Source organism: Oncorhynchus nerka, linkage group LG20, assembly GCF_034236695.1.
Source record: "Oncorhynchus nerka isolate Pitt River linkage group LG20, Oner_Uvic_2.0, whole genome shotgun sequence".
In the NCBI taxonomy this organism is placed as follows: Eukaryota; Metazoa; Chordata; class Actinopteri; order Salmoniformes; family Salmonidae; genus Oncorhynchus; species Oncorhynchus nerka.
The window spans coordinates 58570134-58642222 of record NC_088415.1 but is presented as its reverse complement, the minus strand read 5'-3'; the positions used below and the strand labels follow the sequence as shown (position 1 = coordinate 58642222).

The 72089-nt window shown below is 42.7% G+C and overlaps 1 protein-coding gene across 1 annotated transcript; it reads right to left on the bottom strand.

The window, feature by feature from the left end:
- Positions 1–20364: 20364 nt before the first annotated feature.
- On the bottom strand, positions 20365–71216 carry LOC115127904 (voltage-gated purine nucleotide uniporter SLC17A9-like). Its single transcript, XM_065005654.1, has 13 exons — positions 70583–71216; positions 69723–69920; positions 37561–37700; positions 30921–31020; positions 27379–27509; positions 27085–27181; positions 26381–26477; positions 25843–25930; positions 25637–25671; positions 25424–25539; positions 21532–21587; positions 21393–21422; positions 20365–20962 (listed from the first exon to the last, which is right to left on the bottom strand). Exons 1-13 carry the CDS (start codon positions 70714–70716, stop codon positions 20784–20786), a joined length of 1401 nt encoding a protein of 466 aa, XP_064861726.1. The 5' UTR covers positions 70717–71216; the 3' UTR covers positions 20365–20783.
- Positions 71217–72089: the final 873 nt, after the last annotated feature.

Below are 72089 nucleotides of genomic sequence, written 5' to 3'. Positions count from 1 at the left end.
AGGAAAACCAGCCAACAAATGCTCAGCATATGTGGGAACTCCTGTTTGCAAAGCATCCAAGGTGAAGCTGGTTGAGAGAATGCCAATAGTGTGCAAAGCTGTCGTTAAGGCAAAGGGTTTCTACTTTGAAGAATCTCAAATATAAAATATATTTTGATTTGTTTAACACTTTTTTGGTTACTACATGATTCCATGTGTGTTATTTCATAGTTTTATTGTCTTCACTAGTATTCTACAATGTAGAAAATAGTACAAATAAAGGAAAACCCTTGAATGAGTAGGTGTGTCCAAACTTTGACTGGTACTGCATGTGTACTGTAATCACATTTAACAAATGAAATTAAACAAGCCTGTCTTGAACATTTCGCCAAAGGATCTCATCGACATCGCAGTTAATGTCCTCATTGTTCATGCACCTGGGGGAAAAACTTTTGGAATGGCAAAACCAAGCCTGACTGGTCTGGGTTGATATCCCCGCGTGCCTCATCCATGGCCTGAAGGAGGCTGGCACGCTTATGTGGATGGTGATCATACACCTTCGACCTCCATGCTGAAAATAAATCCTCGATAGGTTTGAGGAAAGGAGATTATGGGGGCAGGTATAGGGTCAGGAATCGGGGATGGGCCTGAAACCATGCCTGAACCACAACTGCATGGTGGAACCTGACATTGTTCCAAACAATGAAATAGGTGACCCTTTCTCCTTGACAGGCCTGCTATATCTCATTGAGGAGGTGTGCAGCATTGTAGGACACAAGTAGAGGCCTATTCCCTACCACACCATCTTCAGATATGGCTGCACACATGGAGATGTCCAGAAACTTGAACGGTCGCCTGTTGGCCGATGAGGTTCCGCCCACGGTGGCAAGTTTTGGCCAGATTGAAGGCCGATTCATCAACAAATATGTATTTCGTTGTTTCACAGCAACATCAAGCATCCTTCACCCTCTAAAAAGAGATTTGGGTTAGTTATTGTCAATTACAATACGATATGGTGAAGTAGCATGCACATCAAATAGCATGCACAGCGCGCAGTTTCATCTGGTCATTGTTTCTCTCAGAAGGCACCAGGTATATCTGTTTCATAGATACCTGGGTCCTCTTCAAAAAGCCTATTGTAGACATGCTGATGGATGCCACATTGGCAAAGGTGTCATTGTTGTCGTCGATGGCCTGTTTTATTTCATTCAGACATATATCATTCCTGGCCCTCACCATTTCCACCACTGCCTGCTCCTGTTGGTCGGTCAGCAAACAGCCTCGGCCCCCACGTGGCCCTCTGTCACTTCTGAGGGTCGAACGGAGTACACAGTCAATCTATCATAAGAATACAGGTACTAAAAACATACATACAACACTTACTATACTATTTTGTGTGAATTTAAATTAATTCAAATATGTAATTTTGCATTATAATGCATATCCGGCAGACTTACCGGTTTTCTTTACGAAAATGTCTTAATGATAAGAATTGACTGTTGACCTTTTGAAGTTAGGATGTACCAATCATTCAGCCTCTGCCATGGTAAGGCCACTGTTCATAACATGGTCAACTGTGATGGCCTGGACTTCGTCCAACACGACACATCTCTGTTCTCTGCCTCCCCCTCTCTGATGACCACCTCTCTGACGGGACCCTTGCCACATCTCGTTCGGGGCCCTTGGCCACCTCTCTGATGGGGCCGTTGTCACGTCTCTGGGGGCCCTTGAAGGCCACCTCTCTGACCAGTCCATTGGCCACCTGGCGGACTGTGCCACCTTGGACCCTTGGCCACCTCTCTATTGGGGCCCTTGAAGGCCACCTCTCTGACTGTGCCCTTGGCGGCCACCTCTCTGACTGGGCCCTTGGCCACCTCTCTAATGGGGCCCTTATCCACATCCACCAGCTCTGTGTTTTCTTCCTCTCCCTTGCAGTGGTCCAAGCACATGTTGTGCATCCTGCTACATGTTGAAAGAAATTGTGTTCACACACCGCCTTTTAAAATGGTTACCAATTCTGGATACCACTATGTGAAATCATTAGCAATAACAAGTAGTCATTATGCATGGTAATCATCATGTATTGTATTTTACAGTATTGCATTTTACTTATGTATTATTGTGGTCCTGTGTAGCTCAGTTGGTAAGAGCATTGCACTAGTAACATCCGGGTTGTGCATTTGATTCCCACTGGGTCACATATGAAAATGGATTGACGTACGGTTGTCACTTTGGATAAAAGTGTCCGTTATGTCAAGGGCAGGTACTACAGTACACTGTTACAGTGTGAAAACCCCTCAGCAACGTCATTTTGGATACATGCTTACTGTATGATGCATTTGTTACATCTCTGCTCTTATCAATATCAGATTTTGTTTAAACTTACTGTACAGTCAAATCATAGTAGTCATGATGATAATTGTACATTACAGTATCCATCATACTTTATATGATCATACTTTACATACATTCTCATTCTGTAGTTCTCTTCATATGATCATACTTTACATACATTCTCATTCTGTAGTTCTCAAAAAACGGATATAGTAGACAAACCATTTTAAAGCCTATAGGTTTACTAAACGATTGAGTGATTATCAAATAAGAGCAGTTGGATTAAGTATTAGTAAAAGGTATTTTAACAAATGAGACGACAATCATATCAATAGTAATGTGAGCATTTACTTCATATCAGTGGTTTCCAAGCTTTTTCACCCGGCCCCCCTCCCATCATTTACTTCATATCAGTGGTTTCCAAGCTTTTTCACCCGGCCCCCTCCCATCATTTACTTCATATCAGTGGTTTCCAAGCTTTTTCAAGCTTTACTTCATATCAGTGGTTTCCAAGCTTTTTCACCCGCCCCCTCCCATCATTTACTTCATATCAGTGGTTTCAAGCTTTTTCACCCGGCCCCCCCATCATTTACTTCATATCAGTGGTTTCCAAGCTTTTTCACCCCATATCAGTGGTTTCCAAGCTTTTTCACCCGGCCCCCCTCCCATCATTTACTTCATATCAGTGGTTTCCAAGCTTTTTCCCCCCTCCCATCATTGGGGAACATTGGAGGAGAGAACATTTTGAAGGTTTAAAGTTTATTTCCTGCAATTCTATAACATTTTGCCATGTCTTATGTGTGTTCATGTGATGTATAAGCGAGTCAAACAGTACAACAAAATCAAATACCCCATAATGTCAACGTGGAATTATATTTTTCTAAATGTTTACAAATTAATAAAAAATGAAAAGCTGAAATGTCTTGAGTCAATAAGTATTCAACCCCGTTGTTGTGGCAAGCCTAAATATTTGTATTTTTATTTAACTAGGCAAGTCAGATAAGAACAAATTATTATTTACAATGAAGGCCTACCAAAAGGCAAAAGGCCTCCTAATGGGACAGGGCCTGGGATTAAAAATGTTTTAAAAAGTTATGAAGTAAAGTAATAAATTGCATGGACTCACTCTGTGTGCAACAATAGTGTTTAACATGATAATTGAATGACTACCTCATCTCTGTACGCCACACATAATATTATCTGTAAGACCAGCGAGGTTTTCCAATGCCTCGCAAAGAGGGACACCTATTGGTACATGGGTTGAAAATCCCTTTGAGCATGGTGAAGTTATTCATTACACTTTAGCTTGTGTATCAATACACAGAGTCACTACAAAGATACAAGTGTCCTTCCTAACTCAGTTACCGGAGAGGAAGGAAACGGCTCAGGGATTTCACCATGAGGCCAATGGTGACTTTAAAACCGTTACAGAGTTGAATGGCTGTGATAGGAGAAAACTGAGGATGGATCAACAACATTGTAGTTACTCCACAATTACTAACCTAATTGACACAGCAAAAAGAAGGAAGCCTGTACATAATACAAATATTCCAAAACATGCATCCTGTTTGCATTAAAGTAATACTGCAAACATTTTTGCAAAGCAATTCACTTTATATCCAGAAAACAAACTGTTACGTTTGGGGTGCCGCTCTCCATATTGGCTGCATCATGTTATGGGTATGCTTTTAATGTGAAGTTAGGGGCGACAGGTAGCCTAGTGGTTAGAGCGTTGAGCTAGTAACAGAAAGGTTGCCGGATCAAATCCCCAAGCTGACAATGTAAAAAAAATCTGTTGTTCTGCCCCTGAACAAGGTAGTTAACCCACTGTTCCTAGGCTGTCATTGAAAATAAGAGCTTGTTCATAACTGACTTGCCTAGTTAAATAAAGATTTTTAAAAATCTTTAAGCACTAGGGAGTTTTTCAGGATAAAAAAGGAACAAAATGGAGCTAATCACAGGCAATATCCTAGAGGAAAAACTGGTTCAGTCTGCTTTCCACCAGACACTGGGAGATGAATTCACCTTTCAGCAGGACAATAACCTAAAACGCAAGACCAAGTAACAGAAAGGTTGCCAGATCGAATCCCCAAGCTGACAATGTAAAAAAAATCTGTTGTTCTGCCCCTGAACAAGGTAGTTAACCCACTGTTCCTAGGCTGTCATTGAAAATAAGAGCTTGTTCATAACTGACTTGCCTAGTTAAATAAAGATTTAAAAAAAATCTTTAAGCACTAGGGAGTTTTTCAGGATAAAAAAGGAACAAAATGGAGCTAATCACAGGCAATATCCTAGAGGAAAAACTGGTTCAGTCTGCTTTCCACCAGACACTGGGAGATGAATTCACCTTTCAGCAGGACAATAACCTAAAACGCAAGACCAAATATACACAGGAGTTGCTTACCAAGAAGATAGTTAATGTTCATGAGTGGCTGAGTTCGGACTTAAATCTGCTTTAAAATCTATGGCAAGACCTGAAAATGGTTGTCTAACAATTATCAACAATGAGTTTGACAGAGCTTGAAGAATAAAAAAAAAAATTGTGGCAAATATTGCACAATCCAGGTGTGGAAAGCTCTCAGAGACATACCCAGAAAGACTCACATCTGTAATTGCTGCAAAAGGTGCTTCTATAACGTATTGCCTCAAGGGTGTGAATACTTATGTAAATGAGATATTTCCATTTTTTTTTTTTATTGTCATTGTGGGCTATCGTGTGTATATGGGTGAGGAAAAACATCTATTTAATCCATTTTCAATTCAGGCTGTCACACAACAACATGTGGAATAGGTGAATACTTTCTGAAGGCCCTGCATACTGCTCCGTAAGGTCTGAAAAACTGACAAGAGGAAAACTGCTGATGCAATTCGATTCCCAATTCGAAAATGTTCTACTATAATTATTAAATTAATTAATTACAGGAGTAAATTGAAACCCAATGTGAAATGTATTTCTAGATGAAACACTGATTAAGTTTGGTGAAAAAGTGGTTGTATGATTTTGAATGTTGTACTCATTCATTTGAAAAAGTCCTTAGAGTTTTGAAACAAATGCCTTTTTGATGATCTGTTTTGAGTTTTGTACTAAGTTGTGAAAATGTACCACATACTTGTGGAAATTGTACCAACGTGATTGAAAGAAACTAATGGGTAGGTGTGGGTCCTGTCCCAAAGTGTTCCATTAAACTGGTGCCCCTCTCAATGCCCGTGCCATTTGCTCTTTATATTTAACAGAGGCCATTATGTGACCGACCGGCTCCATTGTAGAAAAATGTGAAATTGTGTTTTTTACATTGGATAAAAGTAGAGACTCAGAGCTAGAAAAGTCTAAATCATACACTACAGTTGAGGAACAATGGGAAAGTAATTCTGCTTTGAAAGTTGATAAACTTGTAACCCCACTTTTGAGAAAATGGCCCTTGAATGTTTTGGTACACCTACTGGAGAGCTCCTCTTTGTCTACACCCATTCAGCATCGTTCACACCATATTAAGCCTTAGTCCCACCAATCTCTTTAAGGATTCACATGTGAGGCCATGTAGTAAACACACGCAATATCAAATAAAATCAAAGTTCGTCACATGCAGAGGATACAGAAGGTGTAAACGGTACAGTGATAGTACCTGCATACCTGCATAGGAGCAATATCAAAAACAGATTTTGTACATATTTTATCGTTAGTAGATGACGCTTACCAGACACACTTGTCTAAATTGATAGGCCATGTGAAGAAAATGCTATAACCACCACTCACCCACATCTAGTTGATGGGTCACTATTGTCTAGACATGTACACATTCATTAAATACAATCAATGGCTGTAATCACCCCCGGACACACCTGCTAATTTGATGGGTCATGTAATAATCCGGCCGAAGTGGAATCTTTTCTTTAGACATGTACTTAGCTAGCTAAACAATAAACTGGGATAACCTCAACTCATACTACTACCAATACAAACATTGTCATAGATGTAGTATGAATCTGCAGGTAGCTAAAGCTAACAAACTAGGTTCAATGTTAACTAGCTAACATTAGGCTATAACTAGCAATGCAAATGGTTTTCTGATTCAAATAATATTACTACACAGATCATACACGTAACGTTAGCTAGCGAGCCAGCAAGCTAACGTTTGATAGCAAACTAACAGTATCCTTTAACTCGCAATAAAAAGTACTTTCTGACCAAATTAGAAATTTATATCTGGAAAATGTAGCTAGACTCTTACATGGACGTATACTGTAGATGGATGTACGCTTCACGGTAGACTGGAACCATTTTAACTCTGTTTTGTTTGTAGGTACATCTTGTTTGGCCAACGTTGTGTCAAGTCACTCCGCTTCACACTGACTGTGACGTGTGCAGAAAAAAAGCCCATCACTTTTTCCAACTGATCTGTTGATAGCGCTTGCTAAATTCAGGGCATCAATGTTGTTGAGAAAAGTAGAAAAAACTTTTGTAGTTCTCATGGCTAACGTTATATCTTTCAGAAATGGCACTGTAGAAAGGACTATCAACACATACTGAGCATCTCATGTTATAGACAGAAGCATGCTACACGGCAGACCAATCAGAACTCATCTGAAAAAAAAAGTTTTACATTCAAATGATGCTCCTGGGACGTAGTGACGTGCGACATACGCCTAGTTTCCTGAAAAAACCCACATAGCAGGAAGCAAAACGCTGACAGGGTTGAATTGACGGAAGTATACATACAGTTGAAGTCAGGCGTTTACATACACTTAGGTTGGAGTCATTAAAACTTGTTTTTAAACCACTCCACAAATCTCTTGTGAACAAACTATAATTTTGGCAAGTCGGTTAGGACGTCTACTTTGTGCATGACACAAGAAATTTTTGCAACAATTGTTTACAGACAGATTATTTCACTTATAATTCACTGTATCACAATTCCAGTGGGTCAGAAGTTTACATACACTAAGTTGGCTGTGCCTTTAAACAGATTTGAAAAAAACAGAAAAATTATGTCATGGCTTTAGAAGCTTCTGAAAGGCTAATTTACATAATTTGAGTAATTGGAGGTGTACCTGTGGATGTATTTCAAGGCCCACCTTCAAACTTAGTCCCTCTTTGCTTGACATCATGGGGAAATCAAGAAAAATCAGCAAAGAACTGAAAACAATTGTAGACCTCCACAAGTCTGGTTCATCCTTGGGAGCAATTTCCAAAAGCCTGAAGGTACCAAGTTCACCTGTCCAAACAATAGTACACAAGTATAAAGACCAGGGGACCACACAGCCGCCATACCGCTCAGGGAGGAGACGCGTTCTGTGTCTCGTAGAGATGAACGTACTTTGGTGCGAAAAGCGCAAATCAATCCCAGAACAACAGCAAAGGACCTGGTGAAGATGCTGGAGGAAACGGGTACAAAAGCATCCATACCCACAGCAAAACGAGTTTATATATCGACATAACCTGAAAGGCAGCTAAGCAAGGAAAAATCCACTGCCCCAGAACCGCCATAAAAGAGCCAGACTACGGTTTGCAACTGCACATGGGGACAAAGATGGTACTCTCTGAAGAAAGGTCCTCTGGAGGAACTGGAGGAACGGCTTGATACATTTGGGGCCTTTAAGGGAACACTCCAGGGCTGGATTGTATGCCAGTGGAAGTATATACAGGACCATTATTAGCATGTTTTAACCACTCCTATATAAATGGTAGATTATCAGACACGCAACAAGAAGGTCTGATATCATTATTACTGAAACAGGACCCAAGTGGTATATTTTAAGATCCAGTTCATTTAAAAAAAATTGGAGACCATCACAAAGCCCATCACAAAGCCCTGACCTCAAACCTATAGAAAATTTGTGGGCAGAACTGAAAACGCGTGTACGAGCAACTCAGTAACTGACTCAGTCACACCAGCTCTGACAGGAGGAATGGGCCAAAATTCACCCAACTTATTGTGGGAAGCTTGTGGAAGGCTACCCAAAACGTTTGACCCAAGTTAAACAATTTAAATGCAATTCCACCAAATACGAATTGAATGTATGTAAACTTCTGACCCACTGGGAATGTGAATAAATAAATAAAAGATGAAATAAATAATTCTCTCTACTATTATTCTGACATTTCACATTCTTAAAATAAAGTGCTGATTCTAACTGACCTAAGACAGGCAATGTTTACTAGGATTAAGTGTTTAAATGTATTTAGCTAAAGTGTATGTTAACTTCCGACTTCAACTGTATGTGTGTAAGAGAAAGGGAATGAGAGTGAGAGGGGCAAAGAGATATTGTTTGGCCATCAGAGAATCATTCCAAAACAAGTATGGGCAGCTGCAGCCCAATATGGTGACTGGAGTATGGGCAAGTCAAAAGGACTGGGTGTATTGAAAGCAAATCAGCTAATTGGGCTGATTTTTTGCCACTCAAGACAGTTTTGCGTGGCTTCTCGGCTGATTGAGCTGCACAACAAGTAGAACCAAGTGAAGTCAATCAGTGTACCAGTGTTGTATCCTACTGGGTATCACGGTCATGTCGCCGGTGGTAGCTAAATTGTCAATTTCTTTCCTCCTATGATTTGATTTCAAATAGGGATAGCAGCCCACACAATAAATAATAACTCATAACCATCTAGATGTCACCTTGATATACAGTATACATACAGTCTACTACTCAATGGGGAGGGCATGAATGGCTGTAGAAAATGGTTATAAGCACATCCTTAAAAACTTAGGTGCTGGGCTAATGAAGAATACTTGTAAAGAACACAAGGCCCACAATGCACTGCTTTATTGACAACGTTTCCATCTGAAACATCTACATCAGACCAGAGGGCAACACCAACACCTGGACACAGTGCCCTTCGTTCCTGCTTGACAAGCACTACTGTCTGGCAACGGCATGGGAAGTATCTATCTAGTAGCCAATATCAGGGTGACAGTCACAGCAAGCACACGCATACAATGCATGAGGCAACAGTACACCCATCATCATTTAATAAAACATTTACTAGGCAGTTTTATAACTGAAAATGCAGAATTATTTGTGTAAAACTAACAGTGAAATACGACTCATTGTCTGGCTTCAAAAAATAAGTGCAAACTCTCTGTACTGTAGGTCAATCTACAGTGGTTCCCTGGTAAGAGAAGGAAGAACAACACACTGCTCAATCAAAACATCTAACCTATAGCAGAGCACTCCTTTCCACACGCCCACAAATGTCCTTACGACACACACTTTCAACATCGGATGTTTGTCCCAGATGCTGCCCGCTCCCCGGTCCTGGAATGGGCTCATCCTCCAGGCTTGCCCGCCACCCTGGTTCCTGTCGGTACCCTGGACTTTGTGCGACAACGCTTTTGGTGGCCCACCATCATCGTTCCGGACGTTTCCGCGTTCATCGCCACCTGCACTGTCTGTGCTCAGAACAAGACACCTCAGAAAGCTCCGGCTGGCCTCCTTAAACCTCTTCCTGTCCCTCACCGTCCCTGGTCACACATATCCCTGGACTTCGTCACTGGTCTCCCTCCGTCTGATGGCAACACCACTCTCCAGGTTTTCCAAAGCCTCCCATTTTATTCCCCTCCCCAAGCTACCATCGCCAAGGAGACGGCCCAGCTCATGTTGCAGCATGTCTTCCGGATCCATGAACTTCCGGTGGACATGGTCTCTGACCATGGTCCTCAGTTCTCATCTCGGTTCTGGAAGACGTTCTGCACATTGAGTCGTCGGCCAGCCGGTCCTCCGGGTTGCATTCCCAATCCAACGGCCAGTCGGAGCGAGCCAATCAGGACCTAGAGACGGCTCTTTGTTGCCTCGTCTCCACCAACCACACCACCTGGAGCTAGCAACTCATATGGGTGGAATAAGCCCGCGACACCCTTCCCTGCTCGGCCACTGGTCTCTCGCCTTTCGAGTGCCCCATGGGTTATCAGCCCCTGCTCTTCCCGGAGCAAGAGGAATAGGTCAAAATACCCTCTGCCCAGATGTTTGTCCGCCACTGTCACCGTATCTGGAAGAGAGCTCGGTCAGGAGCTCAGGTATTGTCAACAGGCGGACCGCCACCAGACCCCAGCTACCCACTATCGTCTTGGGCAGATGTTATGGCTGTCAACTCCGAATCTGCCTCTCCGGGTAGAGTCCCACAAACATTTCCCCCGTTATTCGTCCCTTTCCCCATTTCCAAGATCCTTCGTACCTCTGCTGTTTGTCTTCTGTTGCCCCGCACCCTCCATATACATCCCACGTTTCATCTATCAAGGATTAAACCTCTGTCTCACAGACCTCTGTCTCCTCTTTCCAGGGCAGACCATTCTGCCTGCCCTGAGCCTGCCGTTCTGTACCTTTCAGACTCTGACCTGGATTACTGACCTCTGCCTGCCCTGACCCTGAGCCTGCCTGCCGTTCTCTACCTTTCAGACTCTGACCTGGATTACTGACCTCTGCCTGCCCTGACCCTGCCTGCCGTTCTCTACCTTTCAGACTCTGACCTGGATTACTGACCTCTGCCTGCCCTGACCCTGACCCTGTCTGCCATTCTGTACCTTTCAGACTCTGACCTCTGCCTGCCCTGACCCTGAGCCTGTCTGCCATTCTGTACCTTTCAGACTCTGACCTGGATTACTGACCTCTGCCTGCCCTGACCCTGACGTTCTGTACCTTTCAGACTCTGACCTGGATTACTGACCTCTGCCTGCCCTGACCCTGTCTGCCATTCTGTACCTTTCAGACTCTGACCTGGATTACTGACCTCTGCCTGCCCTGACCCTGTCTGCCATTCTGTACCTTTCAGACTCTGACCTGGATTACTGACCTCTGCCTGCCCTGACCCTGTCTGCCATTCTGTACCTTTCAGACTCTTCTGTACCTTTCAGACTCTGACCTGGATTACTGACCTCTGCCTGCCCTGACCCTGCCGTTCTGTACCTTTCAGACTCTGACCTGGATTACTGACCTCTACCTGCCCTGACCCTGCCGTTCTGTACCTTTCAGACTCTGACCTGGATTACTGACCTCTGCCTGCCCTGACCCTGACCCTGTCTGCCATTCTGTACCTTTCAGACTCTGACCTGGATTACTGACCTCTGCCTGCCCTGACCCTGACCCTGTCTGCCATTCTGTACCTTTCAGACTCTGACCTGGATTACTGACCTCTGCCTGCCCTGACCCTGAGCCTGCCGTTCTGTACCTTTCGGACTCTGCTCTGGATTACTGACCTCTGCCTGCCCTTACCCTGACTCTGACCCTGCCGTTCTGTACCTTTCAGACTCTGCTCTGGATTACTGAACTCTGCCTGCTTTTGTACTGTCGATTGCCTGCCCCCTGTTTTTGTACTACATCTTTGTTACTTCGAACTGTCTGCATCTGGGTCATATTTTGAGGTCTGATAGACGTAGGCTATACTGGAAATATGTTAGTTCTATCAGGCTGCAACGTCTAAAATTAACCTCCTAAGGAAATCCCTAACATCAGGCTAACAGGCGCATTGCAATTAGCGTTTAAACCATGTCAATGGTGTTCCATTGGTGTTCCAGAGGACCTCAGGACTTCTAACACCTGATCTATCACCAGTGAATGATTAATCCTCAACAACACAATGCCCAGTCGTTAACTAGGTCTTTATGTCCTTAGTTAGTCCTAATAAACTCCCTGTGCCTTTTAGTGTCGTTAACTCGCATTCAACTAATTAGCATTCTGATCAGGGGATCAGGAGAGAGAAAGAGGGCGAGAGAGTGAGGAGGGGGAGGGACATACAGTAGAGTAGGCCCTCTGCCACAATGGAAGGATATCCCATGAGACGGTGACACTGTGACATTGTCATTAACTTGATGTTAATTACAAATTAATAGGGCTATTTCATTTACATGTATCTCTGGCTCTGTGACGGGGCCCTCTTATAGCAGGTTACTCTGGCGAGGCCCATTGAAGCCCAGAAGATGTGGGGAGGTTCCTCTTGTCCCGTCTCCCCCCAGTGTTTCATTGGAGCTAATTAAACAGTGGGCCAGTCATCATGATTATGTCTGTGTGCTGCTTTAGCTCTGCAATTAAGGGACTTTTTGAATCTACCCATCTAGACCGTGAAGTGACTGACTGAACCTCCGCCTACTCTTAAAATGGAGGCAGTGTTCCGCTCTAGAGGTCAGCCGATTATGATTTTTCAAGGCCAATACGGATTATTGGAGGACCAAAAAAAGCAGATACCGATTAAATCGGGCAATTAAAAAAAATATATATTTGTAATAATGACAATTACAACAATACTGAATGAACACTTATTTTAACTTAATATAATACATCAATAAAAATCCATTTAGCCTCAAATAAATAATGAAACATGTTCAATTTGGTTTAAATAATGCAAAAACAAAGTGTTGGAGAAGTAAAAGTGCAATATGTGCCATGTAAGAAAGCTAACGTTTCAGTTCCTTGCTCAGAACATGAGAAGATATGAAAGTTGGTGGTCCCTTTTAACATGAGACTTCAATATTCCAAGGTAAGAGGTTTTAGGTTGTAGTTATTATAGTAATAGGACTATATCCCTCTATTTGTATTTCATATACCCTTGACTATTGGATGTTCTTATAGGCACTATAGTATTGCCAGTGTAACAGTATAGCTTCCGTCCCTCTCCTCGCCCCTACCTGGGCTCGAACCAGGAACACGTCGACAACAGCCACTCTCGAAGCAGCGTTACCCATGCAGAGCAAGGGGAACGACCACTCCAAGTCTCAGAGCGAGTGACGTTTGAAACGCTATTAGCGCGCAACCCGCTAACTAGCTAGCCATTTCACATCGGTTACACCAGCCTTTTAGGTAAATATGCAGGTTTAAAAATATTGTATATACTTCTGTGGATTGATTTTAAGAAAGGCATTGGTGTTTATGGTTAGGTACAGTCGTCCAACGATTGTGAATTTTTCGCAAATGCGCTTTTGTTAAATCATCCCCCAGCGTTGCATCGATTATATGCAACGCAGGACACACTAGATAAACTAGTAATATCATCAACCATGTATAGTTATAACTAGTGATTATGATTGATTGATTGTTTTTATAAGATAAGTTTAATGCTAGCTAGCAACTTACCTTGATTTACTGCTTTTGAGTAACAGGCAGTCTCCTCGTGGAGTGCAATGGGAGGCAGGTGGTTAGAGCGTTGGACTAGTTAACTGTAAGGTTGCAAAATTGGATCCCTCGAGCTGACAAGGTGAAAATCTGTCGTTCTGCCCCTGAACGAGGCAGTTAACCCACCATTCCTAGGCCGTCATTGAAAATAAGAATGTGTTCTTAACTGACTTGCCTAGTTAAATAAAATATATAATTTTTTTTATTTTTTTTTAACCCGCAAAATCGGCATCCAAAAATACCGACTTCCGATTGTTATGAAAACTTGAAATCGGGCCTAATTAATCGGCCATTCTGATTAATCGGTCGACCTCTATTCCGCTCTACCTCTCCCCTGTCCACGTAACTACAGCGACAGTAAAGTCTTATTAGATCAGAGGTCTTAGAGGAAAGGAGACAAGGAAAGGGAACAGTTTCAGACTATTTGGGATGTAAAGTGCCTGTGTTTTTCTCATGGCACCTGTAGTATATTGTCTTCAGATTGTGTTGCAAGTGTGATGGAGATGGTCAGAAATCAAGCCATCATCAGTGTAAGACATTTATAACAACAATATTACCTAAAAACCTGCAACTCCCTGCTCCAGCCATCTTCAAATGATTACTTCTGTTAACCATTGAATTCCCCAGAACCATCCTTAGTCTCTGACCCCTCCACGTCTATCGCCACGTTGACGGCCACAAGCCACCGGTCTCCATGGTAACCTGAGCCTTTAGTCCCGTGAGAGTGGTGTCAGCTAGCCAACATGGCACATAGCGTTCTGCCATATGGTGCCACCCCATACGTCCTGGCTGAGCTGGGCCTGAAGAGAGGGGAGTGTTAATGGGAGAGACCTGCCTGCACCAGTATACACGGCACAGCTGAGGCAGAGAGATCGGAGAGCACATGATGCCCACTATAAAGGTGCATATTGCATGCTTGATGGTTTTACTATTGCTCAGCCGTTATCACAAGGGTGTGTGCAATGAGTACAACAAGTATGTTATGCAAGAAAGTACAATATCACTGAAACATCTTTGAAGTTAATTGCCATGATACAAACAAATCTGATTGGACGGAAAAAAATAAGTACATGACATCTTGTAGACATACGTAAACACACAATTACATTTTTTGTATTTCTAAAGTAAGACAAAACATGTATTGTACTGCCCTTTCCCAATGAGCTACTTTGTGACTCTTGATTATAAGCCCTCTGCTGCCCCTGTGTGGTAGCAGGTGAAAGTACATCTTACAGTCTAACCAGTCACTTTCCATGGCAGGAAGGAATAGTCCCAACTCACTACAGTTGATAAAATAGTTGTATTTATTTCAAGTTCAATAAAATAAGATTACAAATACAATATATGTCTTAAGCAATAGAATACTATTTATGTTGCATAAACCTTTTGAAATCTTTTTAAAATATATAATATATATTACATTGTCTTATCAAAAATAGTCCGTATGCTTTTGAAGAAAGCTACACGTTTGTGAAATGTTGGTGGCGGAAACATAATCAGAATTATATGGTTCTTGGCTCTAATTCAATGGGCCGATATGATACATACAAAAGGGCAGCATGTGACACAGGGTTTGGGTTGGGGGTCTATTCTGGAGAAATTGAAGTTCATCAAAATTCCAATTAAATAATTTTTTAAATCCTAATTGAGATGGCATTTTTTTATTCTTGAATTAGAATTTCAATTCACTCACTGATTTTACTACTGGTTGGACCCCAAACCTGATGTGACAGAAATCAAACAAGCAATGGAGGCATTTTCAAACAATCATCAGCTAAGGCAAGTGAACTGAAAGAGCTTTTGAATAAGGGCATCTCTTAGTCAGCTTCTGTGATCGAAAATGTTGGGTGTTCAGTTGACAACAAAGTAAAAACAGTAGACTACAAATTGGTCAGACATTGACAAACTAGGGCATAGCTTTTGTACAGTACCCAGTCACTAACAGTGTGCTACCTTTTGTATGCCAAGGCCTAAGGTATAAAGCAGGTCTATATGTAAGTTTCATTTATATATGGATCTACAGGTAGAGTCAACACTGTTCATGTATTCAGTTACAAGAACAAGTTCAATCAAAAATGCCATAATATAACTGATTCATAATGTCATCCTGTTTGACCTCATCATAACCTTACTGCAGTCAGGGCCTTTGTTTCTGAGAAGCACCTTACTGTGTCCGTACCACTCTGTGGGTGGTAAGGCTTAACATGTTACAGATGACGTCACATCCTGTCCAGACTGAAGTAATCACATCCTGTCCAGACTGAAGTAATCATAACAAACAGGGAGCGTCTACGGCATGACAGTTGACTGCCTCATCAGCTGTGCGGAACTGCATCCATCAAGCCTCTTTTAAGTGACCACTCTCAAATGATACACTATGGCATCTTTCTACAGGTCTCCTATGCTTTATTGACAACATCATTGATATCAATTTCCATATAAATGAAATACATCAAATGAAAATCTGTGATTCAGGTCTTTTTTATTTGAGCATGTCATGCAATTATCATCTTTACATTAAAAAAAGGAAACGTAATAACCTTTGGCCTTCTTAATTTAACATAAAACAAATCCTTCTAGCTAAATGTACAGTGGAGCAAAAAAGTATTTAGTCAGCCACCAATTGTGCAAGTTCTCCCACTTAAAAAGATGAGAGAGGCCTGTAATACCAGCAACGGTGTGTGAAAACCTTGTGAAGACTTACAGAAAACGTTTGACCTCTGTCATTGCCAACAAAGGGTATATATCAAAGTATTGAGATAAACTTTTGTTATTGACCAAATACTTATTTTCCACCATAATTTGCAAATAAATTCATTAAAAATCCTACAATGTGATTTTCTGGATTTTTTTTCTAAATTTGTCTGTCATAGTTGAAGTGTACCTATGATGAAAATTACAGGCCTCTCATCTTTTTAAGTGGGAGAACAATTGGTGGCTGACTAAATACTTTTTTGCCCCACTGTATGTTGAGGCTAGTCTCTCTATGACAGCTCTGGAAACAAAACGCAGTGAAGCACACTGACGAGCATGTAACCATGGTGATAGACGATGGCAGGTAAATTGTACAGTACATCAGAGTGGGTGTATGGGTGATTAGTCACCTCCTAATTAGATGCCACTCACACAGTCAGGTCTTTTTCTTTTAGTATGCTTTCCCAATAGTCTCCACAGAGTAGGGCTTCCTTCATCAGCCACAAACACACATCTTTCCCAATAGTCTCCACAGAGTAGGGCTTCCTTCATCAGCCACAAACACACATCTTTCCCAATAGTCTCCACAGAGTAGGGCTTCCTTCATCAGCCACAAACACACATCTTTCCCAATAGTCTCCACAGAGTAGGGCTTCATCAGCCACAAACACACATTCATCAGCCACAAACACACATCTTTCCCAATAGTCTCCACAGAGTAGGGCTTCCTTCATCAGCCACAAACACTTTCCCAATAGTCATCTTTCATCAGCCACAAACACACATCTTTCCCAATAGTCTCCACAGAGTAGGGCTTCCTTCATCAGCCACAAACACACATCTTGTTCGGTGGGTGCTCGGTTACCTATAGAGCACCCACCGTCAAACTGACTACTCACACACGTCATTCTCCTCATATTCCTCCAACATAAACCCAGACCTGTGTGTGGAACCAGGAGACACTGAGGTCATACTGAACCTTTGAACTTTTAAACACAGTCACCATTTCCACGACCGCTACTCCACAGTCCCAGCCCAACAGGCCCAACCATGGCTGGAATTCAAACAATCAAAAACATGACAGGAATGGTTCTTTAAATCCAAATATGGAAGCACTGTCAGTGTTCCCCTAGGATTTTTTTCAGCAGTGGTGGCAAGGGTAGTGGGTGGGAAGGGAGGGAGGATTGGTGCATTGCAACTAGTGTTAGTGCAATGACATGCTAGTTGTTCCTATATAATTAGACACATATAATTAGACACACTACTTTGTGCATGACAAGTCAATTTTCCAACAATTGTTTACAGACAGATAATTTCACTTATAATTCACAGTATCACAATTCCAGTGGGTCAGAAGTTTACATACACTAAGTTGACGATGCCTTTAAACAGCTTGTGAAATTCCAGAAAATGATGTCATGGCTTTAGAAGGTTCTGATAGGCTAATTGACATCATTTGAGTTAATTGGAAGTGTACCTGTGGATGTATTTCAAGGCCTGCCTTCAAACTCAGTGCCTCTTTGCTTGACATCATGGGAAAATCAAAATAAATCAGCCAAGACCTCAGAAAAAAAATTATAGATCTTCACAAGTCTGGTTCATCCTTGGGAGCAATTTCCAAACGCCTGAAGGTTCACCTGTACAAACAATAGTACGCAAGTATAAACACCATGGGACCACGCAGCCATCATACCGCTCAGGAAGGAGACGCGTTCTGTCTCCTAGAGTTGAACGTACTTCGGTGCGAAAAGTGCAAATCAATCCCAGAACAACAGCAAAGGACCTTGTGAAGATGCTGGAGGAAACGGGTACAAAAGTATCTATATCCACAGTAAAACGAGTCCTATATTGACATAACCTAAAAGGCCGCTCAGCAAGGAAGAAGCCACTGCTCCAAAACCACCATTAAAAAAACAGACTACGTTTTGCAACTGCACATGGGGACAAAGATCTTACTTTTTGGAGAAATGTCCTCTGGTCTGATGAAACAAAAATAGAACCGTTTGGCCATAATGACCATTGTTATGTTTGGAAGAAAAAGGGGAAGGCTTGCAAGCCAAAGAACCCCATCCAAACTATGAAGCACGGGGGTGGCAGCAACATGTTGTGGGGGTGCTTTGCTGCAGGAGGGACTGGTGCACTTCACAAATTAGATAGCATCATGAGGGAGGAATTTTGTGTGGCTATATTGAAGCAACATCTCAAGACGCCAGTCAGGAAGTTAAAGCTTGGTCGCAAATGGGGCTTCCAATGGACAATGACCCCAAACATACTTCCAAAAATGTAGCAAAATGGCCTAAGGACAACAAAGTCAAGATATTGGAGTGGCCATCACAAAGACCTCAATCCTATAGAAAATTTGTGGGCAGAACTAAAAAAGCGTGTGCAAGCAAGGAGGCCTACAAACCTGACTCAGTTACACCAGCTCTGTCAAGAGGAATGGGACAACATTCAGTGTATGTAAACTTCTGACCCACTGGGAATGTGCTGAAATAAATCATTCACTCTACTATTATTCTGACATTTCACATTCTTAAAGTGATGATCCTAACTGACCTACAACAGGGAATTTCTACCAGGATTAAATGTCAGGAATTGTGAACAATTGAGTTTAAATGTATTTGGCTAAGGTGTATGTAAACTTCCGACTTCAACTATATATATATAGTATGTGGACACATGCTCGTCGAACATCTCATTCTAAAATGATGGGCAATAATATGGAGTTGGTCCCCCCTTCGCTGCTATAACAGCTTACACTCTTATGGGAAGGCTTTCCACTAGATGTTGGAACATTGCTGCAGGGACTTGCTTCCATTCAGCCACAAGAGCATTAGTGAGGTCGGGCACTGATGTTGGGCGATTAGGCCTGGCTCGCAGTCAACGTTCCAATTCATCACAAAGTTTTTCGATGGGGTTGAGGTCAGGGCTATGTGCAGGCCAGTCAAGTTCTTCCACACCAATCTCGGCAAACCATTTCTGTATGGACCTCGCTTTGTGCACGGAGGCATTGTCATGCTAAAACAGGAAAGGACCTTCCCCAAACTGTTGCCACAAAGTTGGAAGGACAGAATCATCTAGAATGTCATTGTAGCATTGTGATTTCCCTTCACTGGAACTAAGGGGCATGAACCATGAAAAACAGCCCCAGATCATTATTCCTCCTCCACAATCTTTCCATTTGGCACTATGCATTGGGACAGGTAGCGTTCTCCTGGCATCCGCAAAACCCAGATTCGTCATCAGACTGCCAGATGGTGAAATGTGACTCCAGAGAACGCATGTTCCAGAGGCCAATGGCAGGAAGCTTTACACCACTCCGCCCGACACATGGCATTGTGCATGTTGACCTTAGGCTTGTGTGTGACTGCTCGGCCATGGAAACTCTTCTCATGAAGCTCCCGACAGTTCTTGTGCTGACGTTGCTTCCAGAGGCAGTTTGGAACTCGGTAGTGAAAATTGTAACCGAGGACAGATGATTTCTACGTGCTTCAGTACTCGACAGTCCCGTTCTGTGAGCTTGTGTGGCGTACCATTTTGCGACCGTTGTTGCTCCTAGACTTTTCCACGTCACAATAACAGCTCTAACAGTTGACCGGGGCAGCTCTAACAGTTGACCGGGGAAGCTCTAACAGTTGACCGGGGCAGCTCTAATAGTTGACCGGGGCAGCTTTTACAGTTGACCGGGGCAGCTCTAACAGTTGACCGGGGCAGCTCTAGCAGTTGACCGGGGCAGCTCTAGCAGTTGACCGGGGCAGCTCTAACAGTTGACCGGGGCAGCTCTAGCAGTTGACCGGGGAGCTCTAGCAGTTGACCGGGGAAGCTCTAGCAGTTGACCGGGGCAGCTCTAACAGTTGACCGGGGCAGCTCTAACAGTTGACCGGGAAGCTGTTGACCGGGCAGCTCTAACAGTTGACCGGGGCAGCTCTAACAGTTGACCGGGGCAGCTCTAACAGTTGACCTGGGAAGCTCTAACAGTTGACCGGGGAAGCTCTAACAGTTGACCGGGGCAGCTCTAACAGTTGACCGGGGAAGCTCTAACAGTTGACCGGGGCAGCTCTAACAGTTGACCGGGGCAGCTCTAACAGTTGACCGGGGAAGCTCTAACAGTTGACCGGGGAAGCTCTAGCAGTTGACCGGGGAAGCTCTAGCAGTTGACCGGGGAAGCTCTAGCAGTTGACCGGGGAAGCTCTAGCAGGGCAGAAATGAGACAACCTGGTGACATCCTATGACGGTGCCAAGTTGAAAGTCACTGAGCTCTTCAGTAAGGCCATTTTATTGTGCTAATGTTTGTCTATAGAGATGACATGGCTGTGTGCTTGTCAGCAACAGGTGTAGCTGAAATTGCCAAATCCACGAATGTCTATACAGAGAGAAACAATTGAGTTGTTAAATTAATATAGAAGAAACACTATGATCTGACAAACATCTAGGATTGACTTTCACTACTGTTTCACTTCTTTCACTTCTCAAATTCTGATGTGGATGTTTTAATACATTCAACAGCCCAAGGCTCTCGCTGTTCTCTTTCTATATTTAAGTCTCCAGTGTGCATTCTGTGGTACATGGGCATAGGTTCTGGTCCTGTTTTGGGGACTCAGATGTGGATAGTGTGGGACCTGGTCCCGTTTTGGCCCCTCAGTTTAAAAGGTGGTTGTTGAGGGACCAGGGCTTGGGACTCAGATGTGGATGTCGTGGTAGTGGCCCTTGGAAGAGTCCATGTCGACCCGGCGGGCCTCAGCGAAGGCCAGGAAGGTGACCAGGCCCACCAGGTTCACCACAGTGATGAGGGTGAAGACAGACGCCCACGACCCTGTAGCCTCAATCAGATACCCCGAGAAATACACCATCAGCACACCTGGAGATACACGATCAGATACGCAGAGGAATACGGCATCAGGAAACAGTACATGCACGCACAAACTGAGCAGTTTCAGACTACGGCATATCATATCAACAAATGCCAGTTCAGCCTCCCATTCCCAGTTGTGTGGGGTAGAAGTAAACAGATTCAAATGCCCCTTCCCCCTACGGTGCCCTAACTGTCATCTTCTACTCCCTCAATGATTTATCTGACACAAACTCTATCATCACGCCAGTATGAAATATGCATGGAGCATTGGGGCCAATGAGACTGACAAGAGACCCAAAGTCCTGCCTTTAGAACCATCAGATGAATTATTCATCACCACCTCATGAAAGGACAACACAACTGATCCTGGAACTGTTGGTGAACGATTCATCACAGATGTTTCCGCTTTGGTTTGTCCCTCAATGAACATGCTTACCTGAGAATGCTCCACAGGTATTCATAACACCTGCAATGAAAAATAGATACATGATTCATTTGTAATATTTGACAGGAATGTAATATTCATCAATCAAATCTGCTGAGAGGTGGATAAATGAGCCACCGGTGTAACATACCAAACAGAGCCCCAGCACATGACGGAGCCAGGTCCTGAACATTCACAGACACACCGCTGGAGTACAGACACAAGACACGTTACTGTCTGCCCCAGTAGACAAGATGTTAAACAGACTCCCTATATTTACTGCCCCAGTAGACAAGGTGTTAAACAGACTCCCTATATTTACTGCCCCAGTAGACAAGGTGTTAAACAGACTCCCTATATTTACTGCCCCAGTAGACAAGGTGTTAAACAGACTCCCTATATTTACTGCCCCAGTAGACAAAGTGTTAAACAGACTCTGCCCCAGTATATTTACTGCCCCAGTAGACAAGGTGTTAAACAGACTCCCTATATTTACTGCCCCAGTAGACAAGGTGTTAAACAGACTCCCTATATTTACTGCCCCAGTAGACAAGGTGTTAAACAGACTCCCTATATTTACTGCCCCAGTAGACAAGGTGTTAAACAGACTCCCTATATTTACTGCCCCAGTAGACAAGGTGTTAAACAGACTCCCTATATTTACTGCCCCAGTAGACAAGGTGTTAAACAGACTCCCTATATTTACTGCCCCAGTAGACAAGGTGTTAAACAGACTCCCTATATTTACTGCCCCAGTAGACAAGGTGTTAAACAGACTCCCTATATTTACTGCCCCAGTAGACAAGGTGTTAAACAGACTCCCTATATTTACTGCCCCAGTAGACAAGGTGTTAAACAGACTCCCTATATTTACTGCCCCAGTAGACAAGGTGTTAAACAGACTCCCTATATTTACTGCCCCAGTAGACAAGGTGTTAAACAGACTCCCTATATTTACTGCCCCAGTAGACAAGGTGTTAAACAGACTCATATTTACTGCCCCAGTAGACAAGGTGTTAAACAGACTCCTATATTTACTGCCCCAGTAGACAAGGTGTTAAACAGACTCCCTAGCCCCAGTAGACAAGGTGTTAAACAGACTCCCTATATTTACTGCCCCAGTAGACAAGGTGTTAAACAGACTCCCTATATTTACTGCCCCAGTAGACAAGGTGTTAAACAGACTCCCCATATTTACTGCCCCAGTAGACAAGGTGTTAAACAGACTCCCTATATTTACTGCCCCAGTAGACAAGGTGTTAAACAGACTCCCTATATTTACTGCCCCAGTAGACAAGGTGTTAAACAGACTCCCCATATTTACTGCCCCAGTAGACAAGGTGTTAAACAGACGCCCTATATTTGTCACCTGAACATATTAAACCCTATAAAACGGACAGATAAGATAAGTGGAATTACAGAGTCGCTGTTAAAGCGCTTGTGGGGGGGTGATTATGTTTATATGACCCATTCCACTGTTGGTTATTATCTACATCCTGCATCATTCATTTACATCCTTGTTCACTTCCAGGATAAAACAGCGTAGCCCTCAAGGGTTAGTACCTGTGGCTAAATATGGTCCTAGATGATAGACACTAGGCCTAGGAGCGGATTTGGGGACGAGCATCGGTACCTGTGGGTGAATATGGTCCTAGATGATAGACACTAGGCCTAGGAGCGGATTTGGGGACGAGCATCGGTACCTGTGGCTGAATATGGTCCTAGATGATAGACACTAGGCCTAGGAGCGGATTTGGGGACGAGCATCGGTACCTGTGGCTAAATATGGTCCTAGATGATAGACACTAGGCCTAGGAGCGGATTTGGGGACGAGCATCGGTAGCTGTGGCTGAATATGGTCCTAGATGATAGACACTAGGCCTAGGAGCGGATTTGGGGACGAGCATCGGTACCTGTGGCTAAATATGGTCCTAGATGATAGACACTAGGCCTAGGAGCGGATTTGGGGACGAGCATCGGTACCTGTGGCTAAATATGGTCCTAGATGATAGACACTAGGCCTAGGAGCGGATTTGGGGACGTGCATCGGTACCTGTGGCTGAATATGGTCCTAGATGATAGACACTAGGCCTAGGAGGGGATTTGGGGATGAGCATCGGTACCTGTGGCTGAATATGGTCCTAGATGATAGACACTAGGCCTAGGAGCGGATTTGGGGACGAGCATCGGTACCTGTGGCTGAATATGGTCCTAGATGATAGACACTAGGCCTAGGAGCGGATTTGGGGACGAGCATCGGTACCTGTGGCTGAATATGGTCCTAGATGATAGACACTAGGCCTAGGAGCGGATTTGGGGACGAGCATCGGTAGCTGTGGCTGAATATGGTCCTAGATGATAGACACTAGGCCTAGGAGGGGATTTGGGGACGAGCATCGGTACCTGTGGCTGAATATGGTCCTAGATGATAGACACTAGGCCTAGGAGCGGATTTGGGGACGAGCATCGGTACCTGTGGCTGAATATGGTCCTAGATGATAGACACTTGGCCTAGGAGCGGATTTGGGGACGAGCATCGGTACCTGTGGCTGAATGTGGTCCTAGATGATAGACACTAGGCCTAGGAGCGGATTTGGGGACGAGCATCGGTACCTGTGGCTGAAGGTGGTCCTAGATGATAAACACTAGGCCTAGGAGCGGATTTGGGGACGAGCATCGGTAGCTGTGGCTGAATATGGTCCTAGATGATAGACACTAGGCCTAGGAGCGGATTTGGGGACGAGCATCGGTACCTGTGGCTGAATATGGTCCTAGATGATAGACACTAGGCCTAGGAGCGGATTTGGGGACGAGCATCGGTACCTGTGGCTAAATATGGTCCTAGATGATAGACAATTTGGGGAGGCCTAGGAGATGATAGACGGATTTGGGGACGAGCATCGGTACCTGTGGCTGAATATGGTCCTAGATGATAGACACTAGGCCTAGGAGCGGATTTGGGGACGAGCATCGGTACCTGTGGCTGAATATGGTCCTAGATGATAGACACTAGGCCTAGGAGCGGATTTGGGGACGAGCATCGGTACCTGTGGCTGAATATGGTCCTGATAGACAGATGATAGACACTAGGTCCTGAGGAGGAGCGGATTTGGGGACGAGCATCGGTAGCTGTGGCTGAATATGGTCCTGAATATGGTCCTGTGGCTGAATATGGTCCTAGATGAGATGAGACACTAGGCCTAGGAGGGATTTGGGGACGAGCATCGGTACCTGTGGCTGAATATGGTCCTAGATGATAGACACTAGGCCTAGGAGCGGATTTGGGGACGAGCATCGGTAGCTGTGGCTGAATATGGTCCTAGATGATAGACACTAGGCCTAGGAGCGGATTTGGGGACGAGCATCGGTACCTGTGGCTGAATATGGTCCTAGATGATAGACACTAGGAGCGGATTTGGGAACGAGCATCGGTACCTGTGGCTAAATATGGTCCTAGATGATAGACACTAGGCCTAGGAGCGGGGGATTTGGGGACGGTCCTAGCATCGGTACCTGTGGCTGTGGCTGAATATGGTCCTAGATGATAGACACTAGGCCTAGGAGCGGATTTGGGGACGAGCATCGGTACCTGTGGCTGAATATGGTCCTAGATGATAGACACTAGGCCTAGGAGCGGATTTGGGGACGAGCATCGGTACCTGTGGCTAAATATGGTCCTAGATGATAGACACTAGGCCTAGGAGCGGATTTGGGGATGATAGACACTAGGCCTAGGAGCGGATTTGGGGACGAGCATCAGTACCTGTGGCTAAATATGGTCCTAGATGATAGACACTAGGCCTAGGAGCGGATTTGGGGACGAGCATCGGTACCTGTGGCTGAATATGGTCCTAGATGATAGACACTAGGCCTAGGAGCGGATTTGGGGACGAGCATCGGTACCTGTGGCTGAATATGGTCCTAGATGATAGACACTAGGCCTAGGAGCGGATTTGGGGACGAGCATCGGTAGCTGTGGCTGAATATGGTCCTAGATGATAGACACTAGGCCTAGGAGGGGATTTGGGGACGAGCATCGGTACCTGTGGCTGAAGGTGGTGAGACCCATGGTGGCAGAGACAAAGGCCACAGCTATGGGGAAGGTGGTGGTGCCACACAGCAGGAGGGTAAACACACTGGACACACCCATGGAGAAGAACTGACCAGGACACAAGGAGAGGAAAGGTGAGGAGAGGAAAGGCAAAGTTAACTAGTAATGCCAATGTGGGCATTGAATCGGAAACAAGCTACAATACCTGCATAAGCTTCCTCACAGCAGCAGTGTCAAACCCTAGAGACAGAGAGAGAAAGAGACAAAGAGAGAGAGACGTGGTCAATAGTTAAAAACCTTGACAATCGTATAAGGGTACCCAACTTCGACTGATTACAATCAGTAAAACAAAAGTAAAACATTCACATCATTTGTTTCCTGATGACAAATAGTTGATATCTCTGGCATTACCTCGGCTGATAAGGTGGTCAGAGAGACAGCCACTGAAGAGAGAAGAGGGGATGGCCACAAACCATGGGATAACATTAAACACCCAACCCTGCAGGGAGAACACCATAACATTTAACACCAATAACACTGATATGAGCTCAGACATGTATGACATTAATACCCTATACGTTTGTTAAGAGATCGTGATCCAACTTGGCAAACATCTAAGTTGGGGGAACATCCGAGTTCCTTAGCTAGTATTACACAGGTCTGTCAGATGCAGGGGGGTCTGACTAGATTTGAGTTCCTTAGCTAGCAGAGTTTTATGTCTACACCATGTCTACAGCGCCCTCTCTTGGTTTAATCAGTGGTATTACAGGGGTCTGTCAGATGCAGGGGGGTCTGACTAGAATTGAGCCATTTTGTATGTACACTTTCAAGTGTCTGTTGTCTTTGCCATTCCAACCTTGAACTCCAATGTGGTATTTCAAGTTTTGTTTTGTCTCGTCTTCTGAAGGAATGGGTTGGGTAAAGAGGAGGGATGGAGGGGGCAAGTTACCTTGGCATCAGGGAAGGTGTCCTTGAAGTAAGTCGGTAGCCATGACAACATTGTGAAGAAGGTGCTCGCAGTGCAAAGGTGCGTAATAATCACAGCACTGAAGGGAGGATAATGGAGACAGAGCGAGAGAGAGAGACAGAGCAAACAAATATAATTAAGTCAGTGTACCACTTCTATGACTCATAGGCTACATATTTTTAAAGCTCAAAATATTCCACAGCAGTTCCTACTTTTACTGGCTGAAATAACTTACGTATGGGTCACCACTACAGTTATATTAATGTGTATGTGCAACATAAAAACAAGCACCATCAGTATGTTTACTGTATATTTATTCGGAGTGTTTAAATAGCTCTCTCTCCACTGAGTTTCGCTCATTCAAGAACTGAACAGTGTCAGTCCGTGCTGCAAATCCATGCTCACACCAACCCCCACCTACACAGTCAGTGACATCTGCTTTTCTGTTCAGTGGTTCATTTTCCTATCGAGGTGTGGTTTAGCCATTACAGGAAATAACACCAACCAACCAACCATTTCCGTCATTGTAAACAGGGCAGATCAGTTGCACGGACTGCCATGGGGTTCTATAAATAACAGCCAATAGAGACAGGCACAGAGGATATGAATGAAGCCTTTATGTGAGACGGAAACATCGACAGGGAAGTGATCTGATCAGAGAGGATTGTGTTTGGGCCTTTTCTCACCAGACAGCAGGTTGTTTGAAGAGACGGAGCCAGTGTCTCCTGGAGAGTTTGGACCGGGGCCCTCCACGACCCAGCGACTCCAATGTGATGATAGGTCCTGGAACACACACACACAAAGAAAGAGAAAAGTCTGAGCTCAATGTGGAGCTCAGAGGAAGTTCATGACAACAATACGAGCAGATGGCTAGAAAACAACAATGACGCAGCACTTGCCCAAAATAGTCCAGCTGTGAAATGAAAGTGTTCAGTTTCAGTAAGATATGCATGTTGCAATTACACCTACACACTCCTTACCGTCCCCTTTGAGCAGGTATTTCCACATGCAGTACGCCCAGAGGACAGAGAGCAGACCAGACACATAGAACACACTCTCCCAACCATACAGGTCCAGCATGAGGGAACCAGCCCCCCCAATCACCAGTGTCCTGCAGGAGACAACAGCACTGGTCAAACACTCAAACTGTAGTGTTGTATTGTATTGTTTTTTTACTGCAATGGCAAAACAAGACCATCTGTGGAGAATTCCTGACTGGAGACGGAACATCTGTGGTTCCCTGATGAGTTGTTTATGGCCAGCCCAAAATGACATCCCCCGGCAACTCCAATGACAAACAGCTGACCCTGGCTTCCATAACAGATGACCTCAACAACAGCAGCACTTAAAACACCCCGGTAAAAACTGCTCGAAGGCACAGATCTAGGATCAGCTTACCCTGGCTTCCATAACAGATGACCTCAACAACAGCAGCACTTAAAACACCCTGGTAAAAACTGCTCGAAGGCACAGATCTAGGATCAGCTTACCCTCCCTCAATCATACTCTTTAAACACCAGTGGGGGAAACAATGGAGCTCAAGGCAGGGGAAGGGTTGCAAAGCTTCTGGTAATTTACCAAAGTTACAGGAATTTTCGGTAATATAACAAAATTAATTCATATACAGTATTCATTTTTTTTTATATCTGTGTCCATATTATCCATGAGTTTCTTGTGGATAGAATATATGGTTCAAGAGAAAATAGACTTATTAATGAAAAAACCATCTATTCAACAATGGCATTATAACTCTTCCAACTAAGGCCCTTTTCCACAACTGACACCAGTTTGGTGCCAAAAAATTCACAACACAAAAAAAAGGAAGTTTGATGCTGAAACCCTCATATTAAACATATTATAGAAGTAAATGAAGTTGATGCTGGGATAGTAAGCAACGCTCGAAAAGCCTTACTGCAAACAAACTTCCAGAAATAATTAAGGCACTCATGTAGTGAAAACATTAAGAAGCCTTTATTGTTTTACGGCCAAGAATAAGAAAATACTGATGCGTTGCGACTATAACAGCCTTCATCAGGGTGACAAGGAATAGTGGTGGACAACGCGTGTATATCCCGGCTTTCTGGGCATTGTTTCCTGTATTAGCATCAACTTCTTTTTGCTCTACAGTATTTCATCCCATGATCAAAGAGCACCTCGTGGATGAACTAAAAACCAAAGTGCTCCTCTCCTGTGTCTCTACATTAAACATATTATATTTAGGATAACGTTTTACAGCTTTGTTGTTCCAATGTTATTTGATTTAATAATATTAATAATATATTCAACATGTGAAAAGGCCACACAGAGGGACAGAGATAATTACACACTGGGGTCAAGCTTCCTGCCATCCAGGACCTACACACTAGGCAGTGTCAGAGGAAGAGTCAAAAGACTCCAGTCCCCCTAGTCAGACTGTTCTCACTACCACTGCACAGCACAGCAAGCGGTACCGGAGCGCCAGATCTTGGTCCAAAAGGCTCCTTAACAGCTTCTACCCCCAAGCCTGCTGAAGAATTAATCAAATGGCCAACCGGACATTTTGCATTGACCCCCCCTTTGTTTGTTTTTACAATGCCGTTACTTGCTGTTTATTATCTATGCAGTCACTTTACCCTGACTAACCAGTACCCCTGTATATAGTCTCATTACTAACCTGTCCCTGTATATAGCCTCATTACTAACCTGTCCCCCTGTATATAGCCTCATTACTAACCTGTACCCCTGTATATAGCCTCATTACTAACCTGTCCCCTGTATATAGCCTCATTACTAACCTGTACCCCTGTATATAGCCTCATTACTAACCTGTCCCCCTGTATATAGCCTCATTACTAACCTGTACCCCTGTATATAGCCTCATTACTAACCTGTCCCCTGTATATAGCCTCATTACTAACCTGTACCCCTGTATATAGCCTCATTACTAACCTGTACCCGTGTATATAGCCTCATTACTAACATGTACCCCTGTATATAGCCTCATTACTAACCTGTACCCCTGTATATAGCCTCATTACTAACCTGTCCCCCTGTATATAGTCTCATTACTAACCTGTCCCCTGTATATAGCCTCATTACTAACCTGTACCCCTGTATATAGCCTCATTACTAACCTGTACCCCTGTATATAGCCTCATTACTAACCTGTACCCCTGTATATAGCTTCATTACTAACCTGTCCCCCTGTATATAGTCTCATTACTAACCTGTACCCCTGTATATAGCCTCATTACTAACCTGTACCCCTGTATATAGCCTCATTACTAACCTGTCCCCTGTATATAGCCTCATCACTAACCTGTACCCCTGTATATAGCCTCATTACTAACCTGTACCCCTGTATATAGCCTCATTACTAACCTGTACCCCTGTATATAGTCTCATTACTAACCTGTACCCCTGTATATAGCCTCATTACTAACCTGTCCCCCTGTATATAGCCTCATTACTAACCTGTACCCCTGTATATAGCCTCATTACTAACCTGTCCCCTATATATAGCCTCATTACTAACCTGTCCCCTGTATATAGCCTCATTACTAACCTGTCCCCTGTATATAGCCTCATTACTAACCTGTACCCCTGCACATTGACTCAGTACCAGTACCCCTGTATATAGCCGCATTACTAACCTGTACCCCTGTATATAGCCTCATTACTAACCTGTACTCCCTGTATATAGTCTCATTACTAACCTGTACCCGTGTATATAGCCTCATTACTAACCTGTACCCCTGCACATAGACTCGGTACCAGTACCCCTGTATATAGCCTCATTACAAACCTGTACTACTGTATATAGCCTCATTACTAACTGTCCCCTGTATATAGCCTCATTACTAACCTGTCCCCCTGTATATAGCCTCATTACTAACCTGTACTACTGTATATAGCCTCATTACTAACTGTCCCCTGTATATAGCCTCATTACTAACCTGTCCCCCTGTATATAGCCTCATTACTAACCTGTACTACTGTATATAGCCTCATTACTAACTGTCCCCTGTATATAGCCTCATTACTAACCTGTCCCCCTGTATATAGCCTCATTACTAACCTGTACTACTGTATATAGCCTCATTACTAACTGTCCCCTGTATATAGCCTCATTACTAACCTGTACCCATGTATATAGCCTCATTACAAACCTGTACACCTGTATATAGCCTCATTACTAACCTGTACCCCTGTATATAGCCTCATTGTCATTCTTTTATTTTATTTTACTTTAGTTTATTTAGTAAATATTTTCTTAACTCTATTTTCTTAAAACTGCATTGTTGGATAAGGGCTTGTAAGTAAGCATTTTAAAGTAAGGTACACCTGTTGTATTCGGCTCATGTGACAAATAAAATTGGATTTGATTTTACTGTGATCATTTGAAGTACCCAAAAGGGCCTCTAGATGTCTTTTGATAAATTACATAGAAATTCTTTAAAGTTCAAAAATTCTGGCAGTTTCCAGTAATATTTGCAACCCTAGATCAGCGTGGAAACAGGGAGTTTCGTAGGGCTAGACTCACCCCAGATAGGAGCCACTGCCCACAGTGCTCATGAGGAATCCTCTCTCACTCTCCACCACCTTCTGAGAACACAGGCTCACCAGAGATGGGTAGTGCACACCTGGAGGTACAGATACACAGCTCTGTTACACTATGTAGTGAGCGCAGAAAGTCACACACATTGGTTCATTCATTTAATACATATTTGGAAGGAATGTTCTGTATTCTGTCTTCTTTAGGCAAAATGACACAGAAAGTGGAAAACGGCAAAAGAAAAACACCATTGTCTCAAATGAGAAAGCGTTGTCGCCTGCAGAATCAAACTAATGATTCATATCCTGACACGACGCGTTTCAAATCAACATCTAAATTTAATTGTAAATACGGGTCCTTTTTCAACAATGCAGAGTTAAAGATAAAAAAATGTATAACATTTTGAATAGTGACAATAAATAAATACACAAAAAGAACATGGCAATATACAGGGAGTACCAGTACTGAGTCAATGTGCAGGGGTACGAGGTAATAACATGGCAATATACAGGGAGTACCAGTACTGAGTCAATATGCAGGGGTACGAGGTAATAACATGGCAATATACAGGGAGTACCAGTACTGAGTCAATATGCAGGGGTACGAGGTAATAACATGGCAATATACAGGGAGTACCAGTACTGAGTCAATATGCAGGGTTACGAGGTAATAACATGGCAATATACAGGGAGTACCAGTACTGAGTCAATATGCAGGGGTACGAGGTAATAACATGGCAATATACAGGGAGTACCAGTACTGAGTCAATATGCAGGGGTACGAGGTAATAACATGACTATATACAAGGAGTACCAGTACTGAGTCAATGTGCAGGGGTACGAGGTAATAACATGGCTATATACAGGGAGTACCAGTACTGAGTCAATATGCAGGGGTACGAGGTAATAACATGACCATATACAGGAGTACCAGTACTGAGTCAATATGCAGGGGGTGCGAGGTAATAACATGGCAATATACAGGGAGTAACAGTACTGAGTCAATATGCAGGGGTACGAGGTAATAACATGACTATATACAGGGAGTACCAGTACTGAGTCAATATGCAGGGGTACGAGGTAATAACATGACTATATACAGGGAGCACCAGTACTGAGTCAATATGCAGGGGTACGAGGTAATAACATGGCAATATACAGGGAGTACCAGTACTGAGTCAATATGCAGGGGTACGAGGTAATAACATGACTATATACAGGGAGTACCAGTACTGAGTCAATATGCAGGGGTACGAGGTAATAACATGACTATATACAGGGAGTACCAGTACTGAGTCAATATGCAGGGGTACGAGGTAATAACATGGCAATATACAGGGAGTACCAGTACTGAGTCAATATGCAGGGGAACGAGGTAATAACATGGCAATATACAGGGAGTACCAGTACTGAGTCAATATGCAGGGGTACGAGGTAATAACATGGCAATATACAGGGAGTACCAGTACTGAGTCAATATGCAGGGGTACGAGGTAATAACATGGCTATATACAGGGAGTACCAGTACTGAGTCAATATGCAGGGGTACGAGGTAATAACATGGCTATATACAGGGAGTACCAGTACTGAGTCAATATGCAGGGGTACGAGGTAATAACATGGCAATATACAGGGAGTACCAGTACTGAGTCAATATGCAGGGGTACGAGGTAATAACATGGCAATATACAGGGAGTACCAGTACTGAGTCAATATGCAGGGGTACGAGGTAATAACATGGCTATATACAAGGAGTACCAGTACTGAGTCAATATGCAGGGGTACGAGGTAATAACATGGCTATATACAGGGAGTACCAGTACTGAGTCAATATGCAGGGGTACGGAGGTAATTGAGGTAGCTATGTACATATACAGTGCATTCAGAAAATATTCAGACCCCATGACTATTTCCACATTGCTACGTTACAGCCTTACTCGCAAATAGATTAAATTGTTTTCCCCCCTCATCAACCTACACACAATACCCCATAATGACAAAGCAAAAACAGGTCTTTAGAAAGATTTATATATAAAAATAAATAATGAAGTATGGCATTTCCATAAGTATTCAGACCCTTTACTCAGGACTTTGTTGAAGCACCTTTGGCAGCGATTACAGCCTCGAGTATCTGAGGAGTTTCTCCCATTCTCTGTAGCGCTCTCCTACATGTTGTAAAAACGTTACATGGACGCTGCACATTTCATTGCATAATGCAGCAAATAGAGGAGAGTTCAGTGGCCTTGCTTAAACAAAGTTAACCATTTTCACTGTAGTGTCAGTGGATGCTGCAGTGTACCCAAGTGGCGTCGGGAGCAACTGCTTGTATGCGCGTTACCACTCCACTATGTCTCCCTGTCATGGCTTTTGCGTCATCAGTAGTTACCAACACATCTTGACCACCAAAGTCCATTTGATGTCACAAAGCTGTCCAGTACTTTAAACATATCCTCTCTTGTTGTACATTTGTCCCAGCCATATCTGCACCATATAAGAATCATATTTTTAGTTTGCGTACCCCCGACGGCATTGCGCGTACCCCAGTTTAGGAATACCTGCTCCACATGATAAAGCTGCATATGTTTTTGAGGATCTGAAGGCCCATGCCAAATCTTTATAGCCTCCCGAGGGGGAAGAGGCGCTGTCTTGCCCTGACAACTGTGTGTGTCTGGACCATGTTAATTCTTTAGTGAACTTGATACTCAACCCGCTCCACTACATCCCCATCGATGTGGATGAGGGCGTGCTTCCCCCCTCCAGGATCCTAATATTTAGAGTGGATTTCCCTTTGTACTGAAATCATTAAATTATTATCCAGACTATGGCTTTACATATTAGTACATATGCACATATATGTACACCTCATCGCAATCTGTTTACCATGACTTCTAGGGAGAGGGAAAATAAAAAACATCCCAACATTACAGTATATAAAGAAGATTGGTAGAGTAATACATAAGATGATACTAATTTTCTAGGTTTAAACTACATGACCAAATGTATGTGGACACCTGCTTGACGAGCATCTCATTCCAAATCACAGGCATTAATATGGAGTTGGTCCTCCTTTGCTGCTAGAACAGCCTCCACTCTTCTGGGAAGGCTTTCCACTAGATGCTGAAACATTGTCTGGGGGAGGGGGGTGGCTTGCCTCCATTCAGCCACAAGAGGATTAGTGAGGTCGGGCACTGATGTTGGGTGATTAGGCGAGTGCGATGGGGTTGAGGTCATGGCTCTGTGCAGGCCAGTCAAGTTCTTCCACACCTCGACAAACCATATCTGTATGGACCTCACTTTGTGCACGGGGGAATTGTCATGCTGAAACAGGAAAGGGCCTTTCCCAAACTGTTGCCACAACATTGGAAGGACAGAATCATGTAGAATGTCATTGTATGCTGTAGCATTGTGATTTCCCTTCACTGAAACTAAGAGGCCCGCACCATGAAAAACAGCCACAGACCATTATTCCTCCTCCACCAAACTTTACAGTTGGGCAGGTTCTCTTGGCATCCACCAAACCCAGATTCGTCTGTTTGACTGCCAGATGCTGAAGTTTGATTCATCACTCCCGAGAACGCGTTTCCACTGCTCCAGTCCAATGGTGTCGAGCTTTACACCCCTCCAGCCGACGCTTGGCATTGTGAAATGAAGATCTTAGCCTTGTGTGTGGCTACTTGGCCATGGAAACCCATTTCATGAAGCTCCCGACGAACAGTTCTAGTGCTGACGCTGCTTCCAGAGGCAGTTTGGAAATCGGTAGTGAGCATTGCAAGCGTGCTACAGCACTCGGCGGTCCCGTTCTGTGATCTTCTGTGGCCTACCACTTTGCGGCTGAACCATTGTTGCTCCTAGATGTTTACACGTCACAATAACAGCACTTCGAGTTGACCGGGGCAGCTCTAGCAGGGCAGAAATTTGACTTGTTGAACAGTTGGCATCATATGACGGTGCCATGTTGAAAGTCGCTGAGCTCTTCAGTACGGGCCATTCTACTGCCAATGTCAATGGAGACACTTGCTAGCTGGTCAGAGCATACTCTGTGTACGCTTCCTGGTATTCCGTTTGGCCCTGCGGCCTTGCGAATGTTAACCTGTTTAGCCTCTCTGCACCAGATTTGCCAGTTCTTGCTGTGAGATGTTACCCCACTCTTCCATCAAGGCACCTGCAAGTTTCCGGACATTTCTGAGGGGAATGGCCCTAGCCCTCACCCTCTAATCCAACTGGTCCCAGACGTGGTCAATGGGATTGAGATCCGGGCTCGTTGCTGGCCATGGCAGAACACTGACATTCCTGTCTTGCAGGAAATCACACACAGAACAAGCAGTATGGCTGATGGCATTGTCATGCTGGAGGGTCATGTCAGGATGAGCCTGCAGGAAGGGTACCACATGGGGGAGGAGGATGTCTTCCCTATAACGCACAGCATTGAGATTACCTGCAATGACAACAAGCTCAGTCCAATGATGCTGTGACACACCGCCCCAGAACATGACGGACCCTTCACCTCCAAATCAATCCCGCTCCAGAGTACAGGCCTCGGTGTAACGCTCATTCCTTTGATGGTAAACGTGAATCCAACCATCATCCCCGGTGAGACAAAACCACGACTCGTCAGTGAAGAGCACTTTTTGCCAGTTCTGTCTAGTCCAGCGACGGTGGGTTTGTGCCCATAGGCAATGTTGTTGCTGGTGATGTCTGGTGAAGACCTGCCTTACAACAGGCCTACAAGCCCGCAGTCCTGCCTCTCTCAGCCTATTGTGGACAGTCTGAGCACTGATGGAGGGATTGTGCGTTCCTGGTGTAACTCTGGCAGTTGTTGTTGCCATCCTGTACCTGTCCAGCAGGTGTGATGTACCGATCCTGTTCATGTGTTGTTACACGTGGTCTGCTACTACGAGGACGATCAGCTGTCTGTCCTGTCTCCCTGTAGCGCTGTCTTAGGCGTCTCACAGTACGGACATTGCAATTTATTGCCCTGGTCACATCTACAGTCCTCATGCCTCCTTGCAGCATGCCTAAGACACGTTCACGCAGATGAGCAGGGACCCTGGTCTTTCTTTTGGTGTTTTTCAAAGTCAGTAGAAAGGCCTCTTTAGTGTCCTAGGTTTTCATAACTGTGACCTTAATTGCCTACCGTCTGTAAGCTGTTAGTGTCTTAACGACCTTTCCACAGGTGCATGTTCATTAATTGTTTATGGTTCATTGAACAAGCATGGGAAGTTATTTGGATTTTTACTAATTATCTTTATCTTCGAAAGACAGGGTCCTGAAAATATCCTTTCAGTATATATATATATTTTCCTCTTCTTTTTTTTCCTTCAGAACATTGACCGTGTGTAGGTAGATAAGTGTGTAGGTAGATAAGTGTGTAGGTAGATGCGGAAAGATGTATACAAAAAATGTGTTGCAAGTCACACCTAACTCGGTTCTTTAGTAGAGGTTGAATAGTCTATTGTTCAGCTAATAGCCCATCCTGCTGCGCTTGTGAAAAACTAATAATAATACTTTTCCCCCTTTCCACATGATAAAGATTCCAATAGAAAGTGTTTTTAGCCACAATCGGCCCCCCAATTAATACATTTGGGCACAGTCGATAGCGTGCTGGACTTCGGGCTACAATGTTGAGGGTTTGAAACCTGCTCCCTGCTTGTTTCATTACATTATTCCCATCTCATTCCTCACGTAATTTTTTTATTTATTTTTTATTTGACCTTTATTTTACTAGGCAAGTCAGTTAAGAACAAATTCTTATTTTCAATGACGGCCTAGGAACAGTGGGTTAACTGCCTGTTCAGGGGCAGAACGACAGATTTGTACCTTGTCAGCTCGGGGATTCGAACTTGCAACCTTTCGGTTACTAGTCCAACGCTCTAACCACTAGGCTACCCTGCCGCCCCCGATTCTCCACCTGAGTGGCTCGCTTGTGGGCGTGCTGGTAGGGTGTACTGTTTTCTTTCTCTATATATGAATTACAAATCAGCCTTTACTTAAATCATGTTTCTAGTCTATTGCATAGTTACAATGTGTAACCATTGATGTCCCAGGAGCAGGAAACACTGTTGAAGTGGATGATACATCATTCAGATGCGTTTGATACACCTGGTATTGGATAGTTACAATGTGTAACCATTGATGTCCCAGGAGCAGGAAACACTGTTGAAGTGGATGATACATCATTCAGAGGCGTTTGATACACCTGGTATTGGATAGGACGGGAAAAAACTCGCTAAAGAGCAAAGTTCGTCATTTAACTTTGACGGAAAAATATGCACAATCGTAAAACAAGGGTTCAATAAAAAAAGAAATAAAAAAAGTAGGAAACAGTTATACCTCAGGAGGAAGCAATAAAGTCAAACTTCAACCCCAGAGGCCACTCTTAAAGGTAAAGCCACAGGCTATGTAGTTCTGAAGGTGAGACCATCTTTGTTTGTTCAGGACAGAGAAACTATTTGACTGGTTTTGTACAGTATTTGACTCTTAACCAGAAACCAGTTCTCTCGGTTTGGGCACACAGTTGCTTGTCCCTTCCTCATGTAGTTATAATTACAGCACTATATAGGAAATAATAGGGTGTCATTTGAGACGGAGCATAGCTGTTCATTCGCTCCCAGTGCCCAGTGACCTCTGACCTTGCAGCAGCCCCATCAGGAAGCGGGCCAGCGTCATGGAGAAGATGGGCTGAGAGCAGAAGTGGGCCAGGACGGGTGTGAAGGCTGTCATCGCCCCCCAGGCCGCCGCAGACAGCAGGAGCACCTTCTCACCTCCAACCCTGAAGGGAATAGATATCATAATAATGTTACTGCAACAACATGCACTCTCCAGACAACTTTATTATTACGACTATACATTCTCACCTTCAGCCATGAGGAGTCATATAACAGCATGGCTATTACTACAGTATTACACTACACCATCAACCCTGAGGGGAAGAGAGAGTCATATAACAGCATGGCTATTACTACAGTATTACACTACACCGTCAACCCTGAGGGGAAGAGAGAGTCATATAACAGCATGGCTATTACTACAGTATTACACTACACCGTCAACCCTGAGGGGAAGAGATGGAGTAATATAACAGCATGGCTATTACTACAGTTACACCGTCAACCCTAAGGGGAAGAGAGAGTCATATAACAGCATGGCTATTACTACACAGTATTACACTGAACCCTGAGGGAAGAGATGGAGTAATATAACAGCATGGCTATTACTACAGTATTACACTGACTGAGGGGAAGAGAGAGTCATATAACCATGGCTATTACTACAGTATTACACTACACCGTCAACCCTGAGGGGAAGAGAGAGTCATATAACCGCATGGCTATTACTACAGTATTACACTACACCGTCAACCCTGAGGGGAAGAGATAGTCATATAACAGCATGGCTATTACTACAGTATTACACTACACCGTCAACCCTGAGGGGAAGAGAGAGTCATATAACAGCATGGCTATTACTACAGTATTACACTACACCGTCAACCCTGAGGGGAAGAGATGGAGTAATATAACAGCATGGCTATTACTACAGTATTACACTACACCGTCAACCCTGAGGGAAGAGAGTCATATAACCACATGGCTATTACTACAGTATTACACTACACCGTCAACCCTGAGGGGGAAGAGAGAGTCATATAACCGCATTGCTATTACTACAGTATTACACTACACCGTCAACCCTGAGGGGAAGAGATGGAGTAATATAACAGCATGGTTATTACTACAGTATTACACTACACCGCCAACCCTGAGGGGAAGAGATGGAGTAATATAACAGCATGGCTATTACTACAGTATTACACTACACCGTCAACCCTGAGGAAGAGAGAGGCATATAACAGCATGGCTATTACTACAGTATTACACTACACCGTCAACCCTGAGGAAAGAGAGATATAACAGCATGGCTATTACTACAGTATTACACTACACCGTCAACCCTGAGGGGAAGAGATAGTCATATAACAGCATGGCTATTACTACAGTATTACACTACACCGTCAACCCTGAGGGGAAGAGATGGAGTAATATAACAGCATGGCTATTACTACAGTATTACACTACACCGTCAACCCTGAGGGGAAGAGAGTCATATAACAGCATGGATATTACTACAGTATTACACTACACCGTCAACCCTGAGGGGAAGAGAGAGTCATATAACAGCATGGCTATTACTACAGTATTACACTACACCGTCAACCCTGAGGGAAGAGAGTCATATAACAGCATGGCTATTACTACAGTATTACACTACACCGTCAACCCTGAGGGAAGAGAGAGTCATATAACAGCATGGCTATTACTACAGTATTACACTACACCATCAACCCTGAGGGGAAGAGAGTCATATAACAGCATGGCTATTACTACAGTATTACCACCGTCAACCCTGAGGGGAAGAGAGAGTCATATAACAGCATGGCTATTACTACAGTATTACACTACACCGTCAACCCTGAGGGGAAGAGAGAGTCATATAACAGCATGGCTATTACTACAGTATTACACTACACCGTCAACCCTGAGGGGAAGAGAGTCATATAACAGCATGGCTATTACTACAGTATTACACTACACCGTCAACCCTGAGGGGAAGAGAGAGTCATATAACAGCATGGCTATTACTACAGTATTACACTACACCATCAACCCTGAGGGGAAGAGAGTCATATAACAGCATGGCTATTACTACAGTATTACACTACACCGTCAACCCTGAGGGGAAGAGAGAGTCATATAACAGCATGGCTATTACTACAGTATTACACTACACCATCAACCCTGAGGGAAGAGTCATATAACAGCATGGCTATTACTACAGTATTACACTACACCGTCAACCCTGAGGGAAGAGAGAGTCATATAACAGCATGGCTATTACTACAGTATTACACTACACCATCAACCCTGAGGGGAAGAGAGAGTCATATAACAGCATGGCTATTACTACAGTATTACACTACACCGTCAACCCTGAGGGGAAGAGAGAGTCATATAACAGCATGGCTATTACTACAGTATTACACTACACCGTCAACCCTGAGGGGAAGAGAGAGTCATATAACAGCATGGCTATTACTACAGTATTACACTACACCGTCAACCCTGAGGAAGAGATGGAGTAATATAACAGCATGGCTATTACTACAGTATTACACTACACCATCAACCCTGAGGGAAGAGAGAGTCATATAACAGCATGGCTATTACTACAGTATTACACTACACCGTCAACCCTGAGGGGAAGAGATGGAGTAATATAACAGCATGGCTATTACTACAGTATTACACTACACCGTCAACCCTGAGGGGAAGAGAGAGTCATATAACAGCATGGCTATTACTACAGTATTACACTACACCGTCAACCCTGAGGGGAAGAGAGAGTCATATAACAGCATGGCTATTACTACAGTATTACACTACACCGTCAACCCTGAGGAAGAGAGAGTCATATAACAGCATGGCTATTACTACAGTATTACACTACACCGTCAACCCTGAGGGGAAGAGATGGAGTAATATAACAGCTTGGCTATTAACCACTACACCGAACCCTAAGGGAAGAGAGAGTCATATAACAGCATGGCTATTACTACAGTATTACACTACACCGCCAACCCTGAGGGGAAGAGATGGAGTAATATAACAGCATGGCTATTACTACAGTATTACACTACACCGTCAACCCTGAGGGGAAGAGAGAGTCATATAACCGCATGGCTATTACTACAGTATTACACTACACCGTCAACCCTGAGGGGAAGAGAGAGTCATATAACCGCATGGCTATTACTACAGTATTACACTACACCGTCAACCCTGAGGGGAAGAGATAGTCATATAACAGCATGGCTATTACTACAGTATTACACTACACCGTCAACCCTGAGGGGAAGAGAGAGTCATATAACAGCATGGCTATTACTACAGTATTACACTACACCGTCAACCCTGAGGGGAAGAGATGGAGTAATATAACAGCATGGCTATTACTACAGTATTACACTACACCGTCAACCCTGAGGGGAAGAGAGAGTCATATAACCAGCATGGCTATTACTACAGTATTACACTACACCGTCAACCCTGAGGAAGAGAGAGTCATATAACCGCATTGCTATTACTACAGTATTACACTGACCGTCAACCCTGAGGGGAAGAGATGGAGTAATATAACAGCATGGCTATTACTACAGTATTACACTACACCGTCAACCCTGAGGGGAAGAGAGTCATATAACAGCATGGATATTACTACAGTATTACACTACACCGTCAACCCTGAGGGGAAGAGATGGAGTAATATAACAGCATGGCTATTACTACAGTATTACACTACACCATCAACCCTGAGGGGAAGAGAGAGTCATATAACAGCATGGCTATTACTACAGTATTACACTACACCGTCAACCCTGAGGGGAAGAGATGGAGTAATATAACAGCATGGCTATTACTACAGTATTACACTACACCGTCAACCCTGAGGGGAAGAGAGAGTCATATAACAGCATGGCTATTACTACAGTATTACACTACACCGTCAACCCTGAGGGGAAGAGAGAGTCATATAACAGCATGGCTATTACTACAGTATTACACTACACCGTCAACCCTGAGGGGAAGAGAGAGTCATATAACAGCATGGCTATTACTACAGTATTACACTACACCGTCAACCCTGAGGGGAAGAGATGGAGTAATATAACAGCTTGGCTATTACTACAGTATTACACTACACCGTCAACCCTAAGGGGAAGAGAGAGTCATATAACAGCATGGCTATTACTACAGTATTACACTACACCGCCAACCCTGAGGGGAAGAGATGGAGTAATATAACAGCATGGCTATTACTACAGTATTACACTACACCGTCAACCCTGAGGGGAAGAGAGAGTCATATAACCGCATGGCTATTACTACAGTATTACACTACACCGTCAACCCTGAGGGGAAGAGAGAGTCATATAACAGCATGGCTATTACTACAGTATTACACTACACCGTCAACCCTGAGGGGAAGAGAGAGTCATATAACAGCATGGCTATTACTACAGTATTACACTACACCGTCAACCCTGAGGGGAAGAGAGAGTCATATAACAGCATGGCTATTACTACAGTATTACACTACACCGTCAACCCTGAGGGGAAGAGATGGAGTAATATAACAGCATGGCTATTACTACAGTATTACACTACACCGTCAACCCTGAGGGGAAGAGAGAGTCATATAACCACATGGCTATTACTACAGTATTACACTACACCGTCAACCCTGAGGGGAAGAGAGAGTCATATAACCGCATTGCTATTACTACAGTATTACACTACACCGTCAACCCTGAGGGGAAGAGATGGAGTAATATAACAGCATGGTTATTACTACAGTATTACACTACACCGCCAACCCTGAGGGGAAGAGATGGAGTAATATAACAGCATGGCTATTACTACAGTATTACACTACACCGTCAACCCTGAGGGGAAGAGATGGAGTAATATAACAGCATGGCTATTACTACAGTATTACACTACACCGTCAACCCTGAGGGGAAGAGAGAGTCATATAACAGCATGGCTATTACCACAGTATTACACTACACCGTCAACCCTGAGGGGAAGAGAGAGTCATATAACAGCATGGCTATTACTACAGTATTACACTACACCGTCAACCCTGAGGGAAGAGAGAGTCATATAACAGCATGGCTATTACTAACAGTATTACATGGCCCTGAGGGGAAGAGAGTCATATAACTGCATTGCTATTACTACACTACACCGTCAACCCTGAGGGGAAGAGATGGAGTAATATAACAGCATGGCTATTACTACAGTATTACACTACACCGTCAACCCTGAGGGGAAGAGATGGAGTCATATAACAGCATGGCTATTACTACAGTATTACACTACACCGTCAACCCTGAGGGGAAGAGATGGAGTCATATAACAGCATGGCTATTACTACAGTATTACACTACACCGTCAACCCTGAGGGGAAGAGAGAGTCATATAACAGCATGGCTATTACTACAGTATTACACTACACCGTCAACCCTGAGGGGAAGAGAGAGTCATATAACAGCATGGCTATTACTACAGTATTACACTACACCGTCAACCCTGAGGGGAAGAGAGTCATATAACAGCATGGCTATTACTACAGTATTACACTACACCATCAACCCTGAGGGGAAGAGAGGAGTCATATAACAGCATGGCTATTACTACAGTATTACACTACACCGTCAACCCTGAGGGGAAGAGAGTCATATAACAGCATGGCTATTACTACAGTATTACACTACACCGTCAACCCTGAGGGGAAGAGAGAGAGTCATATAACAGCATGGCTATTACTACAGTATTACACTACACCGTCAACCCTGAGGGGAAGAGAGAGTCATATAACAGCATGGCTATTACTACAGTATTACACTACACCGTCAACCCTGAGGGAAGAGAGTCATATAACAGCATGGCTATTACTACAGTATTACACTACACCGTCAACCCTGAGGGGAAGAGATGTCATATAACAGCATGGCTATTACTACAGTATTACACTACACCGTCAACCCTGAGGGGAAGAGAGAGTCATATAACAGCATGGCTATTACTACAGTATTACACTACACCGTCAACCCTGAGGGGAAGAGAGTCATATAACAGCATGGCTATTACTACAGTATTACACTACACCGTCAACCCTGAGGGGAAGAGAGAGTCAGTCATATAACACTATCGTCAACCCTGAGGGGAAGAGAGAGTCACCTACAGTATTACACTACACCGTCAACCCTGAGGGGAAGAGAGAGTCATATAACAGCATGGCTATTACTACAGTATTACACTACACCGTCAACCCTGAGGGGAAGAGAGAGTCATATAACAGCATGGCTATTACTACAGTATTACACTACACCATCAACCCTGAGGGGAAGAGAGAGTCATATAACAGCATGGCTATTACTACAGTATTACACTACACCGTCAACCCTGAGGGGAAGAGAGAGTCATATAACAGCATGGCTATTACTACAGTATTACACTACACCGTCAACCCTGAGGGGAAGAGATAGTCATATAACAGCATGGCTATTACTACAGTATTACACTACACCGTCAACCCTGAGGGGAAGAGATGGAGTAATATAACAGCATGGCTATTACTACAGTATTACACTACACCGTCAACCCTGAGGGAAGAGAAGTCATATAACAGCATGGATATTACTACAGTATTACACTACACCGTCAACCTGAGGGGAAGAGATGGAGTAATATAACAGCATGGCTATTACTACAGTATTACACTACACCATCAACCCTGAGGGGAAGAGAGAGTCATATAACAGCATGGCTATTACTACAGTATTACACTACACCGTCAACCCTGAGGGGAAGAGATGGAGTAATATAACAGCATGGCTATTACTACAGTATTACACTACACCGTCAACCCTGAGGGGAAGAGAGAGTCATATAACAGCATGGCTATTACTACAGTATTACACTACACCGTCAACCCTGAGGGAAGAGAGAGTCATATAACAGCATGGCTATTACTACAGTATTACACTACACCGTCAACCCTGAGGGGAAGAGATGGAGTAATATAACTGTTACGGATACAGTTATCCTGTGTGTGTGTGTTTCTTTTCTCTCCTTCTCCCCTCACAGGTGAAAACCATCACTCCCCAATCAGTCAACAATCAATCATCAATCAGAAGACACACCTCCTCCTATTTCCTACCCTATCACAGTTCCTTCCCCATGGTTTAAAAACCCCATCATTTGTTTGTTCTACAGCAATCTCTAGCTCAATCTCTAGCTCAATCTCTCTGTAAATGCCATGTCTGTAGGTCTCTGTGTTTCACTCTCGCTTTGTGTCTTAACCTCTCTTTTGTTTAAGCACCTCATAGCACTTTGTCATCACCTGTGAGTATTGTTTTTGGTTATGGTGTTTGTTTGTTGCTGGTGGGAAAAGGGGGAAACCAAGACAAGTCGCCCATGGGCATACACTACCCGTAGGTGAACTTTGTTAAATACACTAGTTAGAACTGGGTGGACCACCCACTGTATTTTTGGTTAGTTAGTTAGCTGTTGTTAAAGTAGGCTAGTCTAGCTTAGGGGTGTTTTTGAATACTTATTGTTTCTTTCCTTGGGTCCAGCTCAGCCCCTTTTCCTGCTCCCCCCATTACCGTGTGTTTATAAATAAACCTAGAGTTTGACGGTAGATTTCTGTTGTCGTGGTTATTTCGTGCACACTTTTACTTTGTCACAATAATAATGAGTTATGTTACGGGTCTCATTACCATCCCCCTAGACTGTCGGGCCAAAAGGGATTCGTAACATAAGTGGGGGCTCATCCGGGATCTGTCATAACTGACACCCATGCCGCTCATGTAGATTGTTGTAGTGGTATAGTTCACTGTTGAGCGTCATAGCTGAAGTAGCATTAGTGTTTGCTATTTTCTTTGGCACTTGTGAAGTAGTGTAAAATGACTACTTTTGATTTGAAATCCTTTTTGGATAACCCTTCGTGGGAGGTTTTTGACAAATGTCGTAGAGTTGATTTAATGACCTTGGCTGACCATTATTCAGTATTACACTACACCGTCAACCCTGAGGGGAAGAGATGGAGTAATATAACAGCATGGCTATTACTACAGTATTACACTACACCATCAACCCTGAGGGGAAGAGAGAGTCATATAACAGCATGGCTATTACTACAGTATTACACTACACCGTCAACCCTGAGGGGAAGAGATGGAGTAATATAACAGCTTGGCTATTACTACAGTATTACACTACACCGTCAACCCTGAGGGGAAGAGAGAGTCATATAACAGCATGGCTATTACTACAGTATTACACTACACCGTCAACCCTGAGGGGAAGAGAGAGTCATATAACAGCATGGCTATTACTACAGTATTACACTACACCATCAACCCTGAGGAAGAGAGTCATATAACAGCATGGCTATTACTACAGTATTACACTACACCGTCAACCATGAGGGAAGAGAGTCATATAACAGCATGGCTATTACTACAGTATTACACTACACCGTCAACCCTGAGGGGAAGAGAGTCATATAACAGCATGGCTATTACTACAGTATTACACTACACCGTCAACCCTGAGGAAGAGATGGAGTAATATAACAGCATGGCTATTACTACAGTATTACACTACACCATCAACCCTGAGGAAGAGAGAGTAATATAACAGCATGGCTATTACTACAGTATTACACTACACCATCAACCTGAGGGAAGAGAGAGTCATATAACAGCATGGCTATTACTACAGTATTACACTACACCATCAACCCTGAGGGGAAGAGAGAGTCATATAACAGCATGGCTATTACTACAGTATTACACTACACCATCAACCCTGAGGGGAAGAGAGAGTCATATAACAGCATGGCTATTACTACAGTATTACACTACACCGTCAACCCTGAGGGGAAGAGAGAGTCATATAACAGCATGGCTATTACTACAGTATTACACTACACCGTCAACCCTGAGGGGAAGAGATGTCATATAACAGCATGGCTATTACTACAGTATTACACTACACCGTCAACCCTGAGGGGAAGAGATGGAGTAATATAACAGGCTATTACTAGTATTACACTACACCATCAACCCTGAGGGGAAGAGAGAGTAATATAACAGCATGGCACCATCAACCCTCAACCCTGAGGGAAGAGAGAGTCATATAACAGCATGGCTATTACTACAGTATTACACTACACCATCAACCCTGAGGGGGAAGAGAGTCATATAACAGCATGGCTATTACTACAGTATTACACTACACCGTCAACCCTGAGGGGAAGAGAGTCATATAACAGCATGGCTATTACTACAGTATTACACTACACCGTCAACCCTGAGGGGAAGAGATAGTCATATAACAGCATGGCTATTACTACAGTATTACACTACACCGTCAACCCTGAGGGGAAGAGAGAGTCATATAACAGCATGGCTATTACTACAGTATTACACTACACCATCAACCCTGAGGGGAAGAGAGTCATATAACAGCATGGCTATTACTACAGTATTACACTACACCGTCAACCCTGAGGGAAGAGAGTCATATAACAGCATGGCTATTACTACAGTATTACACTACACCATCAACCCTGAGGGAAGAGAGAGTCATATAACAGCATGGCTATTACTACAGTATTACACTACACCGTCAACCATGAGGGGAAGAGAGAGTCATATAACAGCATGGCTATTACTACAGTATTACACTACACCGTCAACCCTGAGGGAAGAGAGAGTCATATAACAGCATGGCTATTACTACAGTATTACACTACACCGTCAACCCTGAGGGGAAGAGATGGAGTAATATAACAGCATGGCTATTACTACAGTATTACACTACACCATCAACCCTGAGGAAGAGAGAGTCATATAACAGCATGGCTATTACTACAGTATTACACTACACCGTCAACCCTGAGGGGAAGAGATGGAGTAATATAACAGCATGGCTATTACTACAGTATTACACTACACCGTCAACCCTGAGGGGAAGAGAGAGTCATATAACAGCATGGCTATTACTACAGTATTACACTACACCGTCAACCCTGAGGGGAAGAGAGAGTCATATAACAGCATGGCTATTACTACAGTATTACACTACACCGTCAACCCTGAGGGGAAGAGATGGAGTAATATAACAGCATGGCTATTACTACAGTATTACACTACACCGTCAACCCTGAGGGGAAGAGAGAGTCATATAACAGCATGGCAATTACTACAGTATTACACTACACCGTCAACCCTGAGGGGAAGAGATGGCTAGTAATATAACAGCTGGCTATTACTACAGTATTACACTACACCGTCAACCCTGAGGGGAAGAGAGAGTCATATAACAGCATGGCTATTACTACAGTATTACACTACACCGTCAACCTGAGGGGAAGAGATGGAGTAATATAACAGCATGGCTATTACTACAGTATTACACTACACCGTCAACCCTGAGGGGAAGAGAGAGTCATATAACAGCATGGCTATTACTACAGTATTACACTACACCGTCAACCCTGAGGGAAGAGAGTCATATAACAGCATGGCTATTACTACAGTATTACACTACACCGTCAACCATGAGGGAAGAGAGAGTCATATAACAGCATGGCTATTACTACAGTATTACACTATTACCCGTCAACCCTAAGGGGAAGAGAGAGTCATATAACAGCATGGCTATTACTACAGTATTACACTACACCGTCAACCCTGAGGGGAAGAGAGAGTCATATAACAGCATGGCTATTACTACAGTATTACACTACACCGTCAACCCTGAGGGGAAGAGATGGAGTAATATAACAGCATGGCTATTACTACAGTATTACACTACACCGTCAACCCTGAGGGGAAGAGATGGAGTAATATAACAGCATGGCTATTACTACAGTATTACACTACACCATCAACCCTGAGGGGAAGAGAGAGTCATATAACAGCATGGCTATTACTACAGTATTACACTACACCATCAACCCTGAGGAAGAGAGTCATATAACAGCATGGCTATTACTACAGTATTACACTACACGTCAACCCTGAGGGGAAGAGAGAGTCATATAACAGCATGGCTAGTACTACAGTATTACACTACACCGTCAACCCTGAGGGGAAGAGATGGAGTAATATAACAGCATGGCTATTACTACAGTATTAACCTACACCATCAACCCTGAGGGGAAGAGAGAGTCATATAACAGCATGGCTATTACTACAGTATTACACTACACCGTCAACCCTGAGGGGAAGAGATAGTCATATAACAGCATGGCTATTACTACAGTATTACACTACACCGTCAACCCTGAGGGGAAGAGAGTCATATAACAGCATGGCTATTACTACAGTATTACACTACACCGTCAACCATGAGCGGAAGAGAGAGTCATATAACAGCATGGCTATTACTACAGTATTACACTACACCGTCAATCCTGAGGGGAAGAGAGAGTCATATAACAGCATGGCTATTACTACAGTATTACACTACACCGTCAACCATGAGGGGAAGAGAGAGTCATATAACAGCATGGCTATTACTACAGTATTACACTACACCGTCAACCCTGAGGGGAAGAGAGTAATATAACAGCATGGCTATTACTACAGTATTACACTACACCGTCAACCCTGAGGGGAAGAGAGAGTCATATAACAGCATGGCTATTACTACAGTATTACACTACACCGTCAACCATGAGGGGAAGAGAGAGTCATATAACAGCATGGCTATTACTACAGTATTACACTACACCGTCAACCCTGAGGGGAAGAGAGAGTCATATAACAGCATGGCTATTACTACAGTATTACACTACACCGTCAACCCTGAGGGGAAGAGATGGAGTAATATAACAGCATGGCTATTACTACAGTATTACACTACACCATCAACCCTGAGGGGAAGAGAGAGTAATATAACAGCATGGCTATTACTACAGTATTACACTACACCATCAACCTGAGGAAGAGAGTCATATAACAGCATGGCTATTACTACAGTATTACACTACACCATCAACCCTGAGGGGAAGAGAGAGTCATATAACAGCATGGCTATTACTACAGTATTACACTACACCGTCAACCCTGAGGGGAAGAGAGAGTCATATAACAGCATGGCTATTACTACAGTATTACACTACACCGTCAACCCTGAGGGGAAGAGATAGTCATATAACAGCATGGCTATTACTACAGTATTACACTACACCGTCAACCCTGAGGGGAAGAGAGAGTCATATAACAGCATGGCTATTACTACAGTATTACACTACACCATCAACCCTGAGGGGAAGAGAGTCATATAACAGCATGGCTATTACTACAGTATTACACTACACCGTCAACCCTGAGGGGAAGAGAGAGTCATATAACAGCATGGCTATTACTACAGTATTACACTACACCATCAACCCTGAGGGGAAGAGAGAGTCATATAACAGCATGGCTATTACTACAGTATTACACTACACCGTCAACCATGAGGGGAAGAGAGAGTCATATAACAGCATGGCTATTACTACAGTATTACACTACACCGTCAACCCTGAGGGGAAGAGAGAGTCATATAACAGCATGGCTATTACTACAGTATTACACTACACCGTCAACCCTGAGGGGAAGAGATGGAGTAATATAACAGCATGGCTATTACTACAGTATTACACTACACCATCAACCCTGAGGGGAAGAGAGAGTCATATAACAGCATGGCTATTACTACAGTATTACACTACACCGTCAACCCTGAGGGGAAGAGATGGAGTAATATAACAGCATGGCTATTACTACAGTATTACACTACACCGTCAACCCTGAGGGGAAGAGAGAGTCATATAACAGCATGGCTATTACTACAGTATTACACTACACCGTCAACCTGAGGGGAAGAGAGAGTCATATAACAGCATGGCTATTACTACAGTATTACACTACACCGTCAACCCTGAGGGGAAGAGATGGAGTAATATAACAGCATGGCTATTACTACAGTATTACACTACACCGTCAACCCTGAGGGGAAGAGAGAGTCATATAACAGCATGGCAATTACTACAGTATTACACTACACCGTCAACCCTGAGGGGAAGAGATGGAGTAATATAACAGCTTGGCTATTACTACAGTATTACACTACACCGTCAACCCTGAGGGGAAGAGAGAGTCATATAACAGCATGGCTATTACTACAGTATTACACTACACCGTCAACCCTGAGGGGAAGAGATGGAGTAATATAACAGCATGGCTATTACTACAGTATTACACTACACCGTCAACCCTGAGGGGAAGAGAGAGTCATATAACAGCATGGCTATTACTACAGTATTACACTACACCGTCAACCCTGAGGGGAAGAGAGTCATATAACAGCATGGCTATTACTACAGTATTACACTACACCGTCAACCCTGAGGGGAAGAGAGAGTCATATAACAGCATGGCTATTACTACAGTATTACACTACACCGTCAACCCTGAGGGGAAGAGAGAGTCATATAACAGCATGGCTATTACTACAGTATTACACTACACCGTCAACCCTGAGGGGAAGAGAGAGTCATATAACAGCATGGCTATTACTACAGTATTACACTACACCGTCAACCCTGAGGGGAAGAGATGGAGTAATATAACAGCATGGCTATTACTACAGTATTACACTACACCGTCAACCCTGAGGGGAAGAGATGGAGTAATATAACAGCATGGCTATTACTACAGTATTACACTACACCATCAACCCTGAGGGGAAGAGAGAGTCATATAACAGCATGGCTATTACTACAGTATTACACTACACCATCAACCCTGAGGGGAAGAGAGAGTCATATAACAGCATGGCTATTACTACAGTATTACACTACACCGTCAACCCTGAGGGGAAGAGAGTCATATAACAGCATGGCTATTACTACAGTATTACACTACACCGTCAACCCTGAGGGGAAGAGATGGAGTAATATAACAGCATGGCTATTACTACAGTATTACACTACACCATCAACCCTGAGGGGAAGAGAGTCATATAACAGCATGGCTATTACTACAGTATTACACTACACCGTCAACCCTGAGGGGAAGAGATAGTCATATAACAGCATGGCTATTACTACAGTATTACACTACACCGTCAACCCTGAGGGGAAGAGAGAGTCATATAACAGCATGGCTATTACTACAGTATTACACTACACCGTCAACCCTGAGGGAAGAGATGAGTCATATAACAGCATGGCTATTACTACAGTATTACACTACACCATCAACCCTGAGGGAAGAGAGTCATATAACAGCATGGCTATTACTACAGTATTACACTACACCATCAACCCTGAGGGAAGAGAGTCATATAACAGCATGGCTATTACTACAGTATTACACTACACCGTCAACCCTGAGGGGAAGAGAGAGTCATATAACAGCATGGCTATTACTACAGTATTACACTACACCGTCAACCCTGAGGGGAAGAGAGAGTCATATAACAGCATGGCTATTACTACAGTATTACACTACACCGTCAACCCTGAGGGGAAGAGAGTCATATAACAGCATGGCTATTACTACAGTATTCAACCCTGAGGAAGAGAGAGTCATATAACACATGGCTATCAACCCTGAGGGGAAGGAAGAGAGTCATATAACAGCATGGCTATTACTACAGTATTACACTACACCGTCAACCCTGAGGGAAGAGAGTCATATAACAGCATGGCTATTACTACAGTATTACACTGGACTACACCAGATCCAACCCTGAGGGGAAGAGAGTCATATAACAGCATGGCTATTACTACAGTATTACACTACACCGTCAACCCTGAGGGGAAGAGAGAGTCATATAACAGCATGGCTATTACTAACAACACTATCATTACTACTGGACTACTAACCTCCTCCTCCAACCCTGAGGGGAAGAGATGGAGTAATATAACAACACTATCATTACTACTGGACTACTAACCTCCTCCCCCAACCCTGAGGGGAAGAGATGGAGTAATATAACAACACTATCATTACTACTGGACTACTAACCTCCTCCCCCAACCCTGAGGGGAAGAGATGGAGTAATATAACAACACTATCATTACTACTGGACTACTAACCTCCTCCTCCAACCCTGAGGGAAGAGATGGAGTAATATAACAACACTATCATTACTACTGGACTACTAACCTCCTCCTCCAACCCTGAGGGAAGAGATGGAGTAATATAACAACACTATCATTACTACTGGACTACTAACCTCCTCCTCCAACCCTGAGGGGAAGAGATGGAGTAATATAACAACACTATCATTACTACTGGACTACTAACCTCCTCCTCCTACTGGACTACTAACCTCCTCCAACCCTGAGGGGAAGAGATGGAGTAATATAACAACACTATCATTACTACTGGACTACTAACCTCCACTATCATCTCCTCCTAACTCCTGAGGGGAAGAGATGGAGTAATATAACAACACTATCATTACTGAGACTACTAACCTCCTCCTCCAACCCTGAGGGGAAGAGATGGAGTAATATAACAACACTATCATTACTACTGGACTACTAACCTCCTCCTCCAACCCTGAGGGGAAGAGATGGAGTAATATAACAACACTATCATTACTACTGGACTACTAACCTTCCTCCAACCCTGAGGGGAAGAGATGGAGTAATATAACAACACTATCATTACTACTGGACTACCTCCTCCTCCAACCCTGAGGAAGAGATGGAGTAATATAACAACACTATCATTACTCCTACTAACCTCTCCAACCCTGAGGGGAAGAGATGGAGTAATATAACAACACTATCATTACTACTGGACTACTAACCTCCTCCTCCAACCCTGAGGGGAAGAGATGGAGTAATATAACAACATATCATTACTACTGGGGGACTACTAACCTCCTCCTCCTCCAACCCTGAGGAAGAGATGGAGTAATATAACAACACTATCATTACTACTGGACTACTAACCCTCCTCCAACCCTGAGGGGAAGAGATGGAGTAATATAACAACACTATCATTACTACTGGACTACTAACCTCCTCCCCACCCGGGAAGAGATGGAGTAATCCACTATCATTACTTGGACTGCTAACCTCCTCCTCCAACCCTGAGGGGAAGAGATGGAGTAATATAACAACACTATCATTACTACTGGACTACTAACCTCCTCCTCCAACCCTGGTCTAAGTATTTTGGGGAAGAGATGGAGTAATATAACAACAACACTATCATTACTCCTCCTCCACTGGACTATCTACTACTGGACTACTAACTCCTCCTCCAACCCTGAGGGGAAGAGATGGAGTAATATAACAACACTATCATTACTACTGGACTACTAACCTCCTCCTCCAACCCTGAGGGGAAGAGATGGAGTAATATAACAACACTATCATTACTACTGGACTACTAACCTCCTCCTCCAACCCTGAGGGGAAGAGATGGAACACTATCATTACTACTGGACTACTAACCTCCTCCTCCTCCAACCCTGAGGGGAAGAGATGGAGCTATAACAACACTATCTACTGGACTACTATGGAAGAGATGGAGTAATATAACAACACTATCAACTACTGGTTCTCCTCCTCCAACCCTGAGGGGAGAGATGGAGTAATATAACAACACTATCATTACTACTGGGAACCATATTTAGGCAATTACCTGGACTATTCCCCTCAACCCTGAGGGAAGAGATGGAGTAATTAACAACACTATCATTACTACTGGACTACTAACCTCCTCCTAACCCTGAGGGAAGAGATTTAGAGTAATATAACAACACTATCATTACTACTGGACTACTAACCTCCTCCTCCAACCCTGAGGGAAGAGATGGAATAATATAACAACACTATCATTACTACTGGTCTACTAACCTCCTTCAACCATGAGGGGAAGAGATGGAGTAATATAACAACACTATCATTACTACTGGACTACTAACCTCCTCCTCCAACCCTGAGGGGAAGAGATGGAGTAATATAACAACACTATCATTACTACTGGACTACTAACCTCATTACTCTGGACTCCAACCCTGAGGGGAAGAGATGGAGTAATATAACAACACTATCATTACTACTGGACTACTAACCTCCTCCTCCAACCCTGAGGGAAGAGATGGAGTAATATAACAACACTATCATTACTACTGGACTACTAACCTCCTCCTCCAACCCTGAGGGGAAGAGATGGAGTAATATAACAACACTATCATTACTACTGGACTACTAACCTCCTCCTCCAACCCTGAGGGGAAGAGATGGAGTAATATAACAACACTACTATCTATCATTACTAACTGGACTACTAACCTCCTCCCCCAACCCTGAGGGGAAGAGATGGAGTAATATAACAACACTATCATTACTACTGGACTACTAACCTCCTCCTCCAACCCTGAGGGGAAGAGATGGAGTAATATAACAACACTATCATTACTACTGGACTACTAACCTCCTCCTCCAACCCTGAGGGGAAGAGATGGAGTAATATAACAACACTATCATTACTACTGGACTACTAACCTCCTCCTCCAACCCTGAGGGGAAGAGATGGAGTAATATAACAACACTATCATTACTACTGGACTACTAACCTCCTCCAACCCTGAGGGGAAGAGATGGAGTAATATAACAACACTATCATTACTACTGGACTACTAACCTCCTCCTCCAACCCTGAGGGGAAGAGATGGAGTAATATAACAACACTATCATTACTACTGGACTACTAACCTGGACTACTCCTCCAACCCTGAGGGGAAGAGATGGAGTAATATAACAACACTATCATTACTACTGGACTACTAACCTCCTCCAACCCTGAGGGGAAGAGATGGAGTAATATAACAACACTATCATTACTACTGGACTACTAACCTCCTCCTCCAACCCTGAGGGGAAGAGATGGAGTAATATAACAACACTATCATTACTACTGGACTACTAACCTCCTCCTCCAACCCTGAGGGGAAGAGATGGAGTAATATAACAACACTATCATTACTACTGGACTACTAACCTCCTCCTCCAACCCTGAGGGGAAGAGATGGAGTAATATAACAACACTATCATTACTACTGGACTACTAACCTCCTCCCCAACCCTGAGGGAAGAGATGGAGTAATATAACAACACTATCATTACTACTGGACTACTAACCTCCTCCTCCAACCCTGAGGGGAAGAGATGGAGTAATTTAACAACACTATCATTACTACTGGACTACTAACCTCCTCCTCCAACCCTGAGGGGAAGAGATGGAGTAATATAACTAACACTATCATTACAACACTATCATTACTACTGGACTACTAACCTCCTCCCCAACCCTGAGGGGAAGAGATGGAGTAATATAACAACACTATCATTACTACTGGACTACTAACCTCCTCCTCCAAACCCTGAGGGGAAGAGATGGAGTAATATAACAACACTATCATTACTACTGGACTACTAACCTCCTCCTCCAACCCTGAGGGGAAGAGATGGAGTAATATAACAACACTATCATTACTACTGGACTACTAACCTCCTCCTCCAACCCTGAGGGGAAGAGATGGAGTAATATAACAACACTATCATTACTACTGGACTACTAACCTCCTCCTCCAACCCTGAGGGGAAGAGATGGAGTAATATAACAACACTATCATTACTACTGGACTACTAACCTCCTCCTCCAACCCTGAGGGGAATGAGAATGGAACAACACTATCATTACTACTGTAATTTAACAACACTATCATTACTACTGGACTACTAACCTCCTCCTCCAACCCTGAGGGGAAGAGATGGAGTAATATAACAACACTATCATTACTACTGGACTACTAACCTCCTCCCCCAACCCTGAGGGGAAGAGATGGAGTAATATAACAACACTATCATTACTACTGGACTACTAACCTCCTCCTCCAACCCTGAGGGGAAGAGATGGAGTAATATAACAACACTATCATTACTACTGGACTAACCTCCTCCTCCAACCCTGAGGGGAAGAGATGGAGTAATATAACAACACTATCATTACTACTGGACTACTAACCTCCTCCTCCAACCCTGAGGGGAAGAGATGGAGTAATATAACAACACTATCATTACTACTGGACTACTAACCTCCTCCTCCAACCCTGAGGGGAAGAGATGGAGTAATATAACAACACTATCATTACTACTGGACTACTAACCTCCTCCTCCAACCCTGAGGGGAAGAGATGGAGTAATATAACAACACTATCATTACTACTGGACTACTAACCTCCTCCTCCAACCCTGAGGGGAAGAGATGGAGTAATATAACAACACTATCATTACTACTGGACTACTAACCTCCTCCTCCAACCCTGAGGGGAAGAGATGGAGTAATATAACAACACTATCATTACTACTGGACTACTAACCTCCTCCTCCAACCCTGAGGGGAAGAGATGGAGTAATATAACAACACTATCATTACTACTGGACTACTAACCTCCTCCTCCAACCCTGAGGGGAAGAGATGGAGTAATATAACAACACTATCATTACTACTGGACTACTAACCTCCTCCTCCATCCCTGAGGGGAAGAGATGGAGTAATATAACAACACTATCATTACTACTGGACTACTAACCTCCTCCCCCAACCCTGAGGGGAAGAGATGGAGTAATATAACAACACTATCATTACTACTGGACTACTAACCTCCTCCTCCAACCCTGAGGGGAAGAGATGGAGTAATATAACAACACTATCATTACTACTGGACTAACCTCCTCCTCCAACCCTGAGGGGAAGAGATGGAGTAATATAACAACACTATCATTACTACTGGACTACTAACCTCCTCCTCCAACCCTGAGGGGAAGAGAATGATGAAACAGTGATACAAGTAGATGACAGTTACAATGATGACATACTCTCAATCTACAACCTGAAGGAAAGACACAGTACTGTAACCAGATGATAACAATTACGCATCTCTCAATAGTACAACATGTATTTTCTCATCTAACCTGCTTCATTTGCACTATTCATAACAACATGTATACATGAAACCAAGTGATCCAGTTGGTCTCCAACAATTAGCTTTCATCTATTCTGTTGTCAGAACAATGCAAATGAAGAAAAGGAGACAAGGAGGCTACTTCCCATTATCAGCTACCCATTTCCTGGGTGCTTCCTCTAATATCTGAAAGAATTGAAAATCAGAATCATATGATAATAGCTTCAGGTTTCTGACAAATGTGTTGATAATCAGAATCATATGATAATAGCTTCAGGTTTCTGACAAAAGGATTGAAAATCAGAATCATATGATAATAGCTTCAGGTTTCTGACAAAATGATTGAAAATCAGAATCATATGATAATAGCTTCAGGTGTTTAGGCCAAATCTAAACTGTTGAGTTAACTTCACTTCGTTTCACTTCATTGATTTTTGGGGGTGGAGTTGAGAGCAGAGGCTTCTGAACTTTGAACGCTCGATTACTTATTTCCTCCGTTGGCAAGATGTGAGATGACCCTAAACGTCGCCTGCCATGTGAAGAAACAGAGAATCATTAAATACCTTTTAGTCTGCAGTCACTTAAAATGTCTTGGTACTCATCCTTCCTACCAGGAAACACAACTGCCAGGCAATGTAATTGAAAAATGACTGACATTGGATGATTTGATCTGCTTTGAGTGGACATCAGCATACAAAGCAAGCACAACTAACCAAGGAAGTCGACGTCATTGCGGTCACCCTTTTCACCACCCAGACACCGGCACAAGGACTGTGCACTCCTCAAACAACACACAATATAAGAATAACGGTCACATAATGCCCTTCAAATTCCACTCATGACTTAAAGGTTTATCTTGTATCCCTTTCATACACAGACCAAAATCCCACAAATGTACCATAACTTCAATTAAAAAACAGCTTTTTCGTATTTCTGAAACGGGTTCTCCAAAAAAAATGTATTCATTTTTCCTGCATTTTCGCAGGCCCTGTATCCAAAATACAGGAATTGGGTCTGTGTGAATGATTCTCTGCTTTTTTTGCAGGTAAATTCATTGATAACTTCTAATTTGAACTGCAAACAGACCCCATGTTCAAACAACAACCCCCAACCCTCCCAAATTGATTCATTTGAACTGCAAACAGACCCCATGTTCAAACAACAACCCCAACCCTCCCAAATTGATTAATTTGAACTGCAAACAGACCCCATGTTCAAACAACAACCCCCAACACTCCCAAATTGCCAGTTACGACCTGATATATACAGTGCATTCGGGCAAGTATTCAGACCCCTTGACTTTTTCCACATTGTTACCTTACAGCCTTATTCTAAAATGGATAGATTTAAAATCCCCCCCCCCTCAAATCTACACACAATTCCCCATAATGACAAAAAAAAACAGGTTGAGAATTTCTTGCAATTTTTTTATTTTTATTTTTTTTTAAATTAATGAAATGACATTTACATAAGTATTCAGACCCTTTACTGATTACATTGTTGAAGCACCTTTGTCAGTGATTACAGCCTTGAGTCTTCTTGGGTATGACGCTACAAGCTTGGCACACCTGTATTTTGGGAGTTTCTCCCATTCTTCTCTGCAGATTCTCTCAAGCTCTGTCAGGTTGGATGGGGAGTGTTGCTGCACAGCTATTTTCAGGTCTCTTTGGAGATGTTAGATCGGGTTCAAGTCCGGGCTCTGGCTGGACCACGCAAGGACATTCAGAGACTTGTCCCGAAGCCACTCCTGCAGTGTCTGTGTGATTAGGGTCGTGGTCCTGTTGGAAGGTGAACCGTTGCCCCAGTCTGAAGTCCTGAGTGTTCTGGAGCAGGTTTTCATCAAGTATCTCCCTTTACTTTTCTCTGTTCATCTTTCCTTCGATCCTGACTATTCTCCCAGTCCCTGCCGATGAAAAACATCCTCACAGTATGATGCTGCCATCAGCATGCTTCACCGAAGGGATGGTGCCAGGTTTCCTTCAGACTTGACACTTGGAATTCAGGCCAAAGAGCACAACATTGGTTTCATCAGACCAGAGAATCTTGTTTATCATGGTCTGAGAGTCTTTAGGTGCCTTTTGGCAAACTCCAAGTGGGATGTTATGTGCCTTTTACTGAGGAGTGGTTTCCGTCTGGCCACTCTACCATAAAGGCCTGAATGGTGGAGTGCTGCAGAGATGATTGTCCTTCTGGAAGTTTCTCCTATTTCCACAGAGGAACTCTGGAGCTCTGTCAGGTTTTCCTTTTGAATAGATTCAACCATCAGCCAACACAGCGATCCGTGTTGCCTGTGTCACTGACCTACTGAAAACCTGCTAACCAAACAACAGTGTTTCTCTTATCCTCTCTAACACTAGCACTTCCTCCAACCACGAGTGAGTACTCAATAGTTTAAACATGTTTTATTGTGTGTATCTACCGGAAAGATCCATCCATTGTTTTGTTATTTTTGTTTAACTCTGCCTGCAAACACGCTGGATGACTCAAACCGTTGAGGAGCTTGAACGATTCATTGACGAGAGATACTTACGAACTCAAAAGAAACGCGTCACTGGTTACGGAGGAATCGAGCACTGCTGAGGACAACAACCCCAATCAACAAAACAAACCAAGTTGTATCAGCGATGGCACCAAACTATCCCCAAGCAAGAAGGCACATGTGGAGAGAGGTTTACGGATATGGATGTTGACTTGTTAAAATCCATCAATGAAAGGCTTGCCAAACTTGATATCGTGGATATATTACGAGAGGACATCAATGCATTATGTGCCAGTCTAGAATTCAGCCAATGCCAGATTGATGATCGAAGGAAAGAGAACACAGAGCTGAAAGGTGCTGTAGACTCTATTCATAGCAAGGTGGAGCTGAAAGGTACTGTAGACTCTATTCATAGCAAGGTGGAGCTGAAAGGTACTGTAGACTCTATTCATAGCAAGGTGGAGGTGGAGCCAAGGGAGAACAAACAACTAAAAGTATCATTGCTTGATGTACAGTGTCCATCAATGCGGAACAATCTAATATTCTCAGGGATACCAGAGAATGACAACAGCAGAGGCTGTGAGGACACAGTCTGAGACTTTATGTCAACTCAACTGAAACTGCCCACTGATGTTGTGCGTAATGTCACTTTCTCCTGAGTCCATAGAATAGGTAAGGCCTCTGGGAATAGGCCACTTTCTCCTGAGTCCATGGAATAGGTAAGGCCTCTGGGAATAGGCCACTTTCTCCTGAGTCCATAGAATAGGTAAGGCCTCTGGGAATAGGCCACTTTCTCCAGAGTCCATAGAATAGGTAAGGCCTCTGGGAATAGGCCACTTTCTCCAGAGTCCATAGAATGAGTAAGGCCTCTGGGAATAGGACACTTTCTCCTGAGTCCATAGACTGGGTAAGGCCTCTGGGAATAGGCCACTTTCTCCAGAGTCCATAGAATAGGTAAGGCCTCTGGGAATAGGCCATGGGCTGTTATTGCATGTTTTGACCATTTTAAGCTAAAGGAAATGACGAAGAGCAGGGACAGAGAACTCAGAAACACTGATTTTGGAATGAATGATCACTTCCCCACGGAGATCAATGAAAGGAGAAAAAAAAACAGTATCCCATTATGAAGGAAAAGCATTGCCTGAATCAACAAGTCTCCATGGTGATGGATAAACTTTACATCAACAGGCAATTGTATCGGGACTCTAGAGTAACTCCCTGGCTATTTTAATTTAATGTTCAAATTTGAGTTTGTGTGTTGTGGTGTATCATGACTTCTACTATAACGGATACATGCTCTATTGATCTCCACTTGACAAGGAAAGGGTTGCATATAGCTCAGGTTAATGTATGTAGTCTTCCTATCAAAATACATGAGGTTTTTAACTTGGTCAACCTAAATAATATATTTTGGCTTTGACCGAAACACATTTAGATGTAAAATGATGGGCAAATGAACATTCAAGGATATAGTCTACTGAGAAGGGACAGGACCAGGAATGGTGGGGGTGTTGCACTGTATATTCAGAATCATATACCTTTTAAGAGGAGGGATGACCTTAATGTATGTCAAATAGAGGCACTATGGGATGGCCTTGTCAAGGCACCCATATTGATTAAGGTTTTACTGCTAATCTACAAAGCATTACATGGGCTTGCTCCTACCTATCTCTCTGATTTGGTCCTGCCGTACATACCTACATGTACGCTACGGTCACAAGACGCAGGCCTCCTAACTGTCCCTAGAATTTCTAAGCAAACAGCTGGAGGCGGGGCTTTCTCCTATAGAGCTCAATTTCTTTGGAATGGTCTGCCTACCCATGTGAGAGACGCAAACTTGGTCTCAACCTTTAAGTCTTTACTGAAGACTCATCTCTTCAGTGGGTCATATGATTGAGTGTAGTCTGGCCCAGGAGTGTGAAGGTGAACGGAAAGGCACTGGAGCAACGAACCGTCCTTGCTGTCTCTGCCTGGCCGGTTCCCCTCTTTCCACTGAGATTCTCTGCCTCTAACCCTGTTACAGGGGCTGAGTCACTGGTGCTCTTCCATGCCGTCCCTAGGAGGGGTGCGTCACTTGAGTGGGTTGAGTCACTGACGTGATCTTCCTGTCCGGGTTGGCTATGGAACACTGACCTGTTCACCGGACGTGCTACCTGTCCCAGATCTGCTGTTTTCAACTCTCTAGAGACAGCAGGAGCGGTAGAGATACTCTGAATGATCGGCTATGAAAAGCCAACTGACATTTACTCCTGAGGTGCTGACCTGTTGCACCCTCAACAACCACTGTGATTATTATTATTTGACACTGCTGGTCATCTATGAACATTTGAACATATTGGCCATGTTCTGTTATAATTTCCACCCGGCACAGCCAGAAGAGGACTGGCCACCCTTCAGCCTGGTTCCTCTCTAGGTTTCTTCCTAGATTCTGGCCTTTCTAGGGAGTTTTTCCTAGCCACCGTGCTTCTACACCTGCATTGCTTGCTGTTTGGGGTTTTAGGCTGGGTTTCTGTACAGCACTTTGAGATATCAGCTATACAAATAAATTTGATTTGAAATAGAGGCACTATGGGTTCATGTACATCTGCCTCACCAGGCACCCATATTGGTAGGGTGTGTATAGACCTCCTAGCTCCAAGGTGTCCTATCTGAATGACTTACGCACTGCATTTGACCAGGCCACAGATAGTAACAGATATGTATTCATCTTGGGTGATTTTCATATAAACTGGAAGTATCATAATAATTCAAATAGAACTAAATTGCTGAGATTTGTTTCAAACCACAGTTCTCGGCATATGGCTAATGATACTACTAGATCATCAACTGGTCACCGTTTGGACACATGCATTGATCTGATCTTCTGTAATATACCATTGATCTGACAGCTTCATTAAATAGTACCTGTAAAACACCCGTCTCAACGTCAACAGTCAAGAGGCGACTCCAGGATGCTGGCCTTCTAGGCAGAGTTGCAAAGAAAAAGCCAGACTGGCCAATAAAAATACAAGATTAAGATAGGAGAAAGAACCGACACTAGACAGAGGAACTCTGCCTAGAAGCATCCTGGAGTCGCCTCTTCACTGTTGATGCTGAGACTGGTGTTTTGCGGGTACTATTTAATGAAGCTGTCAGATGAGGACTTGTGAGGAGTTTGTCAAACGCGATGAAACCGTCACTCTTGTGCAGACATTTAGAAACAAAACATGACAATTTGAAAAATAAGACACCTGAGTTTGAGCGAGATTTAAGATGACTTTTGAGTAGTAAGACATGTGAAAAAAGCAACAGATACCATTAATAAGAAGGGGCTAGAAGCATCTTATATGGTGAGTTACCGAGTGGCTAGGACAGGCAAGCCCCATACTATTGTGGAGGACTTAATTATTCCTGCTGCTGTGGATATGGCTGGGACAATGCTGGGGGGAAAGACCCCCAAAATATATACAGACAATGACTTCATCAAACAACACTGTTTCACAACACATCAGTGACATGGCTGGAGATGTTTTGAAACAATTACTGCTTCACATACAAGCCCATGAATTATATGTGTTACAGCTGGATGAGTCAACAGACCTGGCTGGCCTGGCACAGCTCCTGGTATATGTCTGTTACAGCTGGATGAGTCAACAGACCTGGCTGGCCTGGCACAGCTCCTGGTATATGTCTGTTACAGCTGGATGAGTCAACAGACCTGGCTGGCCTGGCACAGCTCCTGGTATATGTCTGTTACGTTTATGGGGGGTCAATTAAGGAAGACATCCTCTTCCGCAAACCACTAGAAACCAGGACAATATGAGAGGATATTTTTCAAATTAGGAGGCTGCAGATTGCACAGAGCAAAGCAGCAAGCATTGTTTTAAGGTGGAGACATGGTTCTTCTGTTGTAGTCATGCTCAAAGCGCTTGGTTGGTCATCAATCAACAAGATAATTGAGAAAAAACATGCGCATTATATTCCATAGTATACATCATTTAAAACTCTTCACAACAGGATTCAGTTGGTAAGAGACAGATAGTAAATACTAGGAACAGATTGTCCCATCTGTGTTATCCAGACAGAAAAGAGAAATGGGCAAAATAACATTTCGATTTAGAGCAATAAAGAAATTGAATAATTTGTCTGAGCAAACCAGAAACCTTTCAATATATAAATTCAAACAATACTTTAAAACCATTAATATAATACATAGGAAAGTTGTGCTGGACTATGGTAGATGAAGAATCAATCCATCTTTTTAGACTGTTGGAGTATTTATCTGGTCAATATGTCAGTGTGTTATGTATGTAACAGTGTGTTATGTCTGTAACAGTGTGTTATGTCTGTAACAGTGTGTTATGTCTGTAACAGTGTATTATGTCTGTAACAGTGTATTATGTCTGTAACAGTGTATTATGTCTGTAACAGTGTGTTATGTCTGTAACAGTGTATTATGTCTGTAACAGTGTGTTATGTCTGTAACAGTGTGTTATGTCTGTAACAGTGTGTTATGTCTGTAACAGTGTAGTATGTCTGTAACAGTGTATTATGTCTGTAACAGTGTGTTATGTCTGTAACAGTGTATTATGTCTGTAATAGTGTATTATGTCTGTAACAGTGTATTATGTCTATAACAGTGTGTTATGTCTGTAACAGTGTATTATGTCTGTAACAGTGTATTATGTCTGTAACAGTGTGTTATGTCTGTAACAGTGTGTTATGTCTATAACAGTGTGTTATGTCTGTAACAGTGTGTTATGTCTGTAACAGTGTGTTATGTCTGTAACAGTGTGTTATGTCTGTAACAGTGTATTATGTCTGTAACAGTGTGGTATGTCTGTAATAGTGTATTATGTCTGTAACAGTGTATTATGTCTGTACCAGTGTATTATGTCTGTAACAGTGTGTTATGTCTGTAATAGTGTATTATGTCTGTAACAGTGTATTATGTCTGTAACAGTGTGTTATGTCTGTAACAGTGTGTTATGTCTGTAACAGTGTGTTATGTCTGTAACAGTGTATTATGTCTGTAACAGTGTATTATGTCTGTAACAGTGTATTATGTCTGTAACAGTGTGTTATGTCTGTAATAGTGTATTATGTCTGTAACAGTGTGTTATGTCTGTAACAGTGTGTTATGTCTGTAACAGTGTATTATGTCTGTAACAGTGGGTTATGTCTGTAACAGTGGGTTATGTCTGTAACAGTGTATTATGTCTTTAACAGTGTATTATGTCTATAACAGTGTATTATCTCTATAACAGTGTATTATGTCTGTATAACAGTGTATTATGTCTGTAACAGTGTGTTATGTCTATAACAGTGTGTTATGTCTGTAACAGTGTGTTATGTCTGTAACAGTGTGTTATGTCTGTAACAGTGTGTTATGTCTGTAACAGTGTATTATGTCTGTAACAGTGTGGTATGTCTGTAATAGTGTATTATGTCTGTAACAGTGTATTATGTCTGTACCAGTGTATTATGTCTGTAACAGTGTGTTATGTCTGTAATAGTGTATTATGTCTGTAACAGTGTATTATGTCTGTAACAGTGTGTTATGTCTGTAACAGTGTGTTATGTCTGTAACAGTGTGTTATGTCTGTAACAGTGTATTATGTCTGTAACAGTGTATTATGTCTGTAACAGTGTGTTATGTCTGTAACAGTGTATTATGTATGTAACAGTGTATTATGTCTGTAACAGTGTGTTGTCTGTAACAGTGTATTATGTCTGTAACAGTGTATTATGTCTATAACAGTGTGTTATGTCTGTAACAGTGTATTATGTCTGTAACAGTGTATTATGTCTGTAACAGTGTGTTATGTCTGTAACAGTGTGTTATGTCTGTAATAGTGTATTATGTCTGTAACAGTGTGTTATGTCTGTAACAGTGTATTATGTCTATAACAGTGTGTTATGTCTGTAACAGTGTATTATGTCTGTAACAGTGTATTATGTCTGTAACAGTGTATTATGTCTATAACAGTGTGTTATGTCTGTAACAGTGTATTATGTCTGTAACAGTGTATTATGTCTGTAACAGTGTATTATGTCTGTAACAGTGTGTTGTCTGTAACAGTGTATTATGTATGTAACAGTGTATTATGCATGTAACAGTGTATTATGTCTGTAACAGTGTGTTATGTCTATAACAGTGTGTGTTGTATGTCTGTCTGTAACAGTGTGTTATGTCTGTAACAGTGTATTATGTCTGTAACAGTGTGTTATGTCTGTAACAGTGATTTATGTAGTGTGTTATGTCTGTAACAGTGTATTATGTCTGTAACAGTGTATTATGTCTGTAACAGTGTATTATGTCTGTAATAGTGTGTTATGTCTGTAACAGTGTACAGTGTATTATGTCTGTAACAGTTATGTCTGTAACAGTGTATTATGTCTGTAACAGTGTATTATGTCTGTAACAGTGTATTATGTCTGTAACAGTGTATTATGTCTGTAACAGTGTATTATGTCTGTAACAGTGTCTGTAACAGTGTTATGTCTGTAACAGTGTATTATGTCTGTAACAGTGTATTATGTCTGTAACAGTGTATTATGTCTGTAACAGTGTGTTATGTCTGTAATATTATGTGTAACAGGGTTATGTCTGTAACAGTGTGTTATGTCTGTAACAGTGTGTTGTATGTCTGTAACAGTGTGTTATGTCTGTAACAGTGTATTATGTCTGTAACAGTGTGTTATGTCTGTAACAGTGTATTATGTCTGTAACAGTGTATTATGTCTGTAACAGTGTATTATGTCTGTAACAGTGGGTTATGTCTGTAACAGTGTATTATGTCTTTAACAGCGTATTATGTCTATAACAGTGTATTATGTCTGTAACAGTGTATTATCTCTATAACAGTGTATTATGTCTGTAACAGTGTGTTATGTCTGTAACAGTGTGTTATGTCTATAACAGTGTGTTATGTCTGTAACAGTGTGTTATGTCTGTAACAGTGTGTTATGTCTGTAACAGTGTGTTATGTCTGTAACAGTGTGGTATGTCTGTAATAGTGTATTATGTCTGTAACAGTGTATTATGTCTGTACCAGTGTATTATGTCTGTAACAGTGTGTTATGTCTGTAATAGTGTATTATGTCTGTAACAGTGTATTATGTCTGTAACAGTGTGTTATGTCTGTAACAGTGTGTTATGTCTGTAACAGTGTGTTATGTCTGTAACAGTGTATTATGTCTGTAACAGTGTATTATGTCTGTAACAGTGTGTTATGTCTGTAACAGTGTATTATGTATGTAACAGTGTATTATGTCTGTAACAGTGTGTTGTCTGTAACAGTGTATTATGTCTGTAACAGTGTATTATGTCTATAACAGTGTGTTATGTCTGTAACAGTGTATTATGTCTGTAACAGTGTATTATGTCTGTAACAGTGTGTTATGTCTGTAACAGTGTGTTATGTCTGTAATAGTGTATTATGTCTGTAACAGTGTGTTATGTCTGTAACAGTGTATTATGTCTACAACAGTGTGTTATGTCTGTAACAGTGTATTATGTCTGTAACAGTGTATTATGTCTGTAACAGTGTATTATGTCTATAACAGTGTGTTATGTCTGTAACAGTGTATTATGTCTGTAACAGTGTATTATGTCTGTAACAGTGTATTATGTCTGTAACAGTGTGTTGTCTGTAACAGTGTATTATGTATGTAACAGTGTATTATGTATGTAACAGTGTATTATGTCTGTAACAGTGTGTTATGTCTATAACAGTGTGTTATGTCTGTAACAGTGTGTTATGTCTGTAACAGTGTATTATGTCTGTAACAGTGTGTTATGTCTGTAACAGTGATTTATGTATGTAACAGTGTATTATGTCTGTAATAGTGTATTAAGTCTGTAACAGTGTGTTGTCTGTAACAGTGTATTATGTCTGTAACAGTGTGTTATGTCTGTAACAGTGTATTATGTATGTAACAGTGTATTATGTCTGTAACATGTCTGTAACAGTGTATTATGTCTGTAACAGTGTGTTATGTCTGTAATAGTGTATTATGTCTGTAACAGTGTGTTATGTCTGTAACAGTGTATTATGTCTATAACAGTGTGTTATGTCTGTAACAGTGTATTATGTCTGTAACAGTGTATTATGTCTGTAACAGTGTGTTATGTATGTAACAGTGTGTTATGTCTATAACAGTGTGTTATGTCTATAACAGTGTGTTATGTCTGTAACAGTGTGTTATGTCTGTAACAGTGTATTATGTCTGTAACAGTGTATTATGTCTGTAACAGTGTGTTATGTCTGTAACAGTGTGTTATGTCTGTAATAGTGTGTTATGTCTGTAACAGTGTATTATGTCTGTAACAGTGTATTATGTCTATAACAGTGTGTTATGTCTGTAACAGTGTATTATGTCTGTAACAGTGTGTTATGTCTATAACAGTGTATTATGTCTGTAACAGTGTGTTACGTGAAAATGTGATCGTATTATGAATTGTATTTTAATGTTGAAGGACTCTTGGAAGATTAGAATCTCTTTTAGTCCTCATTTGGACTCATCAAATCAAAGAGTAACCATGGGGTTCTTGGTCACCTCCCTGACCAAGTCCCTTCTCACCCAATTGCTCAGTTTTGCCGGGCGGACAGCTCTAGGAAGGTTCTCTGTGGTTCCAAATTTCTTCCATATAACAATAATGGAGTCCATCATGTTCTTGAGGACCTTCAATGCTGTAGAAATGTGTTGGTACCCTTCCCCAGATCTGTGCCTCGGCACAATCCTGTCTCGGAGCTCCATGGACAATTCCTTCGACCTCATGGCTTGGTTTCTGCTCTGACATGCACTGTCAACTGTTGGACCTTATATAGACAGGTGTGTGCCTTTCCAAATCATGTCCAATCAATAGAATTTACCACAGGTGGATTCCAATAAAGGATGATCAATGGAAACAGGATCCATCTGAACTCAATTTCAAGTCTCATAAGCAAAGCAAGTACTTATGTAAATAAGGTATTTCTGATTTTTATTTTTTATAAATTAGCAAAAATGTCTAAAAATCTGTTTTCGCTTTGTCATTATGGGGTATTGTGTGTAGATTTATGAGGAATTGTAAATGAGAACTTGTTCTCAACTGGCCTACCTGGTTAAGTAAAAGGTGAAATAAAATAACATTTGTTTTATTCAATTTTAGAATAAGGCTGTAACAAAAAAAATGTTAAAAAGCAAATAAGTGCTAAATAAGGGGCTGTTTGAAAGGGGGCCATATAAACACTGCCTTATAATTTAAGGTGAATTACTCCATCTTCTGTCTGAAATGGGTATTGGCTCCTAAAACTACACTCCCTTTATACTCTGTAGCATGTACAGTAGTATCTCTGCACCATGACATTCTATCACCATCCCCTCAGGAGTTCTTTTGCTTTTTGGGCAAATGGGTGTTTTGAAGTGAATATGAGTTATATAAAATGTATTGTTTTATAGTCAATTGTACCAATGGAGCAGCTATATGACGTAAAACAAATGTGTAAAACAGACAAAGTCTTGGGCTATTTCTCAAATCGCAGGTCTCACATCATCCGATTGTCCATCTGTGTTTAAAGGTGAATAAATGTAATGCAATGTACACTGTTTATTGTAGCTATTGTATGTAGTGAGCGCAGCTGCAGGTTGTGCAAACAGGCAATTTATGTGCACATTTATGAGCAAACAGACAATAACTCTATAATCATCTCCTCTCGTTGCCCACCTGTCGCTGACGTAGCCTCCAAGGACCTGTGTGAAGCAGTAGCCCCAGAAGAAGCTGCCCAGCACCATGCCCTGTTCCCTCTTGGTCCAGTTAAACTTCTCGGCCATGCTGACGGCACAGATGGGCATGGCCACGCGGGCACAGTACAGCAGACAGGTCCCCAGCAGTAGCACCACCGTCCATACCCGCGCCAGGGGTCTGCAGAGCGGGTGCAGGGAATGATTGTGCAGCAAAGACAATGGTGTGTTTGAGAGAGTAGGTGTGAGAGTGGGTATTCTCAGTAAAACCAACATATGTTGGTTTATTATAGATAAGGCTATGATGGATGCTAAGAAAATTCTATAAAATGCCTGACTATCAGACTTCCTAGTAACTTTGAAAGTCCCAAAAGGTGTGTGTGTGCAGCTTAGTAACATAACCTGGAGACCACCAGCTGACAGGTATCTGATTAAAAGTCAAGTATTTGGGGGGGATGCCCCTCACAGCAGTGTTAGCTACATTTCATATGGTTACAGTATGGCTTCATTGTAGGTCTACACTTTGTGTCAACTTTTAGAGAAGACTCAAAAGTATCAAACACAAAGTTACATTTGTATGAGTCGTTATTTTTGTTTGCTTACATCAAGGGAGAGAAAATGTTCTGAAAATTAAATTTGCCAATGCCAATTACTTTCAGTAACCCACCAAGAGCTCAAATCATGTCTAACTTGTAGGGCATTTGCAAAATAAGGAACTAGCTAAGACATCTCTCATATAGTGTTATGTTATTACAAACCTAAGAAAACGTCCGTAATTTCAACATGGTAGTTTTAGTCTTTGGGGGAAATTATGGATACTAAAATCTTGCTTCGTTAACTCACCTGGGCCAGTTCGTGTTATGTTCACTCCAATTATTCTGATGACCTCCGGCGTCACCGATTGTGTCAGGCGGGGTTTCTTTGAGGCAGACCAAATCTGGACCAGAGATCTTTCCATGTTTTTGCAGAATTGCCATTCAACTAGAGATGCTAATGTTTGAGATTTGCTTTTTCCTGCACGTCGCAGTTCAGTGGGCTATGGAATGAGTGAGGAAAGCCGACAAAAAGAAACGCTTTGATCGATGTTCGCGCCCACGTATCATTTCCTTTCGTTTAACGAGGATCCGTTATTGTATTGCAGTGTGATGAGGTGAAGAGCACGGGAGAATAAGGACAGATAGCCACAGAGAGGATGTTTTTTTTCCCGTGGCTCTTGCCTGGAAATAGAGGAGCAATGATAATCCACGTGTCCGTTTTCTTTTCCAGACACGCAGTTCTTCCTGCTAACGGGTTGTTACACCAGGAAGTAAGTTAAAGAAGTTACTCAGTCCCTATGAAAACCAGTTTGAATGCACTCTCTTTTCCACCCGAGGTATCGCTGCCTAGTACATCCATCCAACATAGGCGTTCGCGCTCCATAATGACTGTGCAATATTCTTGAAAATCTATGCTACATAACCTGGATGATAACTATGGAAGCCCGTTCACGCCACCCTCCCCCCCCAAAAAAATCTGACCACAATAGTAAAATCATAATAGTAAAATCATAATTATGAAATCATTCAAAATTATGAGATAGTAAGCCATAATTATGAGCTAGTAAGTCTACTACCTCATAGTAAGTCAAACTAATGATATAGGAAGTCATAATTAGGAGATATTATACAACGGGTGGGTCTAATCCTGAATCCTATTGGTTAAAACGGCATTCCAGCCAGTGTCTATTCCACAAATGACCACTGGTGAAAGCTGAGGTTAAAATGCCTATTTACTCTGTTCCATCAGCCCAGCCAGGCAATTTATAAACTTGATCTCCACTATAAAAAGCATCTAGACATTATCTCACATTTCTTTTAGAATTACATTTGGTTTCAACAGCAGATATTTGTATAAACCTTGCTCTCTGTCTGACATTTGCAACATTGTTTCAATATTGAAATTCGATCTCCAGCTGTCCCATAGTAATGTTGAACGAGTCGGGATGAGACAGACAGGCAGCTTTTCTCAGCCAGTCGAAATCATGAATCAGCATATTTTTTTATATATATATAAAGAACCATCAATAAAAAAAAGCAGCTCATTGTTATGGATGTATCCAAATTCATGTCACTTCGAAAACAGCTTAAACAAACACAAATGCAGCCACTTTGCTGTTTGTCTTGTGTGACTAATTTAGCTGTAGTTGGCTAGCTAGCAAGCAGGAACATTTAAAACAAACGACTGGATCGCGTCCATAAATGTAGAACAAAAAGATTGAACGACTGGGTCCTGTCTCTGGCAACCAAACCGATAATACAAACAACCAGCCGGCTTGGGTAGCAACCCTAGATTTGTGTCGAGACTATATCTT

Coding starts and splice junctions, on each gene's coding strand:
- LOC115127904 (XM_065005654.1), bottom strand. CDS start 70,716: ATGGCAATTCTGCAAAAACATGGAAAGATCTCTGGTCCAGATTTGGTC. Junction 31,021..37,560: donor CCTGATGGGGCTGCTGCAAG/GTCAGAGGTCAC, acceptor CTGTACCTCCAG/GTGTGCACTACCCATCTCTG. Junction 25,540..25,636: donor CTGTGAGGAAGCTTATGCAG/GTATTGTAGCTT, acceptor TGTCCTGGTCAG/TTCTTCTCCATGGGTGTGTC.